This window comes from Puccinia triticina, chromosome 14A, assembly GCF_026914185.1.
Source record: "Puccinia triticina chromosome 14A, complete sequence".
In the NCBI taxonomy this organism is placed as follows: domain Eukaryota; kingdom Fungi; phylum Basidiomycota; class Pucciniomycetes; order Pucciniales; family Pucciniaceae; genus Puccinia; species Puccinia triticina.
Window position 1 is genome coordinate 1,757,928 of NC_070571.1, and position 69,268 is coordinate 1,827,195.

The 69,268-nt window shown below is 47.1% G+C and overlaps 11 protein-coding genes across 11 annotated transcripts; 6 read left to right on the top strand and 5 right to left on the bottom strand.

The window, feature by feature from the left end:
- Positions 1-3,371: 3,371 nt before the first annotated feature.
- PtA15_14A137 (uncharacterized protein) lies at positions 3,372-4,707 on the bottom strand (the record flags this gene model as incomplete). The annotated part of the gene is made up of 4 exons (XM_053162822.1): positions 3,372-3,568; positions 3,648-4,046; positions 4,112-4,246; positions 4,335-4,707. The coding sequence occupies 4 exons, from the start codon at positions 4,705-4,707 to the stop codon at positions 3,372-3,374; spliced, it is 1,104 nt and encodes a 367-aa protein (XP_053026810.1).
- A 1,190-nt stretch (positions 4,708-5,897) lies between these two features.
- PtA15_14A138 (uncharacterized protein) lies at positions 5,898-8,377 on the top strand (the record flags this gene model as incomplete). The annotated part of the gene is made up of 7 exons (XM_053162823.1): positions 5,898-5,925; positions 6,041-6,099; positions 6,211-6,414; positions 6,491-6,604; positions 6,701-7,225; positions 7,299-7,763; positions 7,841-8,377. 7 exons carry the CDS (start codon positions 5,898-5,900, stop codon positions 8,375-8,377), a joined length of 1,932 nt encoding a protein of 643 aa, XP_053026811.1.
- A 1,050-nt stretch (positions 8,378-9,427) lies between these two features.
- Positions 9,428-11,460, bottom strand: PtA15_14A139 (uncharacterized protein; the record flags this gene model as incomplete). Its single annotated transcript, XM_053162824.1, has 5 exons — positions 9,428-9,487; positions 9,579-10,377; positions 10,464-10,546; positions 10,619-11,229; positions 11,322-11,460. The coding sequence occupies 5 exons, from the start codon at positions 11,458-11,460 to the stop codon at positions 9,428-9,430; spliced, it is 1,692 nt and encodes a 563-aa protein (XP_053026812.1).
- A 3,873-nt stretch (positions 11,461-15,333) lies between these two features.
- PtA15_14A140 (uncharacterized protein) lies at positions 15,334-16,484 on the top strand (the record flags this gene model as incomplete). Its single annotated transcript, XM_053162826.1, has 5 exons — positions 15,334-15,341; positions 15,404-15,463; positions 15,548-15,848; positions 15,927-16,037; positions 16,212-16,484. 5 exons carry the CDS (start codon positions 15,334-15,336, stop codon positions 16,482-16,484), a joined length of 753 nt encoding a protein of 250 aa, XP_053026813.1.
- Positions 16,485-20,555: 4,071 nt separating this feature from the next.
- Positions 20,556-22,332, bottom strand: PtA15_14A141 (uncharacterized protein; the record flags this gene model as incomplete). Its single annotated transcript, XM_053162827.1, has 9 exons — positions 20,556-20,754; positions 20,814-21,021; positions 21,103-21,232; positions 21,291-21,359; positions 21,419-21,553; positions 21,636-21,713; positions 21,787-22,003; positions 22,092-22,232; positions 22,298-22,332. 9 exons carry the CDS (start codon positions 22,330-22,332, stop codon positions 20,556-20,558), a joined length of 1,212 nt encoding a protein of 403 aa, XP_053026814.1.
- Positions 22,333-22,574: 242 nt separating this feature from the next.
- Positions 22,575-25,696, top strand: PtA15_14A142 (uncharacterized protein; the record flags this gene model as incomplete). Its single annotated transcript, XM_053162828.1, has 12 exons — positions 22,575-22,620; positions 22,695-22,762; positions 22,839-23,158; positions 23,258-23,324; positions 23,415-23,649; positions 23,742-23,892; positions 23,980-24,079; positions 24,159-24,281; positions 24,359-24,892; positions 24,983-25,267; positions 25,349-25,471; positions 25,583-25,696. The coding sequence occupies 12 exons, from the start codon at positions 22,575-22,577 to the stop codon at positions 25,694-25,696; spliced, it is 2,166 nt and encodes a 721-aa protein (XP_053026815.1).
- Positions 25,697-30,129: 4,433 nt separating this feature from the next.
- PtA15_14A143 (uncharacterized protein) lies at positions 30,130-31,988 on the bottom strand (the record flags this gene model as incomplete). The annotated part of the gene is made up of 10 exons (XM_053162829.1): positions 30,130-30,232; positions 30,316-30,448; positions 30,545-30,674; positions 30,749-30,830; positions 30,916-31,075; positions 31,162-31,235; positions 31,338-31,417; positions 31,515-31,654; positions 31,756-31,820; positions 31,897-31,988. The coding sequence occupies 10 exons, from the start codon at positions 31,986-31,988 to the stop codon at positions 30,130-30,132; spliced, it is 1,059 nt and encodes a 352-aa protein (XP_053026816.1).
- A 9,665-nt stretch (positions 31,989-41,653) lies between these two features.
- Positions 41,654-43,407, top strand: PtA15_14A144 (uncharacterized protein; the record flags this gene model as incomplete). The annotated part of the gene is made up of 2 exons (XM_053162830.1): positions 41,654-42,525; positions 43,341-43,407. 2 exons carry the CDS (start codon positions 41,654-41,656, stop codon positions 43,405-43,407), a joined length of 939 nt encoding a protein of 312 aa, XP_053026817.1.
- A 16,403-nt stretch (positions 43,408-59,810) lies between these two features.
- PtA15_14A145 (uncharacterized protein) lies at positions 59,811-61,865 on the bottom strand (the record flags this gene model as incomplete). Its single annotated transcript, XM_053162831.1, has 7 exons — positions 59,811-60,105; positions 60,168-60,429; positions 60,549-60,661; positions 60,773-60,858; positions 61,001-61,108; positions 61,340-61,491; positions 61,556-61,865. 7 exons carry the CDS (start codon positions 61,863-61,865, stop codon positions 59,811-59,813), a joined length of 1,326 nt encoding a protein of 441 aa, XP_053026818.1.
- Positions 61,866-62,830: 965 nt separating this feature from the next.
- On the top strand, positions 62,831-64,472 carry PtA15_14A146 (uncharacterized protein; the record flags this gene model as incomplete). The annotated part of the gene is made up of 9 exons (XM_053162832.1): positions 62,831-62,904; positions 62,991-63,066; positions 63,149-63,241; positions 63,341-63,429; positions 63,525-63,613; positions 63,708-63,793; positions 63,866-63,922; positions 63,995-64,086; positions 64,166-64,472. 9 exons carry the CDS (start codon positions 62,831-62,833, stop codon positions 64,470-64,472), a joined length of 963 nt encoding a protein of 320 aa, XP_053026819.1.
- Positions 64,473-65,378: 906 nt separating this feature from the next.
- Positions 65,379-67,084, top strand: PtA15_14A147 (uncharacterized protein; the record flags this gene model as incomplete). Its single annotated transcript, XM_053162833.1, has 4 exons — positions 65,379-65,733; positions 65,839-65,904; positions 65,982-66,290; positions 66,918-67,084. The coding sequence occupies 4 exons, from the start codon at positions 65,379-65,381 to the stop codon at positions 67,082-67,084; spliced, it is 897 nt and encodes a 298-aa protein (XP_053026820.1).
- Between the last annotated feature and the right edge of the window lie 2,184 nt (positions 67,085-69,268).

Genomic DNA, 69,268 nt, shown 5'->3' on the forward strand with positions numbered 1-69,268 from the left:
TTTCTTTGGTCTGTTTTGCAAATCAGCAACCAATTCATTTAGCATTGTTTAGGCTACATTCAGGCACACAATGATCTGTATCTAGTAATTCCGGAATGGGGTAAGATCAGCCAGCGGAAGCTTGACAAAATGGCTGTGCAGTGTGCACTGTCGCTTACACGTTGCTGTGTCCTATACCGCGGGAGCACTTCAAGATTGAAGATCCAGCCCTGGACGCCAATGTGTTGCAGAGCCAAGAACGCCATAGAAACAGACTCGTCGTGATACTATTGTGGTGGAGAGTCTTCTTTTTTGAAATGGATTTGAATGGTTTTTGCCTGGGGCGTTGCGCGAGGCGGGTGAGGTCCATGGGGCCACTTTAACCCAAGTCCCGTGGATGCTCTTCAAGCATGTATCAGATCAGTGAGCTGAGCCTGTAGACACCTTGTGAGCACACCATCAAACCTTTTAGCCAGTCCTGCCTTCTGAGCTAGCAGACAGGCGCCCCTCGCATGAAGCGTGATCACCATTGAGGAAAGGGTTGATTGCAAATCACTTTCAATAGTCTTGACCTAGCGTTGCCAGCAATTCCTGCCGGAAAGCCTCTGACCAAGGCCCTGCCAAGGAAGCAAACGCATCCGCAGTCAGGGAGTGACTCCGCATCCCGCAATCCCACCTACCAATAGGTTTTTTTTGGTAAGATTGAAAATGAGTGGACTGGCAGTAGTCGTACCCATGAAATCCACCATTGCTTTGCATACAATTCATTCTTTTTCATCAAACCAAACTCATAGACAATGATTGGTGTTGGAATACTACACTGTCTGCATGTTTTGAATCTTTGCCAAGATAGCAGGAGATGATTCACTCACATTCTTCTAGCCACGTCCTTTGTGTCGCGTGTCACAAAGCCTGTGCCAGCTGCAAGTGGGCGCAGTCTGGGCCACAGTCCATACCTAACTTAACTAAGTCCCACCCTCCTACAGGTGGAGTGGTAAAACACTGGTTGCATTGCGCCAACCGGAGGGAGGGACTTACGCGCTAAACGGACTTACAGGCTGACAGCATTTGGTTTTTTGGTAGGGACTTTTTTAAAACTGCTCTCACCCATCCATTTCCTGTCCAATTTCATTATTGTTTGGATTTCCATGATGACCAAAGTCTTCTTTATCCATGTACTATACCCACCTATCCCCAACCTGTCTTCTTGATCTTCAATGTCCCTTGTAACATCATGAGTTTTGGATTCTGTACAGTGTGAACTTTGTAATATAGGATGAAGCGGACCACAGATAGTCACAAAAAATGGATCTGAGGGGTTCTGAAGGCCTCGAAAAATTCGGAAAAATTTGGAGAGATTCTCCTTGATCTTGGGAATCTTTTGTTCCACCAAACCTTTTCTGCCCAATGAGAAAGGGTGAAGCCAGAAACGTTTGAAAAAAGACCTAGTTCTGATTCTGTCAGCCCAAACTTGGACATTAAGTCCCTCCTTCGGAGGGTCCCGGCGGGACAGTGTCCCCCCTCAAATAGAGGGACTTTGTTAAGTTAGAGTCCATACGTTCTACCGGGTCTATTAGGAGGACACGAAAACCCAGGCCAACCTTCCTGAACTCTGAGTCTAGACTCGGTTGCAACACTACAAACAAAGCGCTCATAAATCGCCTTCAAAAATTGCATCAGATCTCATACGAATTCCTTGGGCCTGGGCCTCACTTCAACAGGCATAAATCTATTGTTCTGGATCTGAACCGACATCAGCAACTCTTGGAGCACCCCAATCAGTTTCATGTGGGTCCAGAAAACAAATTAATCAATGCAAAGTCTCTATCAATCTGGACTTGAAGTGCGCACTAGTTTTTTCTCGAGTATAATTTTGCCTTCGCATTGCACATTTGAATCCAAAAGTCATATGATCAGATAGGCCAGCCTCGGCCAAAGGAGGCCGGGTGCGACCAGAATGAAACAATGGCAACAAACGGGTACTAGGATCAGTCACTCAGAGCTTTCCGACTCTGGAGGAGGAGTTGAAACAAAGATGGAGGCGGTCTCAAGCCAGGCGCCCGGCGATGGCATAAAAGGGCCAGCTTGATTCAGCAGATTGTGAAGCCCCATCCCCATTTACTTGTCCGCCCCTCTTGTGTTCTTCAGTAAGTTCATACTTGAGACCGAATAGCTACATCAGACCTTTCGACTCTTTATTCCAAGCCAATAAGGTCACTGATGATATAAATTATTGATAACTTAGGCCAGCCGTTGATACCAGCACCACTTCCCACACCGAAGCGTAATCCTCCACTTGCAGCCTCCCAACTCGCTCAAATTTGACATTTCAGCGTACCCAGCGTTCCTATTTAGTCCCTCTTCTTAAGATAGCAGCACATCATCCGGGGCTCACTTGCTGAGTAAATACGCTTCTTCTACCTTTCTTTAGAAGAGCATAGCCGGTGGAGATGAGGATCCTGGTTGTTTGCATGATCGCATCTTTTCTAGCCGGCGTGTTGGCGCATCCGACTCACATTAATTTCAAGTTTTTCGATGATGGGAGGAAAGCGAAAGGGTTCAGTGCCATCAAGCCCATCGTGATTCACGAAACCGCCACTCTCAAACCGAATCTTCGCTTTCATCCAATGCCAATACCGATCTACCGTGGAAGCCAACCCGTAACCATGACCCTCAAGAACGGATTGATTTATCTGAAAAATTCATCCAAGTACCCGGTTAAATACAGCGTAAATCTTACAGGCACCAACGTGTGGATCTGGAAAGAGCCTTTGGCAACAGGAGAATTTCATACGTTTGCCACCGACAAAAATGGAAAGATATATGTATATATGGCAGCCAGAGAAACCTAGCTCAGTTACGGGGAACTAACTGAGGATTTCATGTTACTAATACAATCATACTGCTACTCCCAAACTTGACCTCCATGGATCCTGGCCCTTTCTATCCGGTCACAAATCAGCATTATTCTGAACATGTAGCTTAATGGTTTCAAAAACCACTTTGAAAATAAGCAGTCGCCTAAACAAATGGGCTGGGACAGGACCATACGCTATGACTGACATTTCACTGGGGGAAACTCTGTCCTGCAGAGCCCTCTGAGGGGGGGGGGGGACCGATGTGCCAAGGTGACCACGCGGGCTGAGAGGACTATTAAATTGACCTTGTCAATCATTTTGAGCGTCACCCCATTGCATTGTGCGATTGGGTTTTGGGAGGACAAGAGATGCCCAAGATCATGTCATGTTCAAGTTACAATATTGGGCACACGTCTAGGAGATATTTATATTTTCTTTTTGACGCCATACGTCTCCCAACAGCCACTCGTACAAACACCTGATATTACTTTCCAGTAGAGCAATCTTTCTTGCAATTTTTTGCGGGGGAAGAAGCTAGAAAAAGGCACTTTTTGCCCACTCCACCAACTGACCAACTCTTCGGGTAGTGGGGTCATACGCCAGTCTCATATCTGGACAATACATCTGCAAATGAGAGGAATGAGTAGGCCGAAGTCTGTAGCAAATCTGGGCGCGGGTTCCAAAAGTAGAACTTGCTTGAGGTTTGCCTTGGTAAGTAGAGATCGCGATGCCTAAGTAGGAAGTACGATGTTTGGTGTTAGCCAACACAGTAGTGGCAATGAAAAGAAGCAATGAAAAGTATAAATTGACCAGATAAGAATACTATGTCTCCGATCAAACACGCCCCATCGAGCGACTCAGCAACCTCATCCCATAAAGTCAGCTTTAAGGATGATCCACTATCATCCATGCATTCGAAGTGGGCTATGTTGGCGCTAGGCGAGCCATCTTTCCGAGGCTTCTTGAGCTCGATCGTACCCAGGGGTTTCTTGTCGCTCAGGTAGAATAAGATACTATACAGGGTTCCGGGGTCCTTCTTGAGTTGATCGAGTGATGTACAAGAGCGAGCATCAAAATGCCATTGGGGTAGGTTAACGATCATTGACTCAGAATATGAAGCTTGACTTTGAGGAGTTTTTCTATTTGCGGCAGAGGGCGGTGAAGGATCATTAGGGTCTGGTTGTGTATGCGAGAATAAACAGCTGGTGCCTGATGCGACAGGGATCAGCTTTAATATCCCATTGGAAAGGTGGATCCTGGGAGGCGCGGCTTACGATTACCAGGCGTGGGCGTCAATGAGATATCCCCGGAAACCTCCTCAAAAGAATCGCGGTAGTCCAGCTGGCTTTGGTAATAATCTATACTATCAGAGTTTGTAGCCGCCACATCCAAGCAATTTCCACTGGAGTCTACAGTGAACAGAAGAGCCGTTATATGTACAGATCAATTGGACGGAGCTGCTTGGAAGTGGAAATTCGGCCGTAGGAGGAAACTGACTTTTCGAAACATCTTCAGTATCCACTCCATCGGGTGCCAAGCTCGGCCGTGTTCTTGATCCTAAAGTCTGGTCTAGGGAGTCAGAACTGGTGGCAGTGTTTCTTGAATGTTCCCTGGAGTGATCAGCTGGCGCAGGAGCATCGTTCGGAGGCACGATCGAGCTGTTCGAGGCGAGACCACGCTCTCGATCCGAAGATTGTCTGAGTTGAGAATTGGCTTGTTGAGTGGTGTGCTCTGATGTGGGTTGGGCCGGGCAGGTATTGTAGTGAATGATGCGCGTCTTCCAAGTTGGCTTGTCTGGTGAGATCGAGCAGGTTCTGAGCTGTTGCACCGTCGGCGGATTCCCAAAGACGATGAATCGCTTCGAGCTCATCCCTCGGTTTTTGCAGTAAACAAGCTGTCCTTAGACCATCCGCACCGGGCGCTAAGTTAGCCCGGATTAGGGCACTTAGTTCGACCCCGCACCCGCATCGGGTTGGATCAACCGGGGATCAACTTAGCCCGGAGCTCCGTTTGGAGCTAGTGGGGTCTAAATGTAGACCCCACTAATCCTGGGACTAATCCCAAAGTGAATATGCATCATGCTTGTTAGCATGAACTTTATGTGTTTAGGTGCCAAACACATAACATATAGGCACCTAAACACATAACCTCCGACGGCCTCGGACTCGCTAATCCCCACCCATGCGGATGGCCAATCGGATTATCCTATTCCGATCGTAATCCGAGCTAGTTAGCCCTGGCTAATCTAGCCACGGATGCGGATGCTCTTAGGTGTGGCGGAACTCCATGGACTGCACTGAGCAAAAAACAGAATCTCGCCAAGGAATCCATCATCTCAGCGCCTTGAGCTGTACGTAAAAGAATGGTGCTTACAGTCTAACCGAAGAGTCGAACATTACAAGACTTGCTGTGAGCGCAAGAATTCTCGGGTTGTTTCTGCCAAAAAGAGTCGACACCAAAAACACGGGCCGTGAACGCCCATGTGCTCTCCGGTACATCAAACCCGGCCGTCCTGAACAACTCTCCGTCCGGGAATTGAACCCGGGTCACCCGCGTGACAAGCGGGTATACTTACCTCTATACTAACGAAGAATCTAGAAAGGACTGTGACAGGCCGGCGCGGAGTGTCGTATTTATATCGTGTCTCTAACAGAAGGGGACGATCGTTTCGGATCCGCAGGGAAGGTGGATCTTATGCAAAGCCCTCGCACCTGATTCAATTCGATTGCGGGCTTACATAAGCCAGCATGCACTCACCAAACCTTATTTGCCAAAAAAAGTTGTCAGCGGGAATCTCAGCGGCAGCCATCTTCCAGTCCTTCAACCTCACGAGCGCAGACACCTTGAACACCTCGCAGGAAAATTAATACCATTCAAGAACAGGACGACTGACGGCCCCAGAAAAGGCAGGAAGCCACGGATACCTCCGATCGTCTGCTTAAGCTCCTCTTACTCGCTCTCCAGCTGCTCGCCTCAAACAAGATACACAAAAACACTCATCTGGATAGACCTCTTCACGAAAGATTGTATTGGAAAATTGAATAACCTCTTCTCTGAACAATGAAAATCTCTCAAAAACTTGCTGCAGGTAATGTCGATCCACTCAACTCAAACTTCCATCAAAACTCACTGCTTAGTTCCCGCTTGCTTCTCCTTTAATCGTTTCTCATAATCCCAAATACGACTGGGCCCGGATCAAACAGCCGAGTCAGAGAACCGAATATCCTGGTCGTTTGAATACTTCCCACCTAAGACCGATAATGTGGGTTACATCCTTCCTTTGGATCGTTTCTTGAGTCCGAACGAAAAAACAAAAAAACCCATTTCCTTAGGAATTCCGCTAATCTTGCTTATGCCCCCAAAATCAACATAGGGCTTGACGAACTTATACGACAGAATCTACCGAATGTCCCAGCTAGGCCCTATTTTTATTGATATCACATGGGGGGCAGGCGGGTCGACCTCGAACTTGACAACGGAATTCGTCAAGACCGCCCATGAACAATTCGGATTGGAGACCTGCATGCACCTCACCTGCACCAACATGCCGAAGGAAAGAATCGATACCGCTTTAAGAGTTCGCCCCCTCTCGCCTCTGTCTTATCCGTGATTAGACTTTGACTTTTTTATTTCCCTTTGTTGTCATGGTTTAGGAAGCATACGAGTTCGGATGTGAAAATATTCTCGCTTTGCGGGGCGATCCTCCGAAAGGCTCGAGTGAATGGACTGCTACGGAGGGTGGCTTCGAACATGCTATCGATTTGGTTGTAAGTCGACAAACTCATTGATAGAGTGAATCCCCAAGTCGTGCTCAATCAAACTTTAACTCTTGGAATTGCACGGGACTTGGGTGGGATTTTTAGCGACACATTCGAGCACAATATGGAGACCATTTCGACATTGCTGTGGCTGGTTTTCCGGAAGGACACATGCACTCGAGCCTATCAAGAGAACAGGAAACAATCTATTTGAAGGAGAAAATCGACGCTGGGGCCAACTTTATCTTCACTCAAATGTTTTACGATGTCGATATCTTTATCGATTGGGTCAGAGAGATCCGAGCAGCAGGGATCACCGTCCCTGTCATCCCCGGCCTCATGCCCATCCAATCCTGGGCCCAGTTCAAAAGGGTGACCAACTTCAGCAAAACGATCGTCCCTCAATACTTCTTGGATAAGCTCGAGCCCATCCAATCCGACGATCAAGCCGTCCGTGAGGCCGGAACTAAACTTGTGGCAGATATGTGTAGGAAAATCCTTAACTCCGATCTCGGCATTCGCATCTTACACTTTTATACCATGAATCTCGAACGGGGGACGAAGATGATCTTGGATGAATTGAACCTGAATCCTTCTCGAGATATCACTAACCCATTACCTTGGAAAATGGTCAGTTTCCGTAAACAGCTTTTTCATTCTTCTATCCTTTTGTCCTTACTTCTTTCGTCTTTTCTATACGTAGTCTTTGCTAGGAAAAAGACGCAGCGAATCGATCCGACCGATATTCTGGGCAAACCGAGCCAAATCATACTTGTCGCGAACCGAGACATGGGATGAGTTTCCGAATGGTCGATGGGGCGATTCGCGGTCCCCAGCCTACGGAGAGCTGGATGGATACGGGATCAACATCAATTCAGCAACGATCGAGACGCTCAAAGGGCTCAAGAAATTCCCGACGAGCCTTGAAGACCTTGCCCGAATCTTCGCAAACTACTGTGGCGCCCGTTTCCCCGGCGAAGAGCCGGTGAAATACCTCCCTTGGAGCGATATCCCACTCTCTGAGGAAACTAACAAGATTGAAGACGTCTTGGTCAAAATCAACAAGAGAGGGTTTTTGACTATCAACAGTCAACCGGCTGTCGATGGGGCCAAGAGTAGCGACCCTGTCCATGGATGGGGTCCTAGAGGTGGCTATGTATATCAGAAGGTAGGTTTGACCTTAAGAGACAGGTGGTTACCGTGATCCATCAGCTAACCACGCTGTCATCTCATCTTGCCCATAAGGCCTACCTTGAATTCTTCTGTTGCCCAGAGAAGTTCCAATCCTTAACCGAGAGGCTTGAAAAAGACCCGGATGTGACCTACTATGCGGTGACGAAGACGGGCGACCTGGTCACCAACAACACACGTCCAGGCCCGAACGCCGTAACATGGGGAGTCTTCCCAGGAAAAGAGATCGTCCAACCGACGATCGTCGAGCTGGTCAGCTTCATCGCCTGGAAGGACGAGGCGTTCGAACTCGGACACCAATGGGCCGAGCTATACAAGGAGCTCGCCCCCGAAAGCTCCCAGTTTATCCACGAAATAATGGACTCCTGGTATCTCGTTAACATCGTCAATAACGACTTCAGGAAGTCGAACGATGATTCCGATGATTCGGCTCTCTTTCAATTCTTCGGCCCCGAGCCTGTGATCGTTAAAGAAGATAACGTACCGTCGACTAATGGCGTTCATCACACTAACGGAATTGCTAAAGTCAACGGCTCAAGCACTCCTGCCGTCAGTGAAGTCAATGGGGATCTCAAAAATCTTGCCATCTAAGGTCAGTGTCGGCTCATCGCGGTCCTCTTTTTGCTTTTCTCTGAACTGAATTTTCGAAATTGCTAGATGTGAGGTCAAAATTCTAGCATACGTACCCGCAATTGAAGCCCTTGGTCTAGCTCGAAAATCTATCTGTCTCGAGATGCTCAGCCAGTCATTTCCATATATACATCCGCATAGAAACCCATCGCTTTTATATATATATATATTGCTTACAAACCGCTTTCTGTTTGATCTCTTTTACAGACTTTTCTCTGCTCGTGGTAAGTCTATTTCGTGGATCCGGAAGACTGATCTGCGCGGCGGGGCTGACCTGATTGTTGTCTGTTTGATTGTCTCGCAGTATTTTTACTCTTTCTGTCTGCCAAACATTCATTTGTATACCTGGTCTCCTTCTTGTGATCACGAACCCTGACCTCATCAATTAATAAACAAGAACAAAAAAAGAACAGATCAAGTTGTTATGAACTCCCCCTTTTTTTTTAATTTCTTGAACACATGGGAATACATGATGAAGCACCCTTTATTTTCTTTGCAAGCAAAACTGGGTTGGAAATTTTCTTTATCTTTGTTTCAACTTCATCACATCTCTCAACATTGAAACCCACCCAAAATCAATATCAGGCCTGACTTATTCACTTGAATTTACGTTCAATGTATGGTTCCCTCGCCAAAACCACTTTGTCGACGCTACTGAAGCCCCCGACTAGCAATAAACATGTGTTGTGAGCAGGCAGACATCGACAATTCTCAGACTGATCACTGTTGACCTAGCATTTTCCCAAACACACATGTTGACCAGATCTCAAGGCAGGAAAGCCATCGGGCTCCATTGTGTAGAGCATGCAGTAAAAGTTCGGAGAACCCAAGATAAAAATTGAGCCAATGATGGACTTCGTTCAAGCAGGAAATTTATAAGGATAAATATACAAAAGTATAAGAATTGTTTGGGTTTATTTTTTCAAGCAATGTTGTTGTATTAGTTTTGGAGCAAATTCTAAATCAACAGCAATTCGATCTTGCGGTTAAGGCCTCGACGCGGGATAAAACTCAGTTGTTTTTCTTATCGGAGGTATTGCCTTGAGTCAGTGATTCATTGTCTATATACGACTGAGAGAAGAAAAGAGACGATTTGCCTTCAAGTCAGCAAGTGTCAAGGGAAAAAAGGGGGGGAAAGAAAGTCGGGAAGAAGGATAGAAACCTGGACAGCTTTTTGGATGCCTTCATCCATGCCGACGATGGGCTCATAGCCGAGGACGACTCTAGCCTTTTCGATGTTGTGGTACTTTGAAGCGCAGGTATATCTGACTTTTTCGGGGGTGAAGAGGGTGGTGGAGTTGGTGAGTTTAGCGAAGAGTTGAGCGAGGGAGGCGAGGAAGAGGGCGAGGAAGGTAGGGATGACGATAGTGTAGCGGGGTTTGGGGTCGAGCTTGAGCGCCTTAGCGTGCGGGGAACGGGCGGCGTATTGGTGCCAGACGGCCCTTGCAAAGTCCCAGAAGAAGACGGGCTCGCCACCGGTGACGAAGAAGGCCTCCCCGGCTACACCGAGCTGGTCGTCGGGGTAGTTGATCTGGGTGGAGATGGGGGCCCATTGGTCCCAGCGATGGCGTTTGGCGGGCACGGGCCGGTCGACCAAGGCCTCGTGCCCCTGGATCCAGCCCGTCGGGCTGTAGCTCTCGCCCCCCTCCTTGCTCGACGTCGACAGATCCACCAGCGACACCTCGTCCGTCGACCCCATGCTCGAGTCATCCTCCTCTGCCTTCCGTCCACTCGTCAGCAGATTCCGGCGCTCCGCCGTCTTGCTGATCGGCGACAGGCTCGTCGTGAACTCGCTCAGTGGAACTATCCGATCCAGCTTCTCCGCCGCTAGGATGTGTGCATGGACCACGTTGTCCACATACGTCCAATCGAATAAATTCGTGTTCGCCCCGATCTGGATTCCATGTTTCCGGGTCTTTAGGACTTCGATCAGCCCCGGGATCGCTTGCCGATCGCCAGGCCTTGTTCATGTTCATGTTTATTTGTTTTATTTATTTTGTCGTTAATGGCGTTATCTTTGTTGTTTGTAACTGAGGAAAGGGCGTACCCGAAGATACCAGCGGGTCGGATGGCACAGGTGAGTAGGGAATCTTTCCCATTAGCTTCCAAGACGATGGTTTCGGCCTTGGCCTAGAAAGAAAGAAGTAAGAGTTAAGAATCGATGACAAGGTTGGGGGAGGTGGGCAGGGGGGCGATGGATACTTTGCTCGTATTGTAATGGTCACATCCGATCTTAGGGAACGGGAGACGTTCGTCGACGTTGATGAGATCGGAGCCATTGAAGACGACGCCGGCACTGGAAGTGTAGACGAGTCTCTGCACGGCGAATTTCTGACAGGCGGCGATAGTGTTGAGGGTACCCTGGATGTTGACCTTTTCGCAGATCTCCAGGGAGCTGCCCGCCCAGGGCGAGGCGGTGTGGAAGACGAGTTCTGGCTTGGCTTGGTCGAATGCCGCGAGGAGAGAGTCGAGCGAGGTGAGGTCGGCCTGGATGAATCGATGGGAGTTGGCACGCTCCTTGGCTTGGCTGCCATCGCCTCTCGCGCCTTCGTCCTCGCAGTCCGGGAAGCGCTTCGTCAGGTCGAGCGAGCTGATGGCTGAGTCTGGGTAGGTCCGGTGGAGGGTGAGGACGAGGTTGTGGCCGAGGAAACCTTCTCCGCCGATGACGATGATGTTCTTGGGTTGGAAGACCATGGTGAGTGCCGGTGGAAGTTGGTTTCCTGCTCGAGTCGAAGCCGTAGGAGGAAGCACGGCACTCCCACGCCCACCCACCGCAAGTTCAACCCAAGAAGACTCCTGTCGCCAAAGCCTGACTATCCTCCATTCCAGAGGGGATGTCTATCTCTCCACACACAGCATGACAACGAGTTCCACTGGGAACCACTTGAACACAGAGCATCCTCACAATGCCAAGCCCAGCTAGAAGCGTGTCCAGGACTGGGGTCGTTCAGAGTCGAGCTTAACCCTTCGACGCCCACACCACCTGTCAAAGACCTCCTGCCGAACCGACTTAAACCTAGATGCTGCATATTCCGGATCAGCATCCTCACAGTCACGGTCTCCGATGAAGTGTGTACTCCAAACAGGAGGTTCATGTCCCCCAATCAATTCCGAGTGCTGCTGGTGTAAATCCACCCTTTTGTTTCTACCAAGCAAGTCTTGCCGCCTTCATGCTGGTCATGCCGGCACTGCACGTCAGTCGGCTCATGTGTTTTCAATCAGTTCATTTCGGTTCGATCTGGGATCGTCGTGAGCCGAGTCGAAAGTGTACACCGCCATTGGACTGTTGATTCCTGAGTGACTGGTCGGTGAGGATTCCCTGCCTGTTTGGGAAGCCATAAAAGCCCCCCCCCCCTTTCGTTCTCCTGCTATCCTCACCCCTTATCCTAGCACCAGTCTTGTACATAACACTATTACCAACAACTTGATTATTGTCGGTGTTTTTTCCAGACCTTACTGTAGAGCCTACCATTCCCCCACTCCTCCTCAGCCTCTATGATACCGGGAAGTACCCGCCGGGACTTTGTCTTGAGCTTATTAGTTTAATCTGGCAGACCATTTGTTTTGTTATGTGCTTTAGAGGCACATGGGGTATTTGGTGGCAAATCTCATAGTGATTTTGGACCGACCACATAAACAGGCCAACTAACCCCCACTTGGCATCAACGGACCCAGGCCCAGTTGGACACTTTCAGACAGTCTATGTAGTACCTCCTGAACTTGCAACAAGTCCAGGAGGTCTTGCATACTTGAAAATGTCTAACTGGAGACCATTGAAGCCACGTGGGAGTACTGGTTTGGGCCTGTTTATGGGGCCTATCCAGAATTACAATGGGATTCACCACAAAAGACTCTACGTTCTGAGTGCAGCACAAAACAAACTGTCAGCCAGATTGAAACTATTACAAATTGATTGAAACCTGCCAAAAAGTCACTCAAGGCTGAAACCATTGAATCCCAGTCCAAACCTCACATTGGCATTTCAACACTGTTTTATCACATTCAGTGCCAACACTTGGATGCAGGGGCTGCAGTGGCCAAGGCATCTTAACCAGAGCATGGAGAGCCTGGTTCCTGTGTAATTGAATTGAGAAGCCATACTGTTTTCCGTGGTCAGTTCAATCCGCACAGCATACGGCTCAAGGAACCTTGAAAATACATAACTTTGAAGGGTCATGGAGCAACAATGGTTGGACTTCCAGGAACATGTGTAGCGGCAAAAGATAGGGAAGAGGGAGAATGATCCAAAGGGCATGCCTGGGGCCCTTTGGGAACAGGTTCAAAAATTGAAAGGCACAAAATTGCCTGCAAAAACATTTGGAAGATTGGAATCTCTCAGGCTAAAATGTGGACATTAGTCCCAAGTCCCTCCTTGGGAGGTCGCGCTTTGCGCAAGGGCACTTTGCGCCAGCCCAGGCTGTACCAGGGCCCTCTGAAGTGGGGGACTTGTTTTAAGTTAGGCAAAAGCTATGCTGCGCACAGTGGGAAGCGTAGTGAAAGTGCAGTGTTTTTTGCACCACTTTGCTAAGCTTTTAGCAGCGGGTGAGCCGCTGCACTTTTCACTGATTGATCTGAGGGGGAAAAAATCAAGATTTCAGCGGCCCGCAGCGGGAAACCGCTGCACTGAGTGCTGCAAAGCATTCAACCTTGCTGACAAGAGCGTGCAGCGCTGAAAGGCGGTGAAGCTTGCTGACAAGAGCACTGAGAGCTGAAAAGTGATGAATTCTTTCACTTCTGTGCATCTTGTGGTTTCTCCAGGTTAAAATTTGGACTCCGCAGCACACAAAAGCGCAGAAGTTCTCTGTCAGTTCACCACTGTTCTAAGCAAAAAGCAGCTTGGGGGGCCCAAGCGCCGCAGCGCTCTGCGCTAGAAACACTTTTTGCAGCAAAAAGTGGCTGAAAGCAAAGAAAAGTGCCACCAGCTGCTGCGCTATTTTGCAGCAAAAGCAGGGAAAAAAATGCTTTGCTACCTGAGGTTCAAAATCTTTGAAGCAGTTTTTTTGCTGTGACAACACTGAAAACAGCGCCTGGCCGCTGACGCTATTGCTTTTTGGCACCAGGGAAAGCAGATGGCTGCTGCACTGCGCTATTTTGGCGCTTTTCTCAGCAAGGCACAGCGGTTGCAGTGTTGCATTCACCGTGGAGATGTTGCATCTTTTTGAAACTGGTCAGAATTGTCTGAAACCACTAGCCCTCTATTGAAGCAAGTCCTTCAAGGACACATTCCAATAGCTTGTCCAGAGCAACACCACAACAGCTGTGCTGTACTGCAAAATAGTGCAGCACAGCAGCCATCTGCTTTTCCTTGTATCTATCAGAAATAGCGGCAGGGGCAAACCACTATTTTCAGCACAAATGTAGCAAAAAAAAATGGTTTGCATATTTTGACCTCCACATAGTGGAATGATTTTTTGCCACTTTTGCTTCAAGATAGCACAGCAGTTGGGTGTACTTTCTATTGTTTTCAGCAGCCTTTTGCTGAGAATAGTGCTGATAGTGCACTGCACCACAACACTATTGACTGCTGGGTTTCTCTTTGCTGAGAATGGTGTTGAGAGCACAGAAGACCACTGGGATTTCGTGCACTGAAGAGCAGGTATTCTTCAAAATTCCACCCACAGCCCGCAAAAAAAGCTCCTCCTGAACCCAGGATGTGGTCTTACCCAGCTAATTCAGCAGAATTTGCCGCGGTTTGAGCACTCAGCTTAGAGAAAGACTGCTACAGCCCGCTGAAAAAAGCTTGCTAAAATCTAAGAAATGTGTCTCTTAGAACAAACTTCCCATTGACTTTGAATACATCTGGAATTCCAGATTTCACAGGGGAATCTGGGATCTGGAACTCTGGATCACTTTGGGGAGCTTTGGGGACTGTGATTTCACTGCAAAATCTGAAATCTGTCAGCTCAGATCTGGATTTCCAGATCAACCGGAAGTCCTTCAATCAGCAACAAGTGCAGCAGGTCACCCACTGTTTAAAATTTAATGCTAGCACAGTGGGCCCAAATCTGTTGTGCGCCACCGCAGCTAGCTGTTGTTGTGTTGTACAGAGGGACTTGCCCGGTATCTGGGATCCTGGCATGACCCTTTCTCAAAACTTGGTGGGCCAAGTTTGATTCACCAAGTACATCTATGCACATCACCCACACATCACAAGTTTCTGTGACCAGTCAGCCCCATGTCTTGTGGTCATTCTGATATGATTTTTCAGGTTGCACTCCCTCACTTTGGTTTGCTAAACAGTATTCAAGCTGTAGTTTTCTCAGCTTTCTTCACCCCTCCCAAGCTCAGCTACCATCCAACTGTCTGTGCTCAATAAAAACTGAGCACTCTTCACCCAACTTAAAAATTATTTCAAAAAGTATAAGGAGAAGAGTCTCAAAAGTCTGGAAACCACTGGCCAAGACTTGTGTACCATATATGTATGTATGTAGTTGTAAATTACAGTCCTCCTGTTGGATAGGTTTGTTCAAATTTTCCGGAGAGCTTGCAGTCTTCTGATTTGGAGCTTCAGCAATTATTTTTGTTGTCCATACTCTTGAGGGGAAGTTGATTCTCCTCATCCTCATGCGTTTCTTGGCCTCCGTCTGGGAGGCACATAGCCCCAGCGGTACATCTTTACAAACACTGCTTGTTGCTGTATTACGGATGTTCATATGTTGTATGTGGTGTAGAACTTTCTTTTTCTGCCAAGTGTTTCAGCCAACAGTACACTCCCCCGGGCCACTCGTTCCTTCCAGCCGCCCTTCCCTCTCCTTTCCTTTCTTTCTCTCCCACGCTCACCTTCACTACGACCGTCTCTTGATACACGCCCCCCTCAAAACAACTTGTACTCCAACCCTCCTCCTCCCCACACTCGGTCTTCCAGCCTCCAAACCAATCCCATCACCCTGGACCAACTCCATAACATACTTTCCTTCATGTGGAGGTATGCAAACCCTCCCGCTCTTCTTCCGAGGATATAGCTAATCTCTATGTATTTCCTCACAGGCAAATCGACCTTCGCAAGTCGAAAAGGAAGCAGAAGCTCGTTGAACGCACTCAAACCAAGTCAGTCCATCTCCATCTCTCCTCTCTCTCTCTGCGGGGGGAACTTTTCTCATGTTTTGCTCGCAACGTTTGTTCATTCTCCAGATTGGAAAAAGCTACTTCGCGACAGGTTGATCAGATCTTGACCTTCAATCATCTCCTCGACACACTATCCAAACATGACCAAACGATGACCCGATTCCAAGCCAACAGCTCGACCTTACATCGATGTCTGATCAAGTGGGACAAGCTGAAAGCACACGACCGATCGTTCACGCGCACCTCAATCAGGCTGGCACTAGAACTCCAGAGCTTCATGAGTCAGATGGACAACTACTTTCGCATCCCTCACGAGCGCCCTGCCCATCACCTTCTCCAACAACATCGACAGCAGCAAGTCATCGTTGTCGAGGAAACAACAAACATCACCACCACCACCACCACCACGTCCGAATCAATCGAAGAGGAAGAACCATCGACACAGATCACTCCAAGCCCAATCAGCCTCAACGAGGCCTTTGTTGAGATCATCACCGCCGGACCATCCCATCTAAGGATAGACGATGAGCCCTCGATGCCCAACTACTCCGCAACAGTCTCAACCACCAGAACAGCCGGCCCACTACCCACCGCAACTGCAACAACAACAACAACAACAACAACAACGATCGTTCAATCGATCAATAACAGCAACAACAGCAACAGCAACAACAACAACAACACTCATTCTACAAACAACAACCCCAGGGCCCATGAGGACCACGCCCAGGACCCCCAGCCGCAGCCCCAGAGCCATGACCGCTCGAAGCTCGGCTTCAGGAAACAGATCGTGCTCAAGTACAAGCTCGGCCAGCTCAGATTCAAGACCAAGAAATTCAACCAGAAGTTCGAGGACCATGAGGCGCGCAAACTCAGGCTCAAACTCAACGGCAATCAGTGCATCTTCAACATGGTCGAAGACGGCAAAACCCTCCTCGAACTCAACGAATCCATCATCGACCTCGTCTTCCATCTCTGTCTCTTGCGCAATCCTAAACGCTAACCCCTTTCCCCCCTCCCCACCCTTGGCTGTTCTTCTCTTCATTCCTTAGAGTTTCTTCGACTCCCCTCCTAACATCCTGTTATACTTATGATGATAATACACTTAATGTTGACATCCACACAAAAAAATTCCCCCCCCGTCGTCTCCCTTTTTTTGGTTTGTTGTTTTCAAAACTACCTCACTCACTTTCCCCCATCTATCCATCCACCCATCCGAAAAAACATCTCATTTTCTATGTTTGTAGTCTGGCATGTCAAGTGCGTATATCTATATATATGTGTGTGTGTGCGTGTGCTTGTATTCTCTGCTCGTCCCCCCCCCCCCCCCCCTTTTTTTTTTGGTTCAGCTGTTTGTTCTAGATCCAGATATACATAAATACGTATACACATATGATCATCACATACTACATACTCCACTCCCCATCCCTGCTCAAGAAAATAACATTACATAATACAAAAGACCAAAAGAATGTCTTGGACTGTTTCTTCAACTGGTCTTTTATTTCTTCAAGTTTTTGTTTGTGCAGACATATATGAACATATGAACACATATAGAATACATACATAAGTTGAAGGAGATATAAATCTGTCTGGAGTTTTCTTGTATGTGGTTTAGATTATGTACAGGTCCCTACCAATTGTTTGTGTCTGGGGGTAAAGGGGGTAAACCATAGAGCAGCCAAAAAAATCTGGTAGGGCACTGGATGTACATCTCTCCTAAATCTAAGGTCCCATTTGGACACCTGGTGTGATATGATAAATTGGATGATAATATATTATGTTTTCCAAGAAGCTTCAACCATTTCATTTTTCTTCCTACAAAGGTGCCTTTGTAATATTGCATGTCAACTGGCAGCAGTTTCTCAAGTTTTTTTTCAGTGTTCTGTTTTGTTGTATGGATTGATTTTCAGTTTCCAGATAGACTTTGGGTTTCAATATTCCACAGCCCTCATTTCACTGTAGCTTGTGTAACATTGGTTGGTCCCACCACTTGGGCAGAGAGCAGCAGCCTATCAACACAATCAGTTGCAGGAAGGGTGGAAACACCTCTCTGGTTCCAAATATGAGCTTTGTCTTTGCAGAATTCTATTCCCTGTCCATCATCTAGAGGATGATGGCTCAGGGACAAGATTTAGCCTTGGGCCTCATCTGAAACCTGTCAAGACTAAATGTGGATTAAAAATGATAGATATGGGATCTGCAAGGATCTACCAAAGCATTTTTTTTGAAAGTGTTCAACAAGCTTCTGGAAAACAAAATATGTAACACCCAATGTGAAATCCAACTGTCATACAGCCAATTAAAAACTCATCAGATTTATGAAATGTCTGTTTGGTGCATCCACTTCAGAATCCATTTCAAGTCCATTCATAACAGGAAATCCAAAGCAGACCAGTGTCATATATATAGACTACACAAACTCTGGATGTCCATTTGAAATGGTCATCCAGAGTACTTCACCCTCTCAATAACTGGTCATCAAGGAGGGTCCAAAATCTGGATGACAGGCTGTTTGACTGGCCAGCCAGAGGACTTCACCCTCACAACCTCTTGATGACCACAAACTGGTCATCCAGAGTAGAGATGGCCAGTCATGATGCACAGAAGCGCAGCAGTAAATTGCATGAGCACCGCAAACATGAAACTATCAGACCAAATTGAAACCCGTATGTTGGACCCCTCTACATATCCACTCAACGAGTCTCCTTACTGTATGAACTCCTTTGTGGACTCTCTGTGTACCCTAAGATGCTTTAACCAAGAGTATCAGTGTCTCAAACGTGTGGAGGTAAACCAGAGCGTACCACCAGAACTAGCTACCTCCAGAGTTGTCAATCAGGTAGCATTCCTGGCTTGTACTATTAGAGTCCCTGTTCACTACAGAGACAGCTATCTTACCTGCATACCCTTGATGTGGTGTGGGGAGAAAGCAGTGAATCTGGATGAGGTGTTGAGTGATAGCGCAAATAGCGGAAGAAGGGAAGCTGAGTGAAAAAGACAAGATTAGTGATGAGTTGTTGATGATCCAAAATGCTTCTGTGCCCTTCTCACCAAGTGAATTACTTGAGGAGATGAGCACCTTTGATTGAAGTCAGCAAGGAACAAGGGAGCACTGTTGAGTGAGCCGGTGAGCAGAATTGGATTGAGGATCTTGAGTCTGAGGCTTGAGAGTTGGGAGAGATCATTGAGTCAATTAGGAATCAGATTTGATTGGGGGTGGATGTAAGTCTGGACCAAGTGCACAAAGAGCCGGTTAGGTTTCTCGCAGTGAGATTGAGTTTGACTGGCCGTTGAGAGGTTGCGGCACAGTTGCGCAGACGGCCCGAATTGGCGCAAGTTTCAACAGGTATCCGCACCTGCCACGGGTACCCGGATTCACTTGGTGATCCTTAATACAGGTTCTGGTCTCCTTGTACAGGCAGCTGTATGGACTTAATGATACATCTCCCTCCCTCTATGTGGTTTACGTTTCTTGGTGAATGAAAGCTTTAAACTGGAGGATCAGGCCTCATATTGGAAGCTACAAGGCCCAAGTTGGATCAAAAGAAGCACACTACCAAGCACTTCTTAAGACCCCAGGGGCAATTGCAACAGACTAACAGTTAATTTTTTAATAAGGAAAATGTGAAAAAATCCTGATACAGGCGGATAGATATTCCTGGGGCTCTCAGGCCAGATACAGATTTTTCCAAGTAAGCCTCTCTGTGAGACAGAGACCCTGCAGGGTTGCTTGCCCCTTTGGGGCTCTTACAGTGAGGCTTTGTTAAGCTTGACCTCAATAGGGGGTATCAAATATGACCAAATCCACTATTATGTAATTGACAGGTTTGAAAAAGCCCATGGATCCACTGGTGCCAAGTTTCAATCTTGGCTAATTGACTGGTTTCTAATTGTGGATTTCTCATATTTGATAGCCCCTAATCCACTGATGAGATTTTGCAGCAACACTCAACTCTCTATGTACACTTTTCCAATGATTTTGTTTTGTTAGCAAAAACTTGTTACCATTTTTCTTTTTTTGCAAATAGCTAAAAGCAAACAAGAGATGAGTGTCACAAAAGAGAAAAAAAAGGTAAGTTTAATGTATACATTGAAAGGGGTAAGATCAAAAAGCTGAACAAAAACCAAAAAGAATTAATGGGAGATAGTAAGAATACTTTGAGGACAAACAAATACGACAAAAATTATGATTGGCCGGCTGAAAAAAGTCAAGGATATATGGACGCGTCGAGCAACTTTTATCATTTTTTGGAGATCCTGGGTGACGGGAGCGACCAGTTCGATCCACAATGTTGAAGAGGGCTGCCAAACGTTGAGGAACCAAGACGAACAACCGCGATTTGCTCGGGATGGTGGTGAAAGACTTCAGGTGCCATCACGTCGAGAGAGCTTGGCCAGGGTCGGTCGGGAATATTGGCCAATGCATCGCTTGGTGTATGGTTGAGTTAAAAAGATGATCAGTAGGACGACGGGGTCAAGGACGTATAAGTAAAAGGAATACAAAAAAACTGGGTTGAAATACTTCTGAAATAGGTGGTGTGAGTGCATTGAGGATTTGAGTGTCTTCGCAATGAGGTTGCAGATCGCTAAGAATGATGTTTTTGTTTTCGAGCCAGTTGTGTCGGGTGAGATCATGAACTTGCAGGAATATTTGGATCATCAGAACCACGCCGAGAAAACGATTTACCGATGTAAGCTGCGCAACTTCGACTGAGGGAGAGATACAGAGAGGGCGACAAGTTGCCCCCGAGACAAGAGGTATCGAGAGAGATTGCTGCGGTCGAGAGAGTCCAATCATTCGTGCAAAATAAGGCTGAATGAAAGGGCTCTGGAGTGTCCACACGAGATAAGGATTAGAGGCTGAATGAAAAAAGGTTCTTCCCATGATAGCTGTTTAGGTACCGAAACCGGGACGTAGACGACTATAGGTAAGATTGAGACAAAATACTTGCGAGAGCGAGATTACTGGTCAATGGGCGGAGGGTGAGACTGTCAAGAACGTGGGCTCGTGATGGTCATTCCATCGGTTACGACGATGACCCCCGACGAGTCGGCGGAGAGAAAAAGAAAGTTAAATTTGTCCTTTGATGTCTACCTTCCGCGTCTTTAGCGCAGCTTGCTGTAGAGCATCTTTGGCTGGTTTAGGATCCCACAGTCTCGAATTCTTTTCGAAATAATGCGCGTGATGGGATCTCAGGAAGTCGCAACACTCCTCTTCGGAATCGAAAGCCAATTGCTTGGTCAGATACGAGATTGGAATAGAGCGGAGCCTGCAAGAAGCCGTCAGTAACTCTTGCAATGGGATGACACAAGTAGCTATCGAGCTCACCCCCGTGCCATGATCGCTAAGGCTCTAATGCGCTCGCGCTCAATAAACCTGTCCATCAAGTATCCAGCCATCATAGGAGCCTCGCAGAATAGCTTGAAAAATCTCCGGTAATTGGCAGTTGAAACGGCAAAACGCACTTTAAGTGCATGCTGGACACATGTGGCCTGCTTGAGAGAATCTGGAATACTTGACAAAAGCTCGTTCAATTCTTTGAAATTGGAGAATAAAAGCCCAATGAGTTCCCAATTAGCAAGAATCCAAATTGAGCGAATGAGGGGAGGGCACTAACCGCTGTGGTTACGTGAGTAAATAAGATACAGGATGTGGTACGCCAAAAACTCATCTTGATGGCCTTCCAAGCCCAGTTTATACAGTGGGCGCAACTGACTGGTACATTGATTGAATTCGCCAAGATCACCCTAGGATATGAATTGGGTTAGCGGAGTTGAAACAAATTCTGCTGGCACCAAGACTGACTTTTTCTAGAGCGATGCGAGCATGAGTTTCGTAAACCGTTACGGTGAACTTATTTTTAATTCGTTGAACCTACGCAGATTAAACGGTAAGCAAGTTGAACTACCCGCGGCTGAAGGATAATAACCTACAGTTAAATCTTGTCGAAGGCTTTTGAATTGGTCACAAATCCAATTATAGTTACTCTCGGAGCGCCACTTGGATTTCAGATGATCCAAGGTTTTTTTACAAACGTCTAACGGCCTGACATCCGCCGGATTAGGCTCCTGGAAAGATTCAACCAGTAACTTCAGCCCCTTTATGACGGGCAAATCAACTCAAAACTTCTTGGGGAGGGTGGATACCCACAGAAGTGAGTCGCAAGTAAGGCTTTTCGAGTTTTTGGGAACAGCCAACAATGGTGTGATGATCCCAATCAGGGATGTTCTGAGGGTCATAAGGCGGTCAACGGTCAGATGGGTTCGTATCTGAGGCTTAGAGGTTGACAAGGAAGAAGCACCTTTTGATAATCAGCAGACATGTGAGGAAAACCATTGGTATCCCCATCATCATAGATCGTAATGTGTAGGCCATGAACGGCCGAGGTAGCTGCTGGGATTCTGTCAAACCGACGCAACCTTTTCTGTCTGCGGTCGTCTTCATCATCTACATTGATGACGGGGCAGGCAGCAGTAAAGGTCAACGGGTTTTGTTTGCGTTTAGTTATCGGTAAGAGTCTGTGCGAGACGGAAAGGATGGTTCAGCCGGTAAACATTCAGTCTCCCTGCTGGCTCTGATGCATCCCGAGGGGAACTTAAGCCTTACGTTTGGAGTTGAACGTCAGCCCAGTTGATAGTCCACAGTTTACCGCTTTTATAAGCTTCAAAGATTAGGGATTTCAGTTCGGCCTCGACATCTGTTCGGTTTGAATCATTACAGCGGGAAAAGGTTTGATTGACAAACTCCCTGTTTTGAAAGGGAATCAGTCAAGGGGTCAGCAGCATTGTTGACCGTGGGAGTTCTCCACTGACTTCAGGGATGGTGGCCAGGAGCTCTGAGTGGACATGCTCGGTGGAAGATTGTGAGTTCGTTTGGTTGGGGAGGACCTAAAGTGCGTGGCAAGTCAACGAGGTCAGTGAGTAGATTGTAGGTGTGGCAGCGTTGAAGGGGGGACGATTGCTGTGGAGCAGACGACGGGGGGAGTAGCGATATCACAGAGGGTTCACAGCTACCTCTCACAGATCAGTGACAGCTTCCCCACAGATCCTCACAAACAGGTCAGCTGGACAAGAAAAGCCATCACGCATCATGGACAGACGAAGACAGGATATCGAGGACAAGCGAGCCAAACTTGGTGTGTCCGCTGCTGCTCCCTCTCGCCTTTTTTTTCTTATTTTGTTTTCCTGACCAAACCCCTTGATGTTTCAGCGGAACTGCGAAAGGCGAGAGAGGAGCGAAGAACCAGGTTACAGGAGGAACGTGGTGCAGGATCCACCGTAGGCCAGATCGACAACTTTCATGGGCAACCTCAATCCACCGGTGCCGGCTAATCTATACTTGTGATATTTGTAGACACCCATCAACACTGGCGTCCAGAATCCGCGGCCCACCCGGGCTGAAATCGACTCTCTGGTATCCGATCTATTGAGCCCCGCTGGAGGACCTGCATCAGCTTCATCAGGCGTTGGCTCGCCAGCTCCCAATACACCATATGCTGCCACGAGCGCCAACACCGCAGGAAAATCTACAAGTGGTGGACGGTTCAGTTTTGGACGACGATCGAGTCAAGGAAGTCATTCCGGTGGTCAGATCACCTCCTCAGATATCGACAATCTCCCGTCTCAACTGGTCCCACCATCTGAACCTCAAGATACCGGAAGTGTCACAGGCGCGTACGTCCAGTTCAAACCTCGTTCCCTTCACCTGTAGTGTTCTCCATCTCGACTACTGACTTTTTCACGACCTTTTTTTTTCTTTGTGATCAACAATAGATCTCCTCTCTCAGCATTACCAAGCTTTACCAATTCATCCCAAGACTTGTACGAGATTGCCCCAAAAGTTAGCTGATACCTATCGAGCACCCACAAATCATCTACGCCTCAAACACCAATGACCTGATCCTCGATCGCTCTTGCAATTTGACTGCAGCCACGACTTTTATACAATAAATCCGTCCAAACCCACTCGATCTCGGTCGGCCCGGGCCCCTCAGGATCGACCGTGTCCAATGGCGATGGAAATCAATCGATCACAAATCCCAACGAAGATGAACTGAGGCTTAAACTCATCAAAGAACTCGAAGTTGAACGAAAAAAATTGGAACAGGAAATTAAGGACGAACAACGTCGGATAGAGAAGGAGATGGAAGAGGACAGGTTAAGAGGTTTTTCTTCCATTGCTTCACTGTTTTTTTCGTACTCGCTCTCCATTACTGCAAGTGCTCAGAGAAGATTCATTTTAAACTTGTGATTTTAGGTTTGGATCCAAGGACGCTAGCCACAATTTACTCGGATGCAGAGTTCAACGACTTTCTGGAATCGTCCTCCAAGATCATACAACGTGCACTATCTGATGGCTACGATTATCTAAAAGACTATTCTGTGAATTTCGGGGATGAAGATGGAATGTTGGCCATCTTCTCTCTCATTTGTTCTGCTTACAGAGTGTCCGCTGAGCTCAATCTTTTCTACTTTTTATCTGACCCCAAATTCAGGGATGATCGTGAAGGCAAACGTGTCAAGCGGAGTTGCGAGTTTTATGAAGAAAAACTTTTGAAAAATCGTAGCGTGACCGATTTAGATTGGTCCACAAAAGTCGGCCCACTTCTATTCTAAGCCAAGAAGAAGAAGAAAAACGCATTCGAGAGGCTGATTTTTCTCCTCCGATGGACAGAACCCGGAACTCAGTTTGGCTTCATATAACAAAAATCCGAGTGGGATCAATGAACCCGATGGTCTTGTATGTGTTTGGAACTTGCATCTCCTTGACCGTCCGGAGTACACATTTCATTCTCAGGTAAAGCCAGAAATCAACTTTCAATGATCTCCACTTCAAATGAACTAACACGGAATTTTGACATTCTGTTTGGATAGTCCGATGTCCTTTCTGCCACGTTCTCGCCATTTCATCCTAACCTGGTTATAGGTGGTACTTACTCCGGTCAGATCTTGATTTGGGATATCCGGCATCGCAAACAGTTACCAGTCTTGAAGACTCCACTATCTTCTTCTGGTCACACTCATCCGGTTTACTCAACGTCAATCATCGGCACTCAGAACTCGCACAACTTGATCTCAGTTTCCACTGACGGTACGATTTGCTCGTGGGCCTTGGATATGTTGGCTCAACCCCAAGACCTCATCGAAGTCTTGAATCCTACTCACCATCGGACGGATGAGATGAGTCCTACCTGTTTTAGTCTTCCGGAAAATGAAATCAACACGATTTGGTTCGGAACCGAGGAGGGGAACGTGTATGAAACCAACCGGTTCGATCGCGCTGGGATGAAATCGGGATTGATTCAGAGCTTGGTTTACAAAGGCCATTCGGGACCCGTTCTGGGGATCGATTTTCACCCGCTGAGTGGCCCGGTGGATTTCAGCGACCTGTTTCTAACTTGCGGAGTGGTATGAAAATCTTCCTCTGCCTAAATTAATTTTGATCATCAAGGGCTCAAGGCAGATGGATTTTGATTAGTGTTGATTGCTTTTTTCCAGGACTGGACGGTCAAACTATGGAGACCCAAAGGAAACGATAAGAAAGCCGACCAGCCAGCTGAGCCTGTCCCGGCGAGTCGCCAGCCACGTATCAGCAACACAACTTCCAGTGCAAAACCTAATTCAACCGCTCCCCGGGCCACAATTATCGCTCCGATATACTCGTTTGAAGAGGCTGATGATTATATCTTCGACGTCAAGTGGCACCCCTGTCACCCCGCTATGTTCGGAACTGTGGATGGCTCGGGGAAGTTCAACTTGTGGAACTTGAATTCAGATACTGAAGTAGGCCAAGCTTATCTTATTTATCCCTCATTTGTATTCTCTCGTTTTTAACATCGCCTTCATTTTATTTATTTTTCTTAGGTCCCGACTGTTTCAATCTACACAAATCCTTCCCAACCTAGAGGATTGAATAAACTTGCATGGGACAAACGAGAGGGTAAGAAGGTATCAATGGGTAGCATTGATGGTCGAGTTTATGTTTATGTAAGTCGCGTGTGCTCTCTTCTCACTCCAATGGCACTTTTCAAGAAGAGGTCTTGGATGCTCGCTAAAGCTATGCGTGTTTTTGCTTTCTTTGTGGCTACCTGTCTTCAGGATATCGGTGAGCTTGCTTTACCCAAAGAAAACGAATGGGACCAAATGAGGAAAACGTTTGGGAACTTGATGGGTACTAGTAATAATGGAATCAGCGCCTTAGACGTCCGCTAATCCGCCCACCAACTCACATAGAAGCCCCGCTTGTATTCTGCTACCATTCTCACAAGATATCCTAGCGATTTAGACACGAATGATTTGCTTTCTTTGTGTCTGCCACTGTGTGTTGTTATGATCTGGATGCTTTAAGTCTTTCACGCCAACACCGATGTTGGGATTCCTTAGCTGAATAGTTTACGGGGCTGCATCTGTTGTTGTATGTACATTTTCCTTTGTCTTGCATGCAGATCTTGATTTAGCCCATCGAGAAAAAAGACGAAGTCGTTATTGGACAATGCTTGGTAGAAAGACAAAGTGTTTGCCTTTTTTTTATCCGCGCACCCTTTTGGCCCCCATCTTGACAGTTGGCCGAGAATCTTTTCAGTTTACCTTAATGGGACTACTTATAATAGACCTAAATTTGGGACAACATTTAGGGTGTTCAAAGTTGACTTGCATAAAACCATAACACCATTAAATCATAAAATTTTAAGCTGAAAAAATATGTTGCACCCAAGCACTCAAATTAGAGCAACATTTCTAGAATGGTACATATGAAATCATCACTTGAAAGTTTTATGATTTTATGATTTTATGCATTGGAAATTTTATGATTTCAACTTTGAACACCCTTATTCATGAACATCTCCCACAAGAAGGCTGTCTACCAAAGGATAACAGAAGGGAAACCTAAGCTGGATAAGCTCAGAGATATAGTACTGAATTATTATATTCCACTGATAGAGTATGTCCTGCAGTAATGTTTTGCCAATGGGCTCACAAAGTACCAAATGAACCAAACTTAACTAAGTCCCTCCCAAGGGAGGCCAAAGGCCTCCCTCTGGGAGGGACTTGTGCCTGAGAGAATTGCCAATAATCCTTACTTTTTTATGCTAAGGCCCCTGCATGGTGCCGTCTTGGTGTAATCACCCTGTACATTTACACTTAGACTAAGGCTGTAACCCAAACCCATGCCCCGGGGTCCAGGGTTTGGGATGGACTCTGGCCATGCCCCGAACCCCGGGGCATGATGAACATGCTGGAGGGGGGGGGGGAGCATGCGGAAATGGCACATGATTGAGGTTTTTAAGTTTTTATTGGGCTGCTTGTAGTCGTGTATGCAGAGTATTGGCCATTGGGTGTCTATGTACAATGTAGTTTGTGTTTATATGAGTGAAAAGGAGACAAGATGAGCGATAAAAGTGGCTATAAGGGCCCACCAAAGACCTGATACCAGTCCTTGATGCACAAAAGCTGCTTGATGCTGCTTGGTACCAAGGCAGATCGCTGCCAAGAAACAACACGTCGGCCTTTTGAAAACACGCGCTCGGAGGAGCAGCTTGTCGCAGGAATAGCAAGGAAGTGTCGCGCCATCAACGCCAACTGGGGGTAAGTTTTTTGTTGTGTACGCCAGTAGTCGAGTATCTTGATTCCTTCAGGTTCAGGATCTTCATTCAAATAGCGAGATATCTCGGCTTGAATTTCGGGTCTTATCTCTCTTCAACTTAGCCCCACAGATTCGCCCGGTTTTCTGGACGACTTGACAGATGACGACATTTTTGGAAGACTCGATGAAGTGGTTCCAGACCCAACTTCTCTTCAACATCTGACTGCTGGTGGTAGCTTTGCCATCGCTATTGGAGACATTGATTATGCGTTCTTCTTCATTGTCAATTTCAACCACTTTTGCCGACTTGGAATTTCGTGAATTTCGATCAGGAGGTGGGGAGCGATCAGGTTCCTTGCGCTTTGGCGGCATGACAGACTGTCCGATGTTGCTGACTGAGTGGCAAATCCTTCTGAAGGCCAGCCAGGCCAGGGGCCCATCGGACATCATGAAAAATGGCTGGTATGCCTCGGGGCTTGGGGCATACTTTGGGAAATTCGGGGTTCAGGGTGCGGGCTGAGCCTCATGCCCCAATCCGAACCCCGGGTTACAGCCTTAACTTAGACTCATCAGATGCCTGGCCATCTCCCGCCACCTTTGTGTGCATTTTTCTCCTTCCCAAACCCAAGATAGAAGGTGTGTAGTAACCAAAACTTTGGAATCTTGAGTGAACAGGACCAAATGTATGTTTTCACAAAGTTGTTTGGCAAGGCTGGACATCAGTCCTGGATACCTGTCATTTCTTTTCTTGAGGCAAGTGGATTTGCACTAAAAATGATGTTTTACGGTCCTCAGGCTTGGCTCTTGCAACCCCCCCACCTTCAATGGGTTATTGTGAGCAAGGAATGAGGAAATGTGATGATCTAAGAGCATCAAAAATTAGACAAGATTCTGGGCTTTCATAATATCCAAAAATCTTGGTGAAATCTTTGGAGGTAAGTGAGCTATGGCAACATTTGTTGGAAATGGTGTTTTTAGCCATTCCTCTCAGGCCTAAATTACCAATACTGCACAAATCCCTCCGGTGCAGGCACTTTGCTCCCCCACCTTTGGCCTTAGCTACACCACCGGGTCACTTCCTGTGATTGGTGTTGGTTTATCCAGTCAATCCACGATCTGCATGATCGGGGCATCCAATCACCCCGACTTCGGGTGCAACCTCAAAAATTCAGCCAATTGGCTAAAATTTGGGTAATATGTACACAAAAGTGTGCAGCTGAAACCAATCTGGTTGGCGCAATGGTTAATCTGCTTGTTAACCTAGGACAGCAAAGAGGTTGTGGGTTCAAGACACACTTTTTGTGCTTTTGTCCGTTAGCAGGCTGCACAGCTGCAATGCCACAATTGGGGCATGGTTGGGTGAAGGTGGGGGACTCCGTTGTGCCAATGTTTGACCCACCATTCCCCTTTGAGGATGTTGTGGTTGCAGTGGACCCACGTTGGTCACCAAGCCAGAGTGTGGTTAGCCCAACCATTGAAGCACACTTTGGGCCAATGTCCCAGTTGCCCGGTGGTGTAAGTTTGCAAATGAACCAGCTTCAAGCAAATGATGTCTATATCCAGGAAAACTAAGGCCCCATTTGGAGCCAATCACCCCGGGCAAATCGGGGTCATGAGAGCTGCACAGGTTGCATGGTTCTGTATGCATGTCAGGTCATGCAGGTCCTGTCACATATACATGACAAGCTGTCCGGATCATGACATGCAGCTCACATCTCCAACATGTCACATGCACAGTGACTGTGCAGAGGCTTTCACAGACTTGTCAGCTACAGTTCACATACATGAAAGCCAGTCCTGCAAATGATGCATGACACAGGGCGCGGGAATTTTTATGTGACATGCAGGACTGTGCAACCTGTATGCCTGTCATGACCCCGGTTTGCCCGGGGTGAATATAATCCAGGCAATATATGAGTTTTTTTGCATGATATCCTATGTGACATCTGATCAGGTCCGCCAAAACTTGATCAGATGTCACAAGTTTCCAGATTATATCGCGCAATTATATCGGCTCCAAACGGGGCCTAAGTTGTCACCAGACATCAGGTGACATCAAGCAACAATGGCTGTCACTTTTTTTCCAGATCTGGTGCTACCACAACTAGGCCACAATGGCCCCTTTGTTTCCTACAGGGGGATGTCCATGTGGCCAACTGTGCAACTGGTGGGTAGCTCATTGGACTCAGGCTGATACCCCTTGTAGTCTAGTGACAGTTTATTTTTCCTGGTGTATATATAATCCAGCTGTCAGTCAACTCTTTCAAAAACAGGAATTCAGACTTCCAGTCAATCACCCACAATTCTTCTTTTGGAAAAGTTGGACAATTTCCTTGATGACATTGTTTTTGGTGGAAAAAATGTAGTTATCACCACCCCAAAAAGGATGCCAATGTGCATACATTGCCATGATCAATACTTTGCTATTACATAGGTCTTACCCAGTCTTACCACCAAGTATAACCTTGTGATACAATCATATAACTGAGATTTAAACATGTTTTTACTTGGTTAACTGATCCCATCCCTCCCTACTCTATTGCACATACATCCTGGAAGTGACTTTGGATGATTGTCCAAAATCACTACTGAGCACCCTGGCTCTACACTGGAATTATCCAAGTAAGAGAAGCTTTAGAGCATGGCCATAAGCACACATTGCCTTTCTTTTTGGGGTGGTGCCAGGTGTTTGAGGAAGGTAAGAGGGTTGTTTCAGGAAAGTAAGAGGTGTTTTTGAGGGAAGTAAGATACATATAAGAGTTGTGTTAGAGCAATGTTAGATAGAGCATGGCAATGTGCACTCATTGCCATCCTTTTTGGGGTGGTGTATGAAAAACAGGTTGGAGAAAGGTTGCTAATCACCTTTCAAGGAATCCCAACTCTCTCAACACGACGGCTTTTGCCAGGTCAGACTCGTGTTACAACAGACATCAGCGGCATGGGTTCCGGAGCAGTTCTTTCTGGTTACCTCACCAACGACTTCACAATGTAATTTCAATTGAGACTTCAGATCACAACAAGGAAAATACCAACATCCTGGAGATGACCTCTCGAACATATTTCAAGCAGTTTGGGATTTCGAGGTGATCTCAACAGCGATTCTAAAACTTCCCAACAAGCTCGATAGTTGGATCTTTTCAGTCGCACCGGTTGACAATCGATGTCTGCAAATAATGTCAAAGACGCGTGATTAGCAATTATGGGAACACCACACTTTTGGTGTAGCAAAATGGAGTTGCAACTCAACTCGATCTGCGATAGTTGGTCAAGAATGTAAATCTGCGCATTTTTCTCGAAGACTATTGTCCGCAGGTAATCGTATATACCCGAAATGATATCTTGCAGAGCCAAACCATAGTTAATTTTGATGTCTTGAATGCCTAAACAACATAAATGAACAAAGCATAAATCGAAATATGAGTCTAACAAAATTATACTAAAAAGGGACATCGAAAGACGACAGATGCGGGACGTACGTTTAAAGCTGGTTTGGAATTCATCATTCATCATGCTTTCAACAATTTGCTCTATTTGTTTGGGATGAGGACTGCCAGTACATTCATAGACTGCATCCTCGTCGACTTTGCCATATCCCGAATGGCAGGCCTTCTCGACGGATCAACATCAGCCGTCCCATTTTCTGATAGTGAGTTAGGAAGAAAAGCAATGACGTCACGAACCTGCATGACATTAAGGACACGGCGCATATCGCCCTTGCAGAGGTTTAATAAAGCCTTGCGTCCATCATCTGCGATCTTGACACTATCAATATTAAATGAATCAGGGTCCGGTCAACAGCGTCTTGCCCTGAATAGGAAGGATCGTTTGCCTCTTGTGTTGATCTCACCTCTCTGCGTCAGCAACGTGTGCAATCCTACGTTCGATTTCTGGATGATCGAGAGGTCCGAACCTGAACCTGGTGCATCTAGATTGGATGGCGGGATTGATCCGGTTGACATAGTTGCAGATAATACAGAATCTGACATTTTTGGTGTATTGTTCGATCACTAGACAGAAGACGGGCGGAAGAAGCCGTGAATGTGAATTTGCGGTATAGATCAATTGACTAGAAGGGTTGGTAAGGCTATCCTACCTCTACGGAGGGCAGATTGGGCTGCTTGCGTCATCTGGTCTGCTTCGTCAAGGATAATCAACTTGAACCCAGAGCTAAGAATCGCGATTGTGAGCAAGTATCAGATTTTTGATTAGTGTGTCTATCTCATTTCACTCTAACCCAAGTGACCAAACAGATCAAGTATTAGATCAAACCTGAACACCATTCGGGCACTTGCAAAGTTCTTGATCTGTTCGCGCACAACATCGATCCCACGGTCATCACTGGCGTTTAACTGAACACAAGCGCGAAAGAGCGTGTCGGAGAGTCTTGGGAGTCAGTCATATAGAACGTGAGAATTTCGATCGATGTTCATGCCAGGTACAGCTCACTTCAAGGATGTTATTTTTGAAACTCATCGGAGTCGAGAATAGTTGTCGGGCAACGGCCAAGATCGTCGACGTTTTCCCCGTTCCAGGCGGTCCATAAAATAAAAGGTGGGGTAGTTGGTTGGCGGAAATGAACTTTTGAACTTTGTGAATCAATTGAGGACCAATGCAAACAACGACAACACGCGAGATTGTAAGTTCTTCAAATCAATTGCGGGACGGGGGTCGAGAGGATGCTACGGACTGGTCTGGATTATGTCTTGGTGAGACACGACATCGTCCAACGTGCTCGGCCTGTACTTTTCTACCCTACATTAAAGCGATCGGCCATGCGAGAAAATTAGTAAACGATGCAAGCTGGAGCAGGTGAGATCCTCGGGCTTACCATGGCAGGTGCTCCTTTGAAGCAGGCTTGGATGCATCGTTCGTCGCAAGCTCGGGCTGCTCTCCTTTTTCTTTTCCCTTTCCTTTGTCCATGGTGATGTTTGAGGTTGACCGTGGATAAAAACTGACCCTTGAATTCGGTGTGTTGAAATTTGTGACTTGGTTGTGAATGAGACTTGCAAGAACGCGTTAGATCAGGATTGCCCCAACAGAGTGCGGGGCCCGGGCTGGCCCGGGCAGGGGCTAAATTCACGAGTCCCTCGGTTGAGTGCTCCCCCACTGCCACTGGCACGACTGGCCTCCAAATGGCTGACAGCTGGAGACACCAATATAAAACTTCACTCTGATCCACGAGATCACCAAACTTTGGGAAGCTAACGGCACCATCACTTTTCCATTTAAATAGCAGCATGCCACGTTCAAATTGTCACGAAGAAGTTGTTGTCCGTTGCGGTGGGCAAACTCCACTTTTGGAGCACAAGGGTGTCAAGAGGTGGACGTGGAGGAGAAATGCAGACCCAGGATTCCGGTCACAACAGAAGTCACATAAAAGCTGGGTTATCCGCGCAGGTAGCCTATTGATCCGCTTGTGTAAAAAAGAAGCCAGACTACAATCCTGTGTAAACTACGAGGTGTGCTATAGTACTATGCATCAAAAAAAAGAAAAGAAAAAACCCTTTTCGCATGGCTCCTGTGTGTTCCAGCGGAGGGAACTGGCTCAGCACGCTCGAAGACGCAACACGAAAAAATGAACGCAGCCGGGGTCGAACCGACGATCTCTCGCTCCCAATGGGAGTACTCATCCTACGTCGAAGGCGAGCGCCTTACCACTGGGCCATGCGTCCTTCGGGGATAACCTTGGGAGCCGGGATTTCATTTTTCATTTGTTTTGCTAGAAGACGTGTCCAAGCCCCGGAAAGTGTGAGACTTGAGTCGATTTTTCATTTGCTGGATAGGAAAAAAACACCTGTCCAAGCCTCTGTCAGCGGGATTTGAATTTCTCTCACTACAATTATGGTATTCAAAATTGCATAAGATTTTTTTACATAAAATCATAAACTGCAATTTTGGCTGGGAGATGTCATTTTAAGTTTTATGCACACTGACATCTCCCAGCCAAAATTGGCTTTATGATTTTATGTAAATAGTGACATATGCAATTTTGAATACCATAAATATACATAATTGATAATTTGATGACATGTTGGTAGATTATTCAATTTACCCACCTACTTCGGGGGTTTACAGGGTCCTCTTCCAATCGCACAGAACTTCAAGCTGGCTAGGGTATGTATGACATCACCTCTGCTGGCATCTTGCCTGTCTGCTTGAAGAGGCTTGAAGTAGGGTTCCAATCCGGACCCCAATGATCCGGTGCTACCCAACCAGATACCAGGTCAAGTCGGGTCACAAGATGGGTCCCAAGATACCGGTTATCCAGTCGCGTATCTGTAAAGCAGAGGAACAGAGGACAGGCATTTCATTTATTCAATCCTCTGCTCAAAGTAGCTTTTCCCTGCCCTGAAGCTATTGAAGTCGCCAATCAGGCTGGCGTTTTGAGCGCCTGGAGCCCATTCACGGTAGAGTATTGATCCGTCTGCTTGGGCAATCAATCCAAATTTCTTGTACCCTTTGGAGAATGGATCTAATCCACCTTTGGTCTCATTAGGGTTCCGATCCGGACCCCGAAGATCCGGTGCTACCCGACCAGATACCAGGTCAAGTCGGGTCACAAGATGGCTCCCAAGATACCGGGTATCCGGTCGCGTATCTGTAAAGCAGAGGAGCAGAGGACAGGCATTTCATTTATTCAATCCTCTGCTCAAAGTAGCTTTTCCCTGCCCTGAAGCTATTGAAGTCGCCAATCAGGCTGGCTTTTTGAGCGCCTGGAGCCCATTCACGGTAGAGGATTGATCCTTCTGCTTGGGCAATCAATCCAAATTTCTTGTACCCTTTGGAGAATGGATCTAATCCACCTTTGGTCTCATCAATTTTTGTCTGCCATTCTTTAAACTTACACCACCGGGAAACTGGGACATTGGCCCAACGTGTGCTTCAATGGTTGGGCTAACCAAACACTCTGGCTTGATGACCAATGTGGGTCCACCGCAACCACAACATCCCCAAAGGGGAATGGTGGGTCAAATGTTTATGGTGTTCAAAATTGCATATGTCACTATTTACATAAAATCATAAAGCCAATTTTGGCTGGGAGATGTCAGCGTGCATAAAACTTAAAATGACATCTCCCAGCCAAAATTGTGGTTTATGATTTTATGTATAAAAATCTTATGCAATTTTGAACACCATAGTTGGCAAAACAGAGTCCCCCACCTTCACCCAACCATGTCCCAATTGTGACATTGCAGCTGTGCAGCCTGCTGCTGGACAAATGGCCAAAAAGTGCAATTCAAACTCACAACCTTGTCGCTGTCCTAGGGTGTAAGGGAGCAGATTAACCATTGCGCCAACCAGATTGGTGTCAGGAACTAACTTTTTGTGCACATATAAGCCGGGGTGTTTGGATGCCCCAATCATGCAGATAGTGGATTGGATGGATAAACCAATCCTGATCATGCAATAGGTTGGTCCGATGTTCTCCAATCAGGTAAAGTTGGACCAACTAATACCAATCACAGGAAGTGACCCGGTGGTGTAGAATGCTGATTCATACACAGCAGTGGTTGTCAGGGCGCGTCTCTAAAGTGACAACACCTGAATAGAAAATAACCAAAGGTGATTTCCTAAATAGGCAAGGGCTTCCAGATACACTGGCTTGTATCTGAGATGGGTCTGAAACACCAGCTTGGTTGTTGGGCTCCAGTTTTGGCGCACTTCCTCCGCGTTTAAATTTGCCTGGAGGAACAAGGACCGGTTGCAAGGACCTAGTAGACAACGCAAAAGAAACTGGTTTACTACTAGGTTTCTTTGGTGGAATCATACTGAAGAAAGTTTAAGAGAATGGACAGACCTTCACCTATAGTGATTATGTCTATGCTCAAAACGGAATCAGATCTGGGCCTGTCTTGGTTTAAAACAGCAAGGCCAATCCGGGGGCTACCACCAACCAGATGTCGTTTGATAGCGGCCGACGATGCTCCTGGAGAGGACCTAGAACGCACGTCGTCTATAAGGCGCCAAACCACAGAGTTAGACCTGGGAGCAGAGTTCTTGTTGGAACTGCCGCTTGAATTTGTAGAGCTGCGCAACTGGATTGGAGCAGTAGCCGAACGGGTATTGTTGCAAGCTGTGACACCTGTAGGGTGAAAGAGCCAATCAAAAAGATCTCCAACACCGTTATTAACTTGGCTACCGGCAGGAGCCGCTGGGGCTGGGTTGTTGGTTACTCTGGGAGGGGCGGCGCTTCTATTTGAGCGGTTAGAAACTGCTGGATTACCGCTACTTTTGGCCTGGAAAAAGTTAAGAATAGATGTCTGACGAGTAGACACTACAAGGATACCTATCAGTTGCTGCGTCACTCCAATAAGTTTTTTGTAGCAAAGACTGCAGCTTACTAATGACAATGAGCTGTATCGGACTGTCAACGATGCAACAAAAAAAGTGGTTTAACTGACTTTCTGTCAAAGAAACTAACAATATGAGAGGACAAGTGTTAGTATTTGGATACTGGTAGGGTCTGGGAAAAATTTTCCCAATGAGGCCCCCAAATGTCAGGGTGCGTCTCTAAAGTGACAATGCCTGAATAGAAAATAACCAAAGGTGAGTTCCTAAATAGGAAAACACACTTGACTCAACCGTGGGGCGGGAGGAGAAAGCCGCACCTCCAATGGAGGGGCTGGTAGAGCTTAGTTGTACCTGAACCCTAAAAGTGGTTTGTAAACTCTAGCTTACCTTCAAAGTTAGCGAGTGAAGGAAGCTTGTTGAGGAGAAGGAGTTGGGTTTGGGGTTTGGTACGGTCGAAGTGGAGTTGAAGGAAGATGAGGAGTGGTGGGAGGTGAGCGGAGTAAAGGAGAAAAGTTTATAGGAAAGGTTTGATATGCAAAATAGAAGTAAAAGCCCCGGTCGTTTGTATCAAACAAGGTAGACGGGTGTGGTATTCTAAAAATGATCTAACGGACCTTTAGTGGGGCGGAGGCCCCAGGTCTAGCCCATACAGTGACCCCGCCATGTAAGCATTCACAATATAAGCATAATCACAATGTAAGCATAGCATAAATGTAGATTTCCCGCGACCATTCTCTTGGTTTTGCTGGGATTTTACCTCAATAAGAAGCATACCGCGATGTAAGCATAGGATTTTTGTCCACCATCCTTATGCTTACATGGCGGGGTCACTGTATGAAGGCAGCACGTAAAATTTGGGTCTCCACGGCGTTCTTGGTTGAACTCAATCCACGCGTGGAACACTTGCGTGGATTGTGCTCACTCAAGCTTGACAACAAGTGAGAACTAGTAGGCGTTACCCAGCCAAGTATGACACCCAATGGCAGGAGTTCACACATGACTGAATCTTAACTCAGTTGCACTTGCTTGCGCACATATTGTCCTTGGTGCGTGCTGTGCCTGAGGTGGCATTATGCGCACACAGTTCTTCTGCGGCGCATGCAGTGTCAGCCTTGGCGCTGTCTGGACTAGCCAAGGGCTGACAGTGGTAGTCAGTAGTAATAAGGGAAGGAGAGACAGTCAAGACAAGTCACTTACCAGGTTTCAATAGTCTGAGTGAATGGCTCTAGCCTGGGTATTCTCCTCATCAGCATGGCAACTGTCAGTTGAGTGAGATGGATGCTCTTACCAGGGGTCATCAACCACCAGCTTAGGTTTCCGCCAATTGCTTGTCATCACGGCCAGCAAAAATATGCTAAAGATACAATATGGTATATTAGGGTTCCGATTCGCAACGGTGGGCCGCTACGCTTCACTATGCTACAGGGCCACTTAGCGTTAGCGTAGCGGCAAAAAGCACCCACCCATTTTGAGTAGCGTTAGCGCGCTGTTAGCGCCGCTACGCTGCGCTACTTTTCAGCGGCGCTAACAGCGCGCCAATTGTTTGTTTGTGTTAGCGCGCCGCTACAGTCACTACGCTACGCGCCGCTACAGTCACTACGCTACGCTACACTACGCTACACTACGCTACAGCGCTTTTAGCAAAAAAAAAGGGTTTTTTTCAGCTAGAAGCACTGTGGCGCACCGTAGCGCGCGCTCTTTTGCGCCCTGCGTGCGTAGCGTTAGCGCAATTGCGCGCATCTGCGCTAGCGCTACGCTAACAGCTAAATTAGCTGCGCACCCCGTTAGCGCAGAGAAGGCGCAATTCTGCTAACGCTACGCTAACATTTAGCGGAATTCCGCTACGCTACGGTTAGCGTAGCTGGCCCACCGTTGCGATTCGGGCAGGGAAAATATCTCAAGGACTTGTTTTATATTGCCAGGAGGGGGGATTGGAACAACAAGAAAGACGGAAAAAACTAAGATATTGGCAATTTGATGTTATCAAGATCAATGATGGCCTCAGCAAGCCAGTCTTTGCGGCAGATGAGGGACTCGAGGGTTTCAACTTTCATTTGATTTTAGTCTTGAATTTATCGACTAGCCTTAAAATGCCCTTTCTGGTGGAGCACTGGACGCCGGTACTGCAAGAAATTTTGGTTTCAGCACCATCCTCATGCGTCGACTGTTTGTTTTTGGAGTCTAAATCAATGGCAATTGGTTCGGGGTCTTCTGCAGCGCGTTTAGGGACCATTTCTCGCTGGTGGCGGTGATCAGAAAGCACAGATTCCCACCATCACACATCAGAGCCTCAGTAGCTCAATTTTCGGCCATACCCGGCGGGTACCCGGCGTCGAAGCCGGATACGCCGGGTACGGATCTCGGGAAGGCGATACCCGGACCCGGGGCACCGGATCGGAACCCTAGCTTGAAGGGCCAAGAGAAGAATGTGCTGGGCTGATGACCATGTTAGCATTCTCTTCATATCCTTGGTGAGCTTAACAAGCCTCTCCAAGGAGACGCTAAAGCAGGAGGGTGCTCGCGGTGCACAGGGAGGGACTTTTAAATAAGTTTGCATTGCGCCGGCCGGCCGGGAAGGTGGCCTCCTTCTTAAGTTTGGGAAAGTCGGGACTGCTCCAGATGGACAGCCTTCGACAAGCTCGGAAGAATACATATTTATTTATGTACTGAATTCACATTTACATGTGGCGTCGAAGCCTGTCGACCCATTTATGCCTGAAGGCTGAAGAGCTCTGAAGAGCCGGTCTATCGTTGACCCGCGTTTTCCACCAGCCGCCACGAAATAATAGGACGACCATGGACTCCAGCGACCATCATCCACTGGGAACGTTAGAGCATCCGCATCGGTGCGGGTGTAACTCGAGGAGTAACAGATCTGCTTACTCCCGGATTAGCGCTAATCCCGGCCGGCAGCCGCATCGGTGCGGGATAAAAAGCTGTGTAAGTATGTGGTATGCACCTACAGCTTATGTAAGCTGTGTTTGGTGCATACTTTTGGGCGGGGAGGAGTGTCTGCATGCATGTGAATATGCATGCAGCGCTTACTCCCAGGATTAGCGAGGAGTAACTTTACTCCCGCTTACTCCAAATCGTACTCCCGGGAGGAGTTTAGTCCGATTAAATCGGACCCGATGCGGTTGCCGAGGAGGATTAGTTACGCTAATCCTCCCTTAATCCGCAACCGATGCGGATGCTCTTACAGCAGCATCAGGCTCAAGGTGGTACGTGGAGATTGATCTGAACCCAGCTTTTGGCTGAACTGACCACAACTCGAAACCCTATAGACTTGGTGATTCGGAAATTTACAGATCTGCTCAATCTATATGATAACCCGGCTGGCGAGGGTAAGGCTGGCACCCGGAAAGTACCACCCGGGTGGAACCCCCGGGTGGAACCACCCGGGTGCGGGTGGTCGGGATGAGGCCAACACCCCACCCGAACCCCCGGGTGGATTCGCAGTACAAAATGGGCGGGCTTAGAGGTTTATTACAGCAAAAAAGCGGGCCTCAGTGCTCCGATGAGGAGAGAAAGCTGTACCTATAAGCAAGGTAGGTATATACAAGAGATTTTGAACGGACAAGCAAGTGTATCGACTGGGTTGAATGAGTGTTTGAGATGAGAAACAAAAAAACAAGGAACTAAATTGGGCTATCAACTAGCTGATACCATTCCTTAAGACATAGTAGCTGTTCTACGCTTGCAGGATTGAGCGATGCACGCTGCCAAGAGACTACCCGACGACCTTTAGAGAAGACTCGCTCTGAGGCTGCGCTTGTAGCGGGAATGGCCAGGTAGCGGCGAGCCATCTTCGATAAGATTGGAAATCTCGATTGTCGCCTAGCCCAGTACTTCAAGATTGGAGTTCCTTCGGGTTCAAGCTCTTCTGCTAGATAACGACGGATCTCTGCTTCAATTGTGTCCAGCTCGGTGGCAGGTTCATATAGTTCCGAGAAGAAGTTGGATGTATTCTTCTTTGGAGCGGGGTTTGAATTTGTCGGCTGAGCGGGATCTAGTGTCTCATTGAAAGTCTTTGCAACCTGGTGAAATGTTCCGATGATTCCGTCAACAGAAATACAATAGTGCTGTTCGATAAAGGCTTCGTTCTTTTTCCAGACGGCCGTCTTGAAGGTCGGGTCAAGGATCATCGCACAAATGTAAATAGGTTTGTTGAGTGCGGAACGAAGGTAGCCTTCGATCTTGTTGACAATTTGGGTTGCAGGTTGAATCAGCTGGGCTTGGTCATATAGACCATGCTGAACTGGCTTCAAGTGCTTCATCAACACTATGTAGATAGGGAGTGCAGTGTTCAACGTTGGGTAGTTCGATCCGCATAGCATGCGAGTTGCTTCGTTGAGAGGTTCTAGCAAGCGCATCAGATTTGCTGCTTGGTCCCATTCGGCCATGGACAAGATGAACAATCGGGTTTCGGAACTCTCATTACAGAAATGGATGCAAGACTGGCGAAGTTGAATCGCACAATTGAACATTTCGAAGGTTGAGTTCCACCGAGTGGTTACATCAATCTCCAGGCAACAAAGCTTGGAGCCTGATTCTTTGAGCTCTGGCTGGGCGAATTCAACAACTTTACGGAATCGTTCACGGCGTTGCGGAGAAAACCTAACGTAAGTACACATTCCGTGAATTCTCTTGAGGATGGTTTTGAGATTTATTCCAATGCCGTCCGGATTGGAAGTCAGATGCGAGATGCACATGACAGTCTGGACAGATTGGGATGCATCGGGTTCGTTGGCATCCTGGTCATCAACTTCGTCTCCCATGGATATTTCTTCGCCGTTGCGGTCTTCTTCGATGCCGCCCAGAACCGCGAGACCAGCTTTCGCTCCTAGATTTATTACATGGGCGATGCAACCCAATAGGTGGGTGTCAACGTTGAAAGAAGGCATTTGAGTTTTCAATTCTTGAGCCATTTTGCCGTTGGTAGTTGCGTTATTGGCAGTAATCGTATGCAGTTTCTTGAGGAGGCCATAGTCTGTAAGCACATGATGGAAAAGCTCGGCAAAATTTTTTCCAGTATGCTTTCCTGAAGGAATAAAAAAAGGTGAAAATATCATATCAGGATGCGCGCAGAGGTAAGCAATATAAAACAAGAGGACATACCTCGTACATGGGGGACTCCGATGGTCATGTCAATCAGCTCGAACTCTTCATTAATAAAGTGGGCTGTTACACCCATGAAAGCAGTTGAATTCGGCGCAGTCCATGCATCCTGGGTGAAGCAGACAAAATCTTGGCCCCGGAGATATTGAGTCTTCATCTTTTCTTGGGAGTGGAGATATACCCTCGTCAAATGATTCGCCATAGTCTTTCGGTTGATGGGTTCCATCAACGTTGCCGCTTCTTCATTCACCAGTCTAATCAGGTTTTTGAACAAAGGTCTATCCACAACCGAAAACGGGAGATCAGCGTCGGCAATAAAATAAATCAACACCGTCTTGAGGGATTCTTGGTTCAACTGTAACTGAGAATTTTCCGGGGCCTTCAGCATGTTGATACAAAAAATCAATGCAAAAGATCCTGGAGATTCACCTTTGGGGCCAGAATATTGGTTTTTGTCCATCGTCCAATGTCAGTTTGTGATTTATCGATCTTTTTACTGAGCCTCGGATCAACAAGTCGATGGAGATTTTGAAGGTGTTCGTGGAAGTTTTTTGTGCTTCCACTTCGATCTTTCTTCAACGTCGCGCCGCACATCCTGTTATTCTTACCAACAACTTGGCAGATTGCGCTGCCTCCATCTTCGGTTTCTTTGAAATGGGTCCACACCCAACTACGCTTCTTTGATTGACTTTGAGGTTGGCTTGAATTCTCGTCTTCGTCGTCAACTTCAATCTCAATAACATTGGAGCGTTTGGAGGTGGAACTGGTGGAATTCACAGGGCCAGCGGGGGCAGGGTGAGAGGTTTTCTTGCGCTTCATATTGACTGAGGATGCTATAGATCGTTGAGACTGCAAGTGCACGGCCACAACTCCAGCAGTCTCCTCTGCTCAGCTCAGGGGCGAAAAAAAAGCTTAACCACCCGGGTGGATCCCGTTCCACCCGGGTGGTTTCGGATCTGGGGTTCGGGATGAGGCTGACCCCCCGCCCGAACACCCGGGTGCCAGCCTTAGGCGAGGGCCCTCTACACACGTCCCCTCGCAAAGCTCCTCTGCCCAACGAACTAATCAACTCAAAAAAAGACCTCCTCAAACAATTATGCACGGGTATTCTGCCCTCACTCGATCATCAAACCAAACGTCTTGCGCAATTACTCGACCCTACTGACTTGCGGAAAATGCCTGGCTCTCAACTGAAATTGATTCAAGATACTCAATCCGAACTTGCAAGCACTTTAAATGAGTTTTACGAAACCACAGAAGAAATATGTGATGACTCATCCTCGCTATCTCAAACTGATGATGCGGAGTTAGAAGAGATCAAGTCCTATAGACTATATGCGATGGATTCCTTCTTGACACTAGACGTGCAAATGATGGTCTGTGATCTTTTGGAACGGTCCTCTAATCTCATCAAACAACTCGAGCTGACCACCAACACACCCGACGAACCAATTGACGTTGCTCTGGCTAGATCAAATGTGATCGAATGTAAAGTTTATCTCCATGAAGAAATCCATTCCACCATCCGAATTATCAATGGATCAGACTTCGATCATATTCGAGCTCGTTGGCCTGCCATGGTACCCAGGATCGACGATACAGAGCTGGACTTTTTGGGTATCATTTATAGGGCAGAACAGATACCGACTATCTGCAAGTACCACGCCTCAACCGCCCCGGAGAGCAAAGTGGCTAGAGCACTCTCACCAGTCATCAGACTATCGAGGATGTTTTTCAATAAACTATCGGAACAACCACTGAACAGCAAGCGACTCCAGAAGTTTTCTCATCTGTCATCCGCTCAACTGGCATCTCTTGGCGAAATACCTGTAACCTTTCACAGGGTGTTTGAGGAAATGCTAGACCTCTTGGCGAACTCTTGTTACGCTGAGGAAGGCGTTACCACTCGGGAGTCAACGCAACTAGTCGACGAGCTCACAAGATCCTTTAAAAGCTCTTTGCCGATTGTAGAATATTTTATTGCTCAGCTCCCAGAAGACACTGCTGGTTCCTCCAATCAAGACTACTACAAGACTTGGTTCAACACGTGGGATACTACCTTCACTTCCGCCATCTGGATGCTCATGTATTGAACAAGTGAAAAGAAAGGTCCGAGTGAAGTGGGTGTTGAACCCACAACCTCGTGTACTGTGAGAGTTGAACTCACATACTCAGCATTCATGAGTGATGCTCTAACCATTGAGCTAAGTACACATTGCTATGTTGCAGTTGAATACAGTAGATGTATGCTTATGATGATGTGTGGTGTTGCCCCAATGGTGATTGGATGTGTAAGCAACAATGTGTTAAGCAGTGCTAGATTGACACTTCAACATCATGAATGTTCTTGATCCGTATTTTTACCCTGAATGCAATTGTGCTCATTGTCTCCGACCACGTGATCGACGACACTTCCATAATTAAGCAAATAAACCCAACCGTCGACAGCCATTAGCATCTCCTTCGGCCGGCTGAATCAGTAGCACGGTCATACCACTATCAAGACTAATATATCTTAGCAGCCCATCAAGACCGGGCGATCAAGACGATTATCTCTTACCAAGGCAGACAAAAAACAAAATGCAGCTAGCAGACAAATTCCTCAAAATTTCTCTACAACTAGTTTGTTTCCTTCAAATAGTAAAATATTACAGTTCTGCTTGGCTCCGATAGCCGCGGGTGGCTCCAAGCGGGGGAACCAGCCCGTCTCCCATTTGGTTGCAGTGTGCGCTAGGTTATTCCGTGCGCAATTTTTGTTTGATCGATCCTGTTGGACTGAACGGGCATTCCTGTCCCGCCCGGCAGATCTTCTTACATGTTCAAACATATTGGCGGAAATAGCTCTCCTATCGTGTGTCCTAGGCTGCCCCGGCTGCCGCTTCCGTGGTATCCCAAAACATATGTGCGTTGGGGTAGCGCATTTGCCTAGAATCCCCCGATCCCCAAGAGTGCATAGGAACTACTGGATGACTTCCTGTCACATCTGAGACCCCCACAGCTGTGGATATAGACCCAAAAAGTCTGGATTTTTTTCCGGGAAATCTGGCTTTTTGGGCTCTACATCACATCTGGGAGTATCCTAGATCACGGCAGGAAGTCATCCACTGTGCGTCTTTTTTCCAACATTCACTCCATTTCTTGCCTTTTAACCAGGTCCTTGGTTTATCCTCAGGTCACACAATCCACATCCCCCGACGGGTTACAATTCCTGAGCCGGATGATTCTGAACGGAAACTTTTTCCGATTCTCTTCTTTGGCAGAGGGTTGGAAAAACAACTCCTGTTTTTCGACTCCCATACGTTGCCGGGACCAAATCACGACCAGGTCCGGACATTGTCCCTAGCCCCTTTTTTGGGAGTCATTTTCCTAAAACGGATTATTTTTTGGGAGTCATGGCGACTAATTATATATATATATATATATATTTTACGGATTTACTTTGCCCACGGAGGGAAACTTGTTGTGCACAGGAATTTCCGTTGACTCAACGTCACTTGACGTTGGGCCCCCCTCCGTGCACGCCACCAGCTCCCCCAAAAAAACTATCCACACATGGGGATGCCTTGCGGTGACAGGTTGCCGGGTTGAGACACTCCGGCCATCCGGAGGAATCAATCCTTTTGATGACTGGTACAGACCAGTCATCAAGAGGCCACATCCCTCTCAAGTACCGGAATAGACCGGTCATTGGGAGGATACATTTCTATTGATGGCCGGAATGCCGGTCATCAAGAGCATCATCCTCTCAATGATGATGTGCCCTCTTGATGCTCTTGATGACCGGAATAGACCGGTCATTGAGAGGGCACATGCCTCTTGATGTGATTTTGTTGACCGGTCTGTTCCGGTCCTTGAGAGGGTGGTGTCCTCTTGATGACCGGTCTATTCCGGTCATCAAGAGGGATGTGGCCTCTGAATGACCGGTCTACTCCGTCATTGAGTGGGATGTGGCCTCTTGATGACTGGAATAGACCAGTCATTGAGTGGGATGTGGCCTCTTGATGACTGGAATAGACCAGTCATCAAGAGGATTGACTCCTCCAGATGGCCAGAGTGTCTCAACCCAACCACCTGTCACTGCAAGGCAACTCTGTGTGTTGATAGATTTTTTGGGGGAGCTGGTGGCGCGCACAGAGGGGGGCCCAACGTCAAGTGACGTTGAGTCAACGGAAATTCCTGTGCACAACAAGTTTCCCTCCGTGGGCAAAGTAAATCCGTAAAATATATATATATATATATAATTAGTCGCAATGACTCCCAAAAAATAATCCGTTTTAGGAAAATGACTCCCAAAAAAGGGGCTAGGGACAATGTCCAGACCTGGTCGTGATTTGGTCCCGGCAACGTATGGGAGTCGAAAAACAGGAGTTGTTTTTCCAACCCTCTACCAAAGAAGAGAATCGGAAAAAGTTTCTGTTCAGAATCCTCAACAGAAAATCCACCCTATCCATAACTTTTATTTCCCATGCACATGCATAAAAATTTGATAACAAAGAGAATTGTGCATGAATTGAATGCCTTCAAATTTGTAGCCATAGTGTGCCATCAAAACATAAGATATGAGGGGTGCACATTTTATTATCTGCCATACTCATAACTTTTTTCCCACACACCACATGCATAAAAGTTTCAGATCACAGCAAAATATGCATAAAATGAAACCTCTGGAAGTTTTATCAACACCAGAGGAAAAGGCGGCTTTGCCGCTGCAGAGGGCAGGGGGAATTAGGCCATCCACAACTGTATCTCTCCTCTCCCCAGTTCAAATCAAATATATATGCACTGGCCAGCTCCCCACATTGAAGAGGAAATGTGCCTGGGTGAAAGGGTATGGGGAAATAAAAGGTCAGAGTCTGAAAACACTCCTCACTAAGGGTGTTCAAAGTTGAAATCATAAAATGTTCAATGCATAAAATCATAAAATCATAAAACTTTCAAGTGATGATTTCATATGTACCATTCTAGAAATGTTGCTCTAATTTGAGTGCTTGGGTGCAACATATTTTTTCAGCTTAGAATTTTATGATTTTATGGTGTTATGATTTTATGCAAGTCAACTTTGAACACCCTAACTGAATACAAAAGATGATGGAAGACCTTTGAAGACAAGACAGGACTGGTTAGGGCCAAAGAAATGAAAGATTTCAGAGAACTAAGAGAATGTATTCCAGTTAGACTCGCCATTACTCTAGATACAATTAATGATGAGAGCAATGATGAATTTAGGTTTTACCTAAGAGCAGACACTAGACCGTGTTCTACTAATGAGATAAGAGTGAGAATAGAAAATGGAACCTCAACGGTTCAACGGCTGATTCGATCTGTTCTGCTTTAGCAGACACAGTATCAGTCCTCTTTTCTTCATCTTTTTTCTATAGAACTCTTTTGCTCCTTACATTAATCCAGCCAGATATCAGGCAGGTTCCAAAGCTTAATTCGTTTCCGCGAAACAACTGCAAAGAGTTACAATGTTATCTGTAGATACATGTTGCCTTCTTAGTCTTTTGTTTCCTTTCACTGCTTCTAACACAAACACTTGCTGAGTTTTTCTCCGGCTCTTTGAGCGGAATCCGTGTGTTTGGTTCCTCTGTCTTCAGCGTTGCCTGAAGAACATTGGATAGTGCATTAGCAACTATCCACCCAACTGTCTTTGATTTAGATTGAACTACATACCTTTGGTAGCAGTTGTGATCCTCTCAAACAGTGGTCGCACTTTGAGATTTCCCTTGAGCTGAATCTTGTTGCTCACGGTGATTGGACCTGCATGCATCAAAAGATGTTTTCAGTTTACGATCCCGTGGCACTAGTTTGGACTGCGGATGTGGTTTGCTTTTGCTTACCATTCTCCGCAGCTGTTTTGGATCCCGGCATCTTTCTCATTTTATGAGATCAATGCCTTTCACCTAGACGTGAATTTTCACAAGAAAGACCTGGGAAAGACTATTCTTAGTAGAACTCAAGATAAATTTTATTTTAGCCAATTAGAATAATCAGTAGTCTCTTCTGCTTTACAATTGAGGATAATATGAAAATGAGGAACTCAAGAGGAAAAATGGTGGAAGGAAGAATGATGAAAAGAGAGAGAAAAGGAAAAGGCTTGCCTAGCTCAGTAGAAGAATGAGCTAGGAAGGAGGCAGAGGCCCTAGGACTAAGCACTACAGTCAATTTGATTACATAATCATCCATGATTGGTTTGTGAAACCCCCAACATGCACAGGGCCTCCCAGCAACAGTGGGCTGATACACTAACTGTATGGTTAGTGTAGTTTATTGTTAGTTTTTTCCGCTGCACTACACAAATAATACTGTTATCCTTGATTTTCTGTCAATAAAAATACATTTTTTTGATATTCTTCTTTTTGGCTGTTATTGTATTGTTAGTTTAGCTAAAATATGTCAGGTTAACAATAAACAAATCCTATTTTTATGATTTTTATCTGTTGTTATTCCTGATAACAAATACAATAACTGTTAGTTCATCTCTGCAATTAACACCAGGGGAGATATGTCTCCACTCCCCAGGGAGTGCCAGAGCTTAATTTTATGTGAGTTTTGGTTGGATGTGGGCCTGATGTGGATTAGTAACTCATCCCTAAATGAATGGTAAAGTGGATGGAGAAGTGATTCAAAAGTCAGTCAGAATTGATTTGGGACTCAACACAATCTTGTGTAGAATTCTCTTGTTTTCTAGGTACAACTGTAGGAAAAAATATGATGAAATGATATTTCACCCAAATCCAACTCATCAATTGCTCCTGTTTACTGATGTTATCAGAGAAAAATTGACATTCTCAAATGTAATTCCTCTGAAAAAATGGGTCTTGTAATTCACATTATATGCCCTCATGTACAAAAGGACAATTCAACTTGGTACTATTGGGTTAGAATTTTGGAATGTGGCAATGTTTTGGTAAAATTGGTGAAACACATTTTCTTGGAAATGTGGGAATTGATTTGAATTTGGCTAAAAGAAATGGGGAAAAAATTTGGGTCATGCTTTACGCACTACCAAAAATTACCATGTGCACTACCAAAAAGTAGTGCTCTCCAAGATTTCTTGGAGTGCACGGTGCTCCACTCCAATTTCTTTGGAGTGGAGCACCGTGCACTCCAAAAATCAATGGAATACACACTACCATCACCCTCAATTACCGGGATAGGCCGGCCATCAAGAGCACACAACATCTTGATGGCCGGTCCAGATTGAAGCAATATGTACAGCCCTCTCAATGGCTGGCACGGACCGGTCACCAAGAGTATACAACCCTCTCAATAACCGGTCTGCACCAGTCACCAAGGGGACACAGCCCTCTTGATAACCGGTCTCCGCCGGTCATTGAGGAGGAGGGGACTCAACACTGTCAATGAACGGTATGCGCCGGTCGTTGAGAGGGTTTTATCTTCTTGATGCCCAGTCAATCCCGGTCATGGAGAGTGTTGAGTCCCCTCGATGAACGGTTGATCCCGGTCATCAAGAGTGTCAAGTCCCCTCAATGATTGGTCAATCCAGGTCACCAAGAGTGTTGAGTCCCCTCGATGACCGGCACAGAATGTTCATCGAGAGGGTTGTATCCCCTCAATGACCAGCACAGACTGGTTATTGAGAGGGTTGTATACTCTTGATGGCCTACCAGCCATCAAAAGGGTTGTCATATCCCTTAATTGATGACCGGTCTGTACCGGTCATCCAGAGCAGTGTATGGTCTCAATGGCCGGTCTATCCTGGTCATCAAGGGTGATGGTAGTGTGTACTCCAATGATTTTTGGAGTGCACAGTGCTCCACTCCAAAGAAATTGGAGTGGCTAGCTGAGCACTCCAAAAAAGCAAATATTACAGTTCTGCTTGGCACCAATAGCCGCGGTTGGCTCCAAGCGGGGGAACCAGCCCGTCTCCCATTTGGTTGCAGTGTTCAAAAATGATCTGGTGAATTTTGCTTTTCAAAATTCACATGTGCACATGCAAGTGAACCTTTTTGCACTGGCTAATAGTCACCCTGATGTACGCGTGTACATTGATGTGGAAATATCACAGCATAGGCCTTTCACAGCCACATGAAAAGTAAAAGCTTTGTGTTGAGACACCAATTGTCCCCCTGATGTACGCAAGTACATGAGAGGGAAAAAATCGCAGGCTGGGGCTTCCACATCTCCATGAAAAGGACAAACTGGTCATGGAACCGAGAAAGGCCTATATTCTGGATGAGTTCTGGATGAATTCTAGATGAGTTCTGGATGATTTCTTGCCAAGTTATGGTTTATTTCAGGATGATTTCCAACTGACTTCCACAGCTGACTTCCAGTCTTTTTCATACCTATCCAATTTTTATTTACCAAAGGCCTCCAGCACATTTATGGAAAAATTTTACGGTAGGGCACTCCCTGGGGAGTGGGAAAATATCTCCCCTGGTGTAATGATAAAATTACTTCCAGTGTATTGATATTTCTGGTAGTAAAGTTGGTTTTGAGTTTCAAAAAAATAAATCTGGGACATAATGTTTTGAGAATCATTTTATAGAGGCCAAGAACCATGAAATAACAGATACTGTAGTGCAGAAGATTTTTATCCTAACTCTGATACACTAACTTTCAGTGAAATCATGGTTATCCAAAAGAAATAAACTACCTGTTTGGGTATATTGAGTGTATCCTGGATAACAATACCCAAGATCTTTAATGAGAAAATTTAGATACACTAACTGTTAGTGTATTAGTATATAATTGGGAATAACAATACCCCATTTGTCTCACCAAATAACCATGGATACATTAAGGGATATTGGCCCGTAGTGTATTGTAGTGGCCCATTGTTGCTCCCAGAAAACTGTGGCAAACCCTCACTGTCATTGGAGGACTTCCTGTCAATATGGAAATCCAGATCTGAGCGGCCAGATTTCAGATTTTGCGGGAAATCTAAGTCCCCAAAGATCCCCAAAGTGATCCAGGGATCTAAAGTTCAGATTTCCCTGCAAAATCTAAAATTCCAGATTTACTCAAAAGCACCAGGAATTCCTCCATTGCCAAATTTGGTAGTGATAGCCTTGGGTTTCAACAAACTAATCCTCTTAAATTATCCCCCCAATGGTGAGTTCTCACTGAATCTGCGCTAGAACTATGTGCACAGGCTGCAACCCAATCATCCCCGCCAACGCCTCCGGAGGCTACGCCTGTGAGGCCAACACTTGAAATGGTGGCCAGGATGGTGGAGGAGGCAACTTATGAGGCCCTGGCCAGGCCCAGGGGGTTGAAGCAGCACCAAAGATAGAGGTGCATATTTCCTGGTTGTAAGCAAAATAACAGCAAGGTGGTCAGCAATCATCTGCTCATAGATTAGTGAACCAGGTGAGGCGGACGTGGAAGAGCAGCAGGTGATTGTCCCAAAGCCCCTTGTTGTCTTGCAAGCCACATTGGGGATTACAATTAGAAAGCTGTAGTACATCATGCTGAGGTCCTGGAGGAGGGTGTTGTCACACTTGAGCTGCTCCTTGAAACAGGTCGTTCTTTGTTGGGCTGAGCTTGATCCTGCAGCCCTGGTGGAGTGAGTTCATGATCTTTAGAACTGAAATCCCCTTTTATTTGTGTTCCAGATACCCCCAATACCGTCTGATCAATGAACAATGACAGGACCTTTACTGTTGCTGACGGCCTTGGGCTGGGAGGGCATTATGTGGCTGGTGGAAATGTGTCAAAATTTGGGCTTTAAGATGCTAGATCTGGTGGGTAGCCCACTGAGACCTGGAAATAAGCTGCAGCACGTCTGCGGCCGTGGGGGGCTTGCCAAATTTGGGGCCATCCTTGATACTATTAACTAATGTGGCAGATCTGGTGGGCAGGCAGATTGGGTCGGGTGGTCCTCCTGAGCTGGATGGTCTTGGGGGGCATGCTGTCCTTCTTGGGCTGGTTGGGTGACCTCCTGTGATTGGAAGGAGGAGGCAGGTCATTGAGGGCAGATTCCGGGGCAGATGGCCAACGGAGACAGCCAAGTCACTGTACTTTATGTTGCCCAGATAATATGTAATATTCTGGGGCCCAGCCTGGTGCGATCTTGGGATTGTGATTATCAGAACCACATCCTCTGTGCCCACCTCCAAACATAAATTGTCAAGGTCAGCATCAACGGGCCCTGCCTAGCGCCGCGGCGCTGTCTGCCCAACTGCTGGCTCAACGGGCCCAATAAGGGCTTCATCCAATCAAAACCTGCACTGATCTTCAATGCATTCATGTAATCTTTGCTCTGTTAGTGTTGGTCCTTACCTTCATGGCTTTTTTTTTGCAGCCGGTCCAGCAAGACCAAGGAAATAAGCAGAGTGCTGTTGTTCAATCTTTTGTAAGAATGTTTGAATGATTGAAAGCGGGCGCGAGATTGTTCAAACAATGCTTGGTAGTGTTTCCAATGGTGTTCACCTTCATCAGAAATCTGGCTAGCTATCTCTGAAGGTCAACTTTGATTTGGATCCAGTTTTTGTTTTTTAACATGATGTTCCACCCTCTTCAGGATTGGTTTGGAAGCTCTCCGTGATTTTTGTGCTTCAGAAGCCTTGCTAGAGTAGCAGGCGCCATTGTGAGTGGTTGTTTCCAAATTCTCTTCTGCCTAACTAAGCCAGGAGGCCAGGAAGTCTCATAACATGTGCCATACATAAATGCATAAAAATATGGAAATACTAAAGCTTCAAGGGCTCTCTAAAACCTTTATACAGCTTTAGGATGATTTTTCCCCCAGAAATATGAAAAACCATTGGAAAAAATCAGAAAAAAAGGGCTCTTCCCAAAAAAAAATGAATATTTTTTCCCCAAAATTTGGGATGCCCCTGTGGGGTTAGTTGAGAAGAGCTGCAGGGCACTGTACTCCTTTCTAATCCTGGGAATAAGTGCTGCATGCAGACACTCCTCCCCACCCAAAAGCATGCACCAAACACAGCTTACATAAGCTGCAGGTGCATACAACATACTTAGTCATCAATTAAGCCCGCACCAATGCAGTTGACCACCCGGATTAGCACCAATCCCAGAGTAAGCTAATCTGCTACTCCTCAAGTTAAACCTGCACCAATGTGGATGCTCTTAAAGGGTGATGTGTCCTGGTGCCGGTCATTGTTGCGCGCCAGTTGCCGCAAGGCCCCTGTGGCATTCTGGGTACCTCCCCATGAGGTAAGGGCAGGCAGGGCATCAAAGCTGTTCTATGGGGGTGGTCTCTCATGTGTGGGTCACCATGGAGTAATCTTAGGGTCCCTTTGGTGTGTCTGGCTGGGGCTCAGATGGGGTGCATCACCTTTTCTTGTTTTTCCCCACTGTTTATTGGTCTGGGAGACCCATATTGGTTGACCTCAGGCTGTTACCCGGGGTTTGGGTTGGGGCATGAGTGCTCAGCCCGCACCCTGAACCCTGTATGCCCCGATCCCCATGGCATGACTTTTTCTCCAAGACGGGTCAGGCCCGGCCTGGCAGGGAAATTCGTAGCCCTTGGAGGAACCCTTCAACCAACAAATAGATGAATCTGAAGGCCAGCAAAGCCTCCCCCCTCCTTGTATAGGCAATTTCACGGCCGTATTGGATGGACACGTGTGTTTTTGCCTTCTCCACTGATTTTTAGGCAACCAACCTTGATTTTATTCCTGCCAAGTTACCAACACAACATGCAAATTTCATATGATCATTCCTGCATGAGAACTTGAATTCAAAAAATGACTAAAAAATTGCTCAAATACCTATCCTGAGCAATTTACCCATAAAAATGCAATGCCCCGGGGTTCAGGGCATGTCAGAGTGCAATCCCAAGCCTTGAAACCCGGGGTCCAAGCACTGGAGCATGGCCTCGGGGCATGGGTTTAGGTTACAGCCTTATATTGCCCCAAACAACCTCCCTGCAGGGGGTTGTGGTTGCAACCCCTTTCACCTAACTTAACACAAGCACCAGGGAAAAAAAGTAGTCAATTGATGGCAAGTGACATGATGCAGCTTTGTTTTCAGCTCCAACACTGCTCCAATGCTGCTCCTCTCCACCAGCACATCTAGGGATCACATGGCAGGTGTCAGGATCAAGGATCAAAGTACTCAATTTGACAAAACTAGATCAAGGGTGAAAGTGCTGCGCTTCAAAAAGCACAGGGCAGCGTGAAGCGCAGCGGTTTTGGTGGCCGCTGCGCTGCGCTGAAAGTAGCGGCCCCGCCCGCTGCGCTACCGCTTTTTGGGTCTGGCAAGAAGCAGGGACCCGCTACTTTCAGCGGTAGCGCAGCTGAACCATCACTGCGCTACCGCTTTTTGAGCTGGCCGCGTAGCGCTCCCCCACTGCCAGCCAAAAAAGTGCAGCGCAGCTGTTTTGGTGGCCGCTGCGCGGCGCTGAAAGGAGCAGCCCCGCCCGCTGCGCTACCACTTTTTGGGTCGGGGAAAAAGCAGACCCCCGCTATTTTCAGTGGTAGCGCAGCGGGACTGGCGCTGCGCTACCGCTTTTTGGGCTGACCGCGCAGCGGTTCCCCGCTGCGCTGCGCTAAAAGACCGCTTTTTTGTAGCGCAGCGCAGCTTTTCAGCCTTGACTAGATGATGCTCAGCTTTGGCCCTGGCCCAGCTGATGCTCAGATTTTACCCTGGCTCAGCTGATGCTCAGTTTTTGTCCTGGCCCAGCTGATGCTCAGCTTTGGCACCGGCCCCCTGATGATCATCTATGACCCTGGCACAGCTGATGCTCAGCCTTGGCTGTGGCTAAGCTGATGCTCAGCTTGGGCCCTAGCCTAGCTGATTTTCAACTCTGGTCCTGTCCAAGCTGATTCCCAATTTTTCTCCCTGGCCTGGCTCAGCTGATACTCAGGGCCAGCTGGACCAGGACTGGGTCAAAGCTGAGCATCAGCTGGGACAGAACTAGGAAAAAGCTGAGCAAGGACTGGTACAAAGCTGAGCATCAGCTGTTCCAGGACTAGTACAAAGCTGAGCATCAGCTGTTCCAGGACTAGTACAAAGCTGAGCATCAGCTGGGCAAGGACTGGTAAAAATGTTTTATTCCAATTCTGAGAGTGAGCTGCGTGAAAAAGCTGAGTATGAGCTGAGCAAAAATCTAAGTATGAGCTGGGTACCAAAGCTGAGTCTCAGCTGGACAGAGCTGAGGATCAGTTGGGCTCATAAAAAACTGAACAGGACCTCCTTGGTAAATTTTGGAATTTGAGGAGATGGCTGGGGGATTGGGGTAGATAGTGGATAGATATTGGATAGATGTTGGGTAGCTGGCTAGAGCTGGTGTGATTCCACTTGTCATGAACTGAATATTTTATTTTCCTGGTGAAGTCCCCCTGGTGGGAGGCTTGCTGTGGCTGGCTGCAAAGCAGCCCCTCCCACAGGGAGGGACTTGCATATTATCCCCCAATTTCATAGGGGAGCAGAAAGTACCAAATGGCTCTGAGGTTTTTTAACTTTTCAATAGCTCTGCCCCCAGCACCTCCAAAAGTCTGAGCCACAGCTTTCTGGCCCTTTGGCATCTCCTCAGAATTTTTGTATCACCATCAATGTATTTTGAATAAATTTTTGAAAATTGAACTCCTGCACAAGGATTCACAAGGCTGTATTGCTTGTAGATCCTGTGAATCCAAAAATCTGCATGCTTCCTAGGTTGTATGCAGAAACTTGACAAATTGTATGTAAATATTGTGTTTTGATAAATTGTTGGACAAATCAAGGCATCCAATGACTGAAAGTTATGTGCTAATGCTGCACAGCAGCAATTTTTTCCTTTGGTTTTGCCACCCACAGCGGAAATTCATGACATCATATGCCTTGCTTAATTAAGCAGCGGCAAGCTTCCCACCCCATCTGATGAACGCCGACCACCATTTCTGTGCCTTTGGTTGCTTCTCTTGACAAAACAGGCCTCACAAATACAAATCACACAATGGGCTTCCGGCCCTAAGCTCCGGAAACAAAGGTTCACGCCGTCCAAATGGCCCTTGAGGGCCTGTCTTCTCCAGCAATTCACCAACTTCTTGGATGTTTGATTTAGTGGCAGTCTTTTGCTCGATGGATGACTCTTTACCAAGAAACTTGGTGTGTGATCAGGGACCCGGATTCTTACAAAACCCGTGGCCAACCGGTAGCCCTCTCTCAAGACAAATGTGCCTTTGTGATCAAGCTTGTACAACTCAAACCAGACTTTTTTCTGCATGAGATTCGAGAGAAACTGTAAGACTCAACCAAAGTCCTGCTCAGCACCGCAGGTGTTCACCGTAAACTCTTCAAATGTTTGGTGATCACCCTGAAAAAACTTGAAACCAAAAACATTCGGAAATGTCTGGTTGCTAAATATGTGTTCATGGAGCGGACAGATTTTTATTCAGCCAAGTCCTTATTGTTTACAGGTGTGTATATCCAGCCAAACTTTCTTTTTTGATCCCAAATCTGATGTTTTTTGATTGGTTGGCTGTTTAGATGAGAGTGCCTTCTGAAACAAGGATCTTCTCCCATCACTTGACAGGTTGCCACAAGGCACCCCCTTGGAGCAACTTCTTGTCAATCAGAATACAGCCCAACTCAGCCTGCTCCCAGCGATCTCAATCAAAGAACTGGTGAGCCTCACAACAACTTTTCATATGTTCACCGGTCGCCAATTTGAGCATTTTTGGGAATTTGACTTGGCAGTTGCCAGTATTGTCAGAATTTCCACTGACTTTCCCCTACTCAAAAGCTTCCTAGAATGAAAGGCTACCCTGACGTTATGGTGCTCCGCTCGGTGGGGCCGGCGGCAGCGCTGTGAGGGGAAGATGTCAAGTGACTGCCCTCAGAATGGTCCGAGTGAAATCGCCGGTGTGATCGAGAATAGATAACTGGTGTGTGGGGGGTGGTTTTGAGAGTTCGCCGGGGTTTGGATCCTCGGCGGCGTTTGTGTTTGGGTGTTGGGGTTTTCAGGGATCAGGCTTGGTGCACAGGTATCGCAAAAGAATCAAAAAAAAAAATCCATCGAATTTCTTTGATAGCCCGTCGTGGATCAGACTGAATGCCATGGCCTCCCATCCTCCAAGCTCGCCGGGAACTTGGATTCCTGGAGGCCTGTCACAGACATGTCATCATCTCCTCGCGCGCCATGCGCGCGCACACACCACAGACAACAGAGAGATAGAAAAGAAAAAAAAAGACAACACAAAGAAGAAAAAGGAAGAGAAATAAAACCAAGAGCTGAAAACATGAAACCAATGAGGACCACAACTTAAGAAGATGAGAAAGGAACCAGGAAGAATGGAAATGGACATGGCTGAGGAAGACAAGGAAGAAACAAAACCAGAAAAGACAAACAACTAGGAATAAATCCACAGGTAGTCTGTGTTAGGACCAAGAAAGGTGAAGAAGGATAGGGAGCTGGAAAAGGGAAAGATGAGAACAGTAAAAGTAAAAGGGGAAGTATGGGAGATAGAGGGGAAAGATAAGGGTTTTGAGGGATCTTGAGTCTTGAGGGATCTTGAGTCTGATCTTGTTCCTGAATACGTGCACCGGTGTGGCCACCACAACGTGAATTCTTTTTATATGTGATAACGCTACATACCATCAAGGCAAGCAAGCTCCAGCCTTGTGTTATGCTGCTGGCATCTATTTTTCAACATATCTTGAAACAAAAATAATTACCTGTGACACTTCCAGATCTTTTTTGCCAGATTGTGAGAGTTAATTCCTGTCTGCGGTGGGCTGCGCCTGCAAATTCTTATTTTTGATTGAGAACAAGTCTTGGTACTCTGATTGGCCAAACAGTAAAAAGGTCAGGAGGACCAAGCAAGAATGGAATCAACAATGAACTTACCCCTCCTCATCTCACTGCTCATCACCCTCCAGCAACACTGGGTCGCTACGCTACGCTACGCTATTTCTGCGCTACGCGTTAGCGTAGCGGCAAAAAGCGCCCATCTATTTTGCATAGCGTTAGCGCGCTGTTAGCGCCGCTACGCTGCGCTAATTTTCAGCGGCGCTAACAGCGCGCCAATTCTTTGTTAGCGTTAGCGCGCCGCTACAGTTGCTACGCTGCGCTGCGCTGCGCTAAAGCGCTTTTAGCGGAAAAAATGCCCTTTTTTCCCGCTAAAGGCGCTGTAGCGCAGCGTAGCGCGCGCTCTTTTGCGCCCTGCATGTGTAGCGTTAGCGCAATTGCGCGCATCTGCGCTAACGCTACGCTATCAGCTAAAATAGCTGCGCACCGCGTGCGCGTAGCGTTAGCGCATATGCGTGCAATTGCGCTAACGCTACGCTAAAAAATAGCGCATTTGTGCTGCGCTATGCTACGCTAACCGCTATGGTTAGCGTAGCGACCCAGTGTTGCCTCCAGCCACTCTTTTTCAGGCTGTTCTCCTTGAGTTTCTCGCCCATTGCAAGCCTACTGAAAAGCTTGGAAAGAGCAAGGTAGAACTGCATCAACAATGAATTTACTCTTGTCATCTCAGTCTTCATCACCTACTCCCTCAACACCACAACACTGATTACAAGTCAGGTTCATTTAATCTGTGTCTTTGTTCTTGAGGTAATTCAGTAGGTCAACCTCTGTCAAACCAAGTCCACCAGAAAATAAAGTGACAAGAAGTGGCATGGCCCAAGCTCTGTACGTGGGTAGAAGGATGGAAAAGTTGACAAGTGAGGTGACAACAAAAAAAGCCACAAACGATTTTACTGCATTCTTGATTGTTGATGTTCTGCTCCTGGTCTCTTTGCTTGACTTTTTCCCAATCCACCATGTCTTGTTATTACAAAATGAATCAGAATGGGTCAAAATCTGCATGCACCTGCATAGATGAGTGATTGTAGCTCACAGCTTGGTGGACATGATCAAGCTTGGCAGACCAAGAGGCAATTCAGGAGTTTGATTGATGTTCCTCTATCAGAAACCAAGTCCTTGGTTATTATAAACACCAAAGAAGGAAAGAATGGTGAGCTGTTGGGAATGAAACCATACCAAAGAGCTTGAAGGTTGTGGTGCAGTGGAATCTGGATGACCTGCTGCTGCATGCAGAAAAAACAAAGAAAAGCATTAACATCTGGGGTTTACAGTCAAAAAAAGCTATCATGTGCTCTGCACTTACAGTTAGTTGAGCCAGTGGTAGGCCATTTTGGTGAAGGCACCAGTTCTTGCTATTGGAGAGGTACCCTGGAAGTGGTGTTTCCCTAGCAAAAAGATTGATCCTGTACTGCAACATTTTTGTTGCTGAGGCTTTGAGGGTTGGGTTTATTGGACGGTGGTGGAGGGCCGGATGCTAGTCAACTGCTCTGGGGCTGACTGGGTGCACTGGTCTACTGGCTGCTGTGGCCGAGATGATTGTCAATGACAACATCATGGCCTTGGAGGGGTAAAAACCAAGAGCCTTGAAGCTTGGGTGAAAATCCAGGAAAATCCTGCAGATCCGTCCAAGGATTCTTCAAAACACAATCAGTTACACCCATTCCTGGAAATGCCCTGCATCCCGCCGACGTTTCTGACTGAGAAATGTCCAGAGGATATCTGGGGAGCATCCAGCAGACGCAAGGTGCAATGAGCATCACTTGGATGCTTCCGGAAGCGTCCAAGTGATGCTTTGCCCTTCAAACCATTGGGCGGACATCAAAAATTGTTGCTGTCCATTGGACACTCTAAAATTGAGAGTGTCCAATAGACATCAGATAAAGCTGTTGACCGGACACTCTTGGTTGAGAATGTCCGGTGGACACCAAAACTGTCGTCCATCGGAGACTCCAGCCAGAGTGTCCGATGGATGTCTGCAAACAATTGTCCAGTGGTTTGTAGTGGGTGTGTGGGGGCCTGATCATAGCATAGCTGGCAGCAAGTGCCCTAGTTGCAGCTAATCCCTCACCCTCTCCTGTTTTTGATTCCGAGTCCGCTCGTAACCCCCCCCCCCCCCCCCCCCCCCAACCCCATCTGCTTAGCAGCGAGACCTTGTGACCGGTCCGCCCGGCAAGCCGCAGTCACCCCCCCACCATACGATCAGGCCAGCAGAGCTGGCCTGACATTTTGAACAAAAGGACATTGTGGCCCACATCCTGCTGATGTTTGCTCACCATCCAGCAGATGCATACAGGGGAAATGTCCGCCATCAAGCATTACAATTGGCATCCAGCGGAAGTTTCCTGCAGCGCCAGAGCTGGACATCCACGGACATGTCCATTAATTCAACGTCTGCGACGGCCTGTGGTGTAATATCACCACCGTGCTTCCCTCTGGCCAAATGCAGATCCACAGATGGATCTTCCAAACTTAAGACATGGTTTGGAATTTTGTTTGGCTGCCTCGGCCTAGATTCCTGGACACTTTTACCGCTAGGGATTGCAGTCTTTAGATTGAGAGGCTGGAACAGGTGTCAAAATTTGCGCATTCATCAACGCTACAAGACTGTCCATTCAGTTTTTTGTTGTTGTTTTTATTACACTTTATCGGGCTGTATTTTTCTTTTTTGCACTGAATACCCCCTCTGCTCCCGCCAAAATTGAGGGATAGCAAGTAAGCCTCTCCTACGGAAGTGGTAGGTTATTGGAACTTGTCAACAACTTCTCGAGCCCATTTGAAAAGTCTTTCCCCGTGGTAGACTATTTTATTAATTATCTCCCAGAAGATGCCGCTGGTTGTTTCAGTTATACTTACTATAAGACTTGGTTCAACACCTGGAAAACCACCTTCAATTCTGTGATCCAGGCGCTCATGGATGTTATAAACCAGTTCAAGTACATTGATTGCGAGTGTGGTCGTTGTGGCCGGTCACGTGCAGATTGGGCCCGTTGGCGATGGCAGGATGAGCGAAACAACGTAACCTTGGTCGGCAGGACTAACGAAATTAACCAACCTCGGTCCGAATTTGATATCTCCTTTGGCCGACTGAATCTACACCAATACTAGTCGTACCACTATCAAGCTTATTGTGTTCTGCTAGCCTGTTAAGACCGGTGATCAAGACTATATTTCTACAATTTACGAGGACAGACAACAAACAAAGTACAGCTGGCAGCAAAACTTCTCCAAAAGTCAAGCCATATGATCACTATAACTAGTTTATTTTCTGCCATACCATTGGTTGCTTTGAGTGTTGTACTTCTGACTGCAAATCTATAGGTTCTTGGAGCTTTGTGGGCCAAAGTCAACAATTGGTGATGGATGCCTTACTTCTTCCAAATGAAAACAAAAGGAAGAAAAACATATTGCCTCCTCGATGTTGTGCTTATTTTGTTATCTATATATGTAAACATATAAGAATTAATCAAATCAGAAGGAAAAGGAAAGAAAAGATGAGCAGCTTGTTGTTTAGCACAGGAATTGGAAAAAGATAGACAACTTCACGAAAAATAGGCAATGTGAGGATTGGAGGTCGAGGACACATCTCAAAGAAACAAGTTGTTTTCGGTCTAGTGTTTATGAGCAGATGGGGGAGGAGGGTTGTAAACGATTTTTCGACTCTTTATACCAGCCCATTTAAGTCTCTTGACCCAGATACTGAGGGCTGTCAAGGTTGTCAAGATGATAACCGTTTGGAATCCCATCTTCTTTCGTTGATCGAGCTCGGGCTCGGCCGCCCAGTTCAAGAAGGTTACGACATCCTTAGCCATCTGGCTGGTTGTTGCTGGCGTGCCGTCCGGATAGTCGACTATTCCATCATACAAGACCCTGGCCATTCCGATCGCACCTCCTGGGAAGTATGGACTGATTGAAACGAGGTTAGCTCGTTCAGTTATTTCTGCGCAATCAATTTCTTGGCAACTGACTTGTAGTTCAACCCATCCCTAATTTCGACCCCAGCAGGCGGATCAACATATCCGGTCAAAAGAGCCATGATGTAATCCGCGCCTCCGTGACGGGCCTTGACGATCAAACTCAAGTCGGGGGGTAGAGCACCGGCATTGGCTGATCGAGCGGCCTCATCGTTCGGGTATGGTCGCGGCATGTAATCGGACAATTTTCCTGGCCTGGTGAACTTATTACCTTCGTCATCTGGTCCATCCTCATATTCCACTTCGGTTGCCATCCCTTTTAATGTCAATAAAAAAAAAGCGCAGGAAAATCAAGCCAGAGTAACTGAGTAGTCAATATCACTTTCTCATCGTGGTACACATGTTCCTTGCAATCGGGCTGTAAGTGAGACTGACCTTTGACTTCATCAACTGTATGTGAGACACCGACCAAATTTCTCCATGCGATTCGGTCGAGAGAGTGACAAGCCGAGCAGACTTCGCGGTAGACTTGGTAGCCACGTCGGATACTGTGAGCATAGATTGACGTTGAAAGCGAGATTGATCAGGCAGAATTTTACTCGTCAACATCACCGCCCGTGGGGTAGAGAAACGAAGACACTAAGATATTGTGGACTAACGCAGCATGATCGAAAGTTTCGAATGGGCCCTTGTGTGGCCATGCGAATGTAGGTGGGTGCAAGCCGTGCTCGGCAGCAGTCATAGCCTGGAAAAACAGATTTCTAGGAATCAGTCGGTCTATATTTGTAAGCATCGGCAGACCTGATTCGCCAAGTCGGGTGTTAAACATGACGACAGGGAAGGTTGGAATTCGGTGGGGATGAAAATTGAAAAGGCGATCAACTCACCTTGGCTTCGGATAAAAATGGAACTCCATATAGTTGAGTATACCAGGTGACTGAGCCTGCGGCTAGAATAGATGAAACAACAGCGGCTGTTCGAGATGTGAGAATGGACTGTGATCACAGCAAGCATAGACAAAAAGTTAGCTTTGGGTTTTAATGATGATAAGGAATACTTGCCAGCGCTTCTCTGGTGTAATAGATTGAGGGGAGAAAAGTGAGTTGGCGATTGCTTAAATGAGACCTGATGGGCTTCATTCTAAGGAGACCAAGCCCAGACTCTAGGCATCGAGATACAAAGGGGGGTGTAAGGAAGGAAGGAGGGGCTTGACTGTGATGACTGACTTCAGGTTGAGCAGTGCTTGAGGCACTACGATTGAAAGTTCTCTTGTTGAGGTTGGCTTTCAAGTTGTTGGTGAATTGAAGTCGAGTGTGATTGTTGGATGCGTTCTTGATCAGGTTAGAGAATAATCGATTTGAGGGGAATGCCATCTCGACTGCGATCGACTTTTGGGGTCGTCTGTACCAGTTGGTGTGTTTCGTTCGGCGGGTTCTCTTAACGGTTGTTATTGTTGATGCTTGCTTTGCGCCTGTCGATCTGGGCAGGGTGTGGTGTCGACCCTGTTGAGTGTTCTTCTTTCTTTTCAGGCACCCGGTCGACCACCCGGGAGAGCTCGACGTCCAACTCGACCAAGTGCGGCCGAGATCGGGGACGAATCAGTTTTCGCCCGACTTTCTGCCCACCAATCAGGAGTTGGATGAAAGCACAGCTCCATTTCACGGAGGTTTTGAGGCCAACGCTCATGTGACATGCGATTCCAGCTGCCGTGTGAACGGCCCCGGGCCCCAGACCCGACCCGAATGATTCCATCGCCGCGACCCATGCTCCGACACAAAGTTTAAATGTATTTTGTGACGCGTGCATAAAGGGTATGGATGCTATACAGCTTAAAGCAGATTGAAATGGGTCACTCTAGAGCTCAGAGGAAACAGCATCCATCGATTTCCTTGGTTTGATAATTGTGAGGTGGACCCCGATGTCTTCTTCCGTACTGGCCGATGCGACCCATTCTAGTAGGCATGCTTGTTCTCGATTCATGCACTGCACATGATGTATCAGGATAGCAGCTCGAAGGCATCACCATCGGGAGATTGGCCGCAATTAGACCAGTCTAGCCGGTGCCGGTAGTGGGATTCGCGTTCGGCTCTTGCATGGTCGAGCCAACACTCCCAACAAAACCCCCGTCCCAGTACCTTTATTAGTTAAGGAGGATGCACATTGCATGCTGTCACCGAGCTAGGACGATTTGCGCATTCCTATCCCGGCCGAACCAGGAGGGACTTATCGGACACGGGTGATGACTTGGCACGTACATAATCACGATGAATCTCCCTGCTTTCAAGCCTCACGCGGACATGCCATCTTGTCCGGAGAAGGTAAGAACTGGCCCCTTCGGAATCGAGTCGCGACATAAACAAATCACACACTGCCGTACCGCGTCAGGCCGCATCAAAAGAATCCCGCTTCACCAGCCTTTCCACCACTGCAGTTACCATGGTAACCTGAAAGTCTCAAGACTAAAAGCGGGAAGATAGGACAAGCAGCGGAAATAATCAAGTAAGAACTGCTCACGTCTTTATTTGCACATGATAGTTTCCAAATACAGCCCGTCTGGAATACCCCCATGAGTTGGCCCAATGCTTTAAAAGGCTTAATTGAAGTGTAACGGTGAGCTGTCTGTCGAGATAGACTGTTGTTTCTCATATCGCTCTGCGGCTCCTTCCTGCTACTCGATCCGAGCCATAATCCTCTCTGTGCTTCGTCAAACAACCAAGATGTCTTCAATCAGGACACAGATCAACCGAGATCACTTCAGATACAGCATAAAAGATATACGGGCAGACATCAAGTGAGTGCTTGTCAACCTGGCTAAATCATTGCAATTCCCGGAAGGCCTAATGAATTCCTACCCTCTTTCCTTCTTTAACCTCAAAGGAAAGACTTGACAGCTGCCGTTGGAGAGTTTCTTGGGACCCTCACTTTTTTACTTATCGGTCTTGGTGGAATTCAGGTCTGTTTAATGAGCCCGCGCTTCAAACTAGAAAAATTTCATTGATCGAATTTTATCTCTCTATTCTTACCTCTGATCTTAGGCTGCAGCCACGTCGAACGCCGCTTTTACAAAACGCACTTCTCAAAATGTCAACGAAGCAGGGAGTTCGACCACCGCCGTACCAAGTATCGAGGTAAATTTGATTTATCATGAATTGACATCTCTGTTTGAGATGCAAGAATACTGAGATCTGTGATTCTCTTTTGCCCCTGAAACTCGAAAAACCATTTAGCAATTGAGTTACATATCGCTTTCGATGGGATTAAGCCTAGTATTTTCGGCATGGATCTTCTATCGAGCAACGGGTGCTGCCTTCAATCCGTTTGAGTTCCATACCTCACATTTCTTTCCATAATGTTGCTAGTCGTGCAACCATGTGAGGTGAAACAACTGATGGAATGAACTTCTTTTTTCAGTAATGTGTCATTCGCCTTGCTAGTCATAGGTGCGATCAAACCTGTAAGATTTGTTCTCTATGTGATCGCTCAATTTGCAGGTGCCATCGGTAAGAGATAATTTGCTATTCCCATTATGAGAAAATATATGATTACCCATCAACCATCTAACTTTTTTTATTCATTACAATTACTGAAATGCAGTGGCAAGTGGGTTGCTCAAGGCTTTAATACCTGGACCACTGACCGTAACTCCCGCCCTAGGAGCCGGTGCGACCAAGGCTCAGGGTGTATTTATCGAAGCATTCGTCACTTGTGCCCTAGTCTTATGCGTGTTATTCTTAGCCGTTGAAAAACATAAGTCGACTTTTTTGGCACCCGTCGGAATCGGCCTCACCTTGCTTGCTGGTCATTTGTTTGTGAGTCTTTCAGTATCTAATTTCAGGCTCGATTGTAGACGCTCAGAAATCGGTTTGGACCCTATGATATAGGCGGTGGTATTTACTGGAGCATCAATGAACACAGCCAGAGCTTTTGGGCCGGCTGTGTTTACAGGATTTGACAGTGATCATTGGGTTTATTGGTAAGAGAGAAAAAACTGAGAGGATTTGAATGGGGACGTCGAAGACTTGAAAACTGACTATGATGCGTCGGCTAAACAGGGTAGGGCCGACGATTGGTTCACTGTTAGCAGTGATAATCTATCTGATGCTCAAATGGCACAAATATTGGCTCCTGAACGAGGGCCAAGACACAGACGAAGCATGCAAGTCACCAGCGTTGTTCTGTGAAGAAAAGACGCCCAACGGGCTTCCCATCTCTCGCCAGAACCGATGGCCCAGCTTCGGCCAGGCTAGCGAGCACCGTGTCGGATTTGAAAGCCCTGGCGGCCGCACAAAGTTCTCTAGCTTCAGCTCCCAACGATCTCCTCCCGTCCCAAGTCTTTATGAAGGCACTCGTCCGGTGTAAAATCATTCTAGTCTCTTTCGCATCTTTTAATCTCGCATAAAATAATTTATTAGATCAAGTCTGCCACTTTTCTTGAAGGATCAGGTCTGTTGCTTGTCTTTCGACGCAAAAATGCCGAGGTACTGCTTATTGGCGTCATAATCCAACGTCACATTAAATGCAGTGCAGGCGAAATCTTGATGAGATCTCTGTTTCTGTGCTAAACATTTTTTCACATGTTCCAAAAATCACAATAGCCCTGCAGTTCACATAGGAACGTCTTGGCACATGTCACAAAAACGACGTTGCGCGCCCCCGGTAAAAACATCTAACACTCTAGATTTGAGCAAGTAATTGTGGTTAAAGTTAAACCGTTGCTTGGAGGTGAAATCTTAGAGCATCCGCATCGGTTGCGGATTAAGGGAGGATTAGCGTAACTAATCCTTTCCCATTACTGGAAGCGTAGCGTGAAGTGTTTAGTTCCGTGGATGCTCTAGACGCGTCATCCCCCCAAGCGCCGGTGGAGCAAAACGCCACGTTTATGCTACCGCCGACCGTAGAGGATGCGAAACCCTCATTAGGCTATGGAATGAAACCATACATGGCTAAAAGCAGGAACTACCTTGAAACCCTTCCGCTTCCAGAGGCCCCTTAAAAGGGTGACCCGCTTAGGGAAGACCAAAGGAGTTAACCGCTCCAGCCAGTCCCCAGGTACTGGTCCCCATATAAATAGTGGAGTGCCTCTTCCTCTCTTTCCCCCATCGCGCCGTTACCAAAGCGAACCCCGTCTCCCTTGGCCTCTCCGCGCTTTTAGTAAGCGTCGCTTGAGAAATTAGCTCCTAATTTTTTTGACCTAGAAATCTGAATCTTCTTGCTCTCGCTCACGGTGGAATCATTCCTCATACCTACTTAGCATCTTCACGCGCTATGTCCGACAGAGTCCAAGCAGTCACGGATGGCTTCCGTAACAAGAACCAAAATCCTGTAACCAACCCTAATGCTCCTCCCCCCGAGGACCCTACTACCACTGCTAGCTCCCCGGCAACCCGAACTGCAGCCCCAGCTATTCCGGCTGAAGGGGAAACCTCTGCCCTTCACCATCCCGCCCCTTCCATGCCTCGAGATGCCGCAGCAAAAAAGAGTAAAACCCATAAGAACCAAGGGAAAAACGGGAATCCAAATCGCTTCGGTAAAAGCTCCGCTGACGCGGCCCCAAACTCTACAAACGAGACTGGGACTAGGAATGATCCGGACCTGTCCAAAAGATTCGAAGCGGACGACAGTAAGTCCAAAACCACCCGTCCGAACCATTTTGGTAGAACGGATGACTAACATTCAAAAAAAAAAAAAAAAACAAATGAATTGCGAACGCGCGCGCGCATTACAGCCGACGATGAGAGTACGGAGGCCGGGATAGAGGTTTTAGATCCTACCCCCAAGGATTCCTCCAAAGGTGTGCTCCTTGCCTTGCTTCTGCTCAAGTTTACCGCTAGCCAAATGTGATCCCTCACTAACGCGTTGGATTTAAAGGCAAAGCCTCTCCCCCAGTTGTAGCCCCAAAAAGCGTCGCGTGGAATGACGAGAACATTGCCACCCTCGTGGAAAAGCATCTGGCGGCGGAGAAAGCTGGCGACCAAGAAGCATCCGACCTCTACTTCGCGATGTTCAAATCCTTGATGTCAACAAAGCCCCCCGTGCATTCGGCTCAAACCCCGGTGTCAGCCTCAGCCGAAGACCTCAGCAACAAGGCGCGTCCGAAAAAGCTGGTCAACCCCGACCCTTACGCTAAGTACGCCCTGATCCCCAAATACCACGATGACGAGGAGAATCACTCAGATGGTGAATCCGTGGTTGGCAACATACAGTTCAATGTCGAAGCAGTTCCCCGTCATGACGAGATGGGCTTTACCCCCTATTTTGACAAGAATATAAGGGAACTTAAGGGCCCCATTCCCTTGACGATATTCAACAAGGCATGGAAGAACCGCACTATCCTCTATTACGCGGAAAAACGGTCCAAGTTTGAAGATTCTGCCTCCGACCGCAACCGCTACACGGGCTATCCTTACCCGTCAGAGTGGACTCAGTCATTTAGCGACTGGACTTCTAACCACCAGAATTTCTACAATACCCTCAAAGTAGAGTACAACTTCAAGCGCATGGCCAACTGGCTCCTCGCCCACAAAGCTAACGCCGACGCTATCCTGGCCAAGGACGGCTTTATGGTTGCCCTCCGCTATGACATCCAAGTGCGCACCAACGCCTTTGCTCATTGGGTGGTGTTAGCGGACGGCTCCCAATCTGTGGCAAACATCTCAGTTTTCCGAAGCAAGATCGCCCACTCCTGCTACGCCACTGCCAGGAAATTTGATGAGCTTGACTTCACAGACAACCCATACGCGGAATTTGGCACTTGAGCTAACTGGGACCCAACTACTGGTGCCCCAAAAACCGAGAAGAAGCAAGCGGTCGCTAAGGCCCCGAACGTCGCTAACACGGCGGGCCCGTCTTCCCTCCCAGAAAAACCCGCTGGCGGTAGAGCCCCAAAGGGTAGCGGGTATAAAGGCAACAATTTCGACCCGAATCACGCCGCGAAGCAAGGCGCGCAAGGGAACGGGAAAGCTCCCCAGTAGGCATTCCTCCTTCTTTCCTTATCGGTTTAGCCATATGGGCACCGTAATCTTTGTCGTCTCCACAATACACAGTTCTACATAGCCTCCCCACTGTCCCTACCGGAAAAAAAAAAAAAAAAAGAACCATTAAAAAGTCCTTTCCCGGCTGAGCGTCACCTCACCCTCGATCATGTCCTTTTTCTGACCAATGAAATGAATCATCTCCATAGTGTGTTTAGTGAACATCCAGAGCAGAACTCACCCGAGCCCCCCCGTCAGCTCCCATGCGACCAAGGTGCTCCGGAAACTGCCGCAGAACCGGCCCCCTTTTGCCCCAATCCACATAGTGCCTCGCCCTCGCGTTGGCCGACAAAAGTCTCTTGCGAAATGAACATTGAGGCTTGGGAGGCGGCTCTTAAAGACGCAGACCTCCTGCCTGAGTTTGCTGACGTCCTCGATGGCTTCAAGAACGGTTTCCATCAAGGAATTCCGCAACACTCGCTCGGCCCAAATAGGGCATTCTTCACCCCAGACAACCATGCCTCGGCTTGGGAGGTGAAAGACTTAATAGAGGAAAAACTGCAGAAAGAGCTCTCAAGCGGACGAATGTTTGGTCCATTCAAACACACGGAGGTCGCTAAACATTTTAGCTTTTTCCGCTCCAACCCGCTAGGAGCGGTGGTTAACGGCGATGGCTCGCTGCGACCCCGTCGGTCAACTCTTTTGTGAACCCAGATGACTTCTCTACTACTTGGGACGACTTTAATATCGTCTCTAGCTTCCTGCGACGAAGAGAAAAGCCCTGCCTCCTAGCCATTTTCGACTGGGAAAAGGCTTATCGCCAGATACCCACAGCCATGGACCAATGGCCTTATTTGCTGGTGAAAGATTTTGACGGCAACCTCCTCTTGGACACTAGAATTACCTTTGGAGGGGTGGCAGGGTGCGGTTCGTTTGGCCGTCCTGCTGATGCCTCGAAACAAATCATGCTGCATCGCTTCGACCTAGTTTCCGTCTTCCGTTGGGTCGACGATAACCTCTTTGTGAAGGATATTGAGTCTACAACCGAGATGGACGACATCGTAGCCCTCTCAGGGGTTTTGGGGGTCAAAACGAACGATGAAAAGTTCTCGGTTTTTGCTCCAGAACAGAAATACATTGGGTTCCTGTGGAACGGGGTCGACAAGACTGTCCGCCTACCGCAGGGGAAGTTATTTGAACGGGTGGACCAACTCAAAAAGTTCTTAGACCAAAAAGTAGGCCGCCTTAACCACGTGTCCTACCTATTGCCCCAGCTCAGATGTTACTTGTGCAGCTTCTATCGCTGGCTCAAGAGCTGGGCAATAAAGTCCGCTTTACGGACACTTCCACAAGACGTGAAAGAAGATCTGGACCGATGGTTCCACACACTTATCACTTTCAAAGAGACCCGACTAATCCCAAACCCCGCCCCAACCAAAATTGGGTGGATGGGTGATGCATTGACCGGCTTCGGCATCGGAGTGATGATCGGCCGCCGATGGGCCCAATTTCAGTTGGTGCAAGATTGGAAGGAACGCACAAACCAAGAAAGAGGCATTGCCTGGTTGGAAACAGTCACGATCCGCTTAGGCCTACTGATGCTAGAATCACTTGGTGTGAAGCAAGGCAAAACATTCATAGTTTGGACGGACAATACCACCACCGAGGGCGCAATCCGCAAACGCAAATCCAAAGATAAATGGGTGAACGAAGAATGGAAAATTATCCAAGATATCTTGGTTAGATTACAAGTGGATATCGAAGCACGAAGAGTAACCTCGGCAGAGAATAGAGCGGATGCGCTTTCCAGAGGCGTAAGGGATGGACATGAATGGCAACGAGCAATCCCCATTCACCTCCCTACTGACTTAGAACAATATATGTTCCAGATCTTGTACTAGATAGGTCCGGACTAGCTGCAATGTGCTACTTGTGTCAAACTTCCCTCCCCATCCTACTGTTTTGTGTTTTGTCATGTTTCACCTGCGTGCTCTGCGAGTATATAAGTAATGAATGTTCGCTCCCCCCAAATAATAACGGTGCGAAGCCCCTTGTCATCCTGAGGCATGCTTCCACTCGACAAAATCAAACCTTTTCTCCGAGATGGAAGCATCGAGAAAACACCCACGCCACAAAACCTTTATTTCCTGAGAAGCTACAAACTAAACTCACTCCTCACACTCA